The sequence below is a fragment of the Lactuca sativa genome, chromosome 6 (assembly GCF_002870075.4).
Source record: "Lactuca sativa cultivar Salinas chromosome 6, Lsat_Salinas_v11, whole genome shotgun sequence".
NCBI lineage: Eukaryota > Viridiplantae > Streptophyta > Magnoliopsida > Asterales > Asteraceae > Lactuca > Lactuca sativa.
The window spans coordinates 33063861-33135949 of NC_056628.2; the positions used below are offsets into that span (position 1 = coordinate 33063861).

Genomic DNA, 72089 nt, shown 5'->3' on the forward strand with positions numbered 1-72089 from the left:
CTTTGTGTACTCAATATTACGCCCTACATACTGGCCTGAGTTCAAGTTCTTGCTCAAAATTCTTAACCATTTAAGAACTTAATAACCAATCCTCAAATTGACATCATATCAAGGCCTTAACCCATAAAGTCGAAGACTTTAAACCTTTACATGGCTCAAAAGAACCAAAACCTTACTTTTAGCATTCCACTTTCACCAAATGGACCTAAACACATGCATGTTTGATCTACAACCATCAAGAGGCTAACTTTATGGACTAAGGACCTGTAAAGTTATAAAACTAACTTGAAGATCGTTTGGATCTTTATAACAGGTAAAATAATGAATGCGAAAACTGCAAATAACTCAAGTATGGATCAAAGTGTGTCGAATGATTAGATCAACAATCCTCAGCGGAGCTCGATAAAGAACTTCCACTGTAGAGGATATAGGGTTACAAGAACGATAAAAAAAATAATGCTCTGATCTATCGTAATAATCGTTTTTTTCTCGTTAACCTAATATGCATGCAAGCATATATATTTATACTGAACCCTATCAAGCTCTCGGTTGGACAGGCCCAAACCGGAGTTACAAAACTGGACTAATAAGCGAGCCCAATGGACGCAATACATAACAAAACGCTACCCAACAATCTCCCCCTTTGCGTCAAATTGGAGCGAGACTACTTCTTCTTTTTGCTTGGGCCAGCAGCGGGAACCTTCTTCTTGACAGTATCAAACAGACGTGAGATAAGCGCAAGAATCGTCTGTCTGAACCGAATGTACCAGTGTATCATGTCGTCGCAGTATTTGATATCATCCGCTGTGTTTTGTTTGCATCTGTGGATGATCCCCAACACATGCTCTAGGCAAGCAGTGGTATACAGATGCTTATCAGCAAAGGCAAAAAGACATTTATGTCCTTCATTCCTAGTGAACATGACTGATTTTCGCCTCGAGTCAATTTTGTCCATCTGCATTTGGTTCAGATCACTGGTCGAGCCAACAGGAGATATTGTTGGTTTCTTCTTGAAGACACTTGCTATCTCCTGATCCATCAGTGCAACTTCCATGATGTAGCACACCAGCATCCTCTTGATATGGTCAATGATCGGACCATATTCAGCTTCATTGGTCAGAAGGATGTTGTGCAGGATGATCCAATCATGGGGATTGAGGTTCGGAAGATCTGCTAAAGAAATGGCATGTTCGGTTTTGGCAGATCCCCTAAGCACCTTGAACTGAACGTTAATGAACATCCCTTCAGTTTACGGTTTCAAGACCCGAACGTTGATAATCTTCTGAGCGCTCCAGGTTTGATATTGGGGTTGAGCAGCCTTCAGATAGAATTCAATTAAGTCCCGATCAACCTTGGGATGAGGATGAGGGAACTCTGCAACATTGGCGAAGGCGTGAAAGATGAACGCCTTTCGGGTCAGTGGCATGTCGAACTGAGAGTCGACAGTATTGGAACAGTCAAAAGAGATAACTGGTTCCAGCCACAAGATGCTCGGAGTGTCGATTGCTTCCTTTATCATCCTCTCGAGAGTCCAAGCAGGAAAAAGAGTTTTCCTACTCTCGAGAAGGTTGTGGGCTTCCTTTTGTTTTCGTTCAGCTTCTTCAGCTTCTTTTGCCACACGAGCACTATCATCAGCCTCATTGCATCGACTTTTGCGTTTCAACAAGTCGGCAATGGTTTCTTCGTCATCTTCCTCTTCTTCCTCAGCAAGCTTCTTGCCTTTATCTTTCACACCCGAACCGGAGGCTTGGCCTACAGGAGGAGGTTCGGTTGTGTGAGTTGCCTTTGAGGAATGAGGTGGTTGAGGTACAGACTCCTTTTCTCCCCCTTGTTTCAGAATGGACACGAAATCGGGTAGCCCTTCAATTTTGCTTAACAGGTCTAGGGCAGGAGCGAGCTTCTCTGCAAGGGTACGCCTCATAGAATGGTTAAGAATAGGATCATGTGCTTCGAGGATGTTGGAGATGGCTGAGTGGACATCCAAAACACACGTCTTAATGACCTCCCGTTCAGACCGAAGAGAGTCAACCTGCTGTTGAGAATGGGAGAGTTGAGCACTCTTGATCTTCAGGGCAACGTCAAAGAAGATCCTGTCAACCACTTTGTCGTAATGAGCAGTCGCATTGCGACAGGAACTCCATTGGAACGGATTCAACCCTTGAAAGTACAGGAGCAATCGGCGAAAACTTTAAACACTCGATAATGGGGAACATGTAGGAATCATAAGCATGAGCGGTTAGGTCGATGATGACGAATTGTTGTGGGCGAATAGGCAGTATGTGGCAAGTGGCGTGAACAGAAGAAGAATCAGCCATTGTTTGAAGAAAGTGGAGAAGATGATGAACAGTAAGAGTTCAGAGATTTCTTGCGTTCTGAGAATTTTAATTGCAGTAAAGAGGTAAATGGTAGAGGATGTTGCCTTTTATACTGGGGTTTTAGGAGAGAGAAAGATCTTCCCAAATCTTCGATTGAGAATGGAAGGGTTTTTCGGAGTTGACTGATGCGTGACAGTTGGGGTTGCCGATGATCACGCATGAGAGAGAATGCCAGATCCCTAAGAACACGCCTCCCATCAAGCGCCGTTTAGATATGAAGCGTTTCAGATTCACACGCGCCTCTTCTGCGTCATTTAGAGAAGAACCGTTTCAAATTCACACACGCACCTGCGACGTCATTTGGAGATTAGACGTTTCCAATTCGCACGCTTTCTCTTTTACGCCATTTGAAATCAAATCGATTGGACTCCCGCCTGAGTCAGCAACTCTTCATCTTATCCCTTTAAGGTGTAACGGTATCTTTTGAACAATGCTCCCACGTGGATTAAAAATGACCACAGCTTATAATTAACCACCAATCCAATGAAAAAGCCTGTAATTATTAGAACCAGAGTTTTGGAAAATCAAAGATTTTCGTGCTAAGGGTGTAAAAGAAAAGAAATAAAGCAATCCTTTTTAGGAAAAACTGTGATGTCAATAAAGACATGAAACAAAGGATCCCGGGCACGAATCTCTTCCTTCAAGGTCAAGAGAGACCTTAAAGTGTTAGTGTGGTTTCTCGCTGAGTAACGATCAAACACTTATTAAGAAGTGTTGAAAGACTTCTTTTAATTAGGCTTAGTAGGGTGGCTTTTGCTTCGATTCAACATTCCTAATCTTGATATAAGATAGAAAGTGAACGACGTACTTGTGAGACCGGTGTAGTCTGTTGAACAAGTAGGCTGGGAATAATTTAAAGTGGCTGGGAAGAAATATAAAATCTCAACAAAAATTAAAAACTGGATCCCAAGGGAAGAAATGTTATGGTTTTTAACAATTTCATAGGAATCACACAAAAGAAAATTTTGAGACTTCATGAAGATATGTCCGTCAATGCATTAGTGAAAACTAGAGCAATATAATTGTTCACCGTCAATTCGTATTAGGTATTGAATTTTGGGTTTCACTTAGATCGTAGTGGCACGAAACTAAGATCGTAAACACAGAAATTGTGTAACCATAAACCTCAGTGGTAATTTCTGAGAGTCTCAAGGGTTACTTTTGTGAAACGAAAGTGATGGAGAAATGAAATTTAGATGGTGTAAGAGAACAAAGTACCTCTGCTGTGAAAAACTAAACCAAGCAGAAAACTCTTATCTCATGTGAGAAGAGAGTTAGGTAGCTCTCGATTAGAATAAATGAGAAAGCCTAATTAGGAAGACAGGATTTGTGTATACCAAGTCATTAAGGCTATTATTCAGAATCTGATGAGGCTTTGGGCACATACAGCAGCATGCTTCTAGGGACACTTAACTAATTCAACAATTTCCCCATAAACAAACACACAAATAAAATTAAAGTCAAAAAGTAAATAAAGAACAAAATATTTTTGGAGTTTTTGATATTAAAAGAAAAAAAATATTTTTGGAATTTTTGATATTAAAAAAATAAATGATAAATAATAAAAAAATAAATGATAAAAAAAACTTTGGAACCGAACCCGAGCGTTCGGTTGATTTCGGTTGAGAAAATTTTTGAAAAACCGAACCCGAGCGTTCGGTTGGTTTCGGTTTTGAAAAATTTTGGAAAACCGAACCCGAGCGTTCGGTTGGTTTCGGTTTTGAAAAAATTTGGAAAACCGAACCCGAACGTTCGGTCTATTTCGGTTATCGAAGAAATTAGATTTTTAAAAAGGAAATACTTTTGACAATAAGATAAATAATTTTGGAACAATTGTACATGAAATTTACAACCAAGAAAACCACCTTTAATTGATGAGCGAAAGGCAGATTATCCAACCGAACCCGAACGTTCGGTCTATTTCGCTTCTTACGTTTGAGTTTGAGAGGTAGTTTGTGGTACTGACTCTGATTCCATCATACCTAGCCCTTGTAGAATTTTGTTGAACGACGCTTCAGGAAGGGCTTTGGTGAAGACATCAGCCAGTTGATCAGTGGTTCTAACAAAGTGAATTTCAACGTTTCCATCTTCCACATGATCTTTAATGAAGTGATACCTTAGTGCTATATGCTTAGTCTTCGAGTGTTGCACTGGGTTATGACAGATCCTAATTGCACTTTCTGAGTCGCAATATAGTGGGATCTTTTTCATATTGAGTCCATAATCCTGGAGTTGACTCTGGATCCAAATCACTTGAGAAGTACAGGATGCAGCTGCAATGTATTCTGCTTCAGCTGTAGACAAAGACACACACGTTTGTTTCTTTGATTGCCAGCTAACCAACTTCCCGTCAAGGAATTGGCAGCCGCCAGTGGTGCTTTTCCTGTCTAGTCCACAACCTCCAAGGTCTGCATCTGAGTAGGCCTGAACGAAGAAGCCCGAGTTGGATGGATACCATAGACCTAAAGAGGTCGTTCGCTTGAGATAACGAAGAATGTTCTTGACTGCAAGCATGTGAGGTTCACGTGGATTCGCCTGAAATCTAGCACAATAACAAACAGAGAACATGATATCAGGCCTGCTAGCAGTAAGATACATCAGTGAACCGATCATCTGGCGATATAGCGTAATATCTACTGCTGGCTTATCCAAGGATGGAGTGAGCTTGGTGTTGAACGCCATGGGAACTTTGACTTTTGAATCTCCCATCATGCCAAACTTTGCAAGGAGAGTCTTCGTGTAAGCTTCCTGATTAATAAAGATGCCTTCGGGTCCCTGTCTAATATTTAAACCAAGGAAAAAGTTAATTGGACCCATTGAGCTCATTTCAAATTTAGTCTCCATCAGCTTTCTGAATTCAGCCGTTAAGCTGGGATTCGTAGAGCCAAAGATGATATCATCGACATAAATTTGAACAATCATAAGGTGATTACCTTCCTTCTTACGAAAGAAGGTTGGGTCAACCGAACCTTGTTTGAATTTGGACATCTTTAAAAACAATGTCAGCGTTCCATACCAGGCTCTCGGAGCTTGTTTCAATCCATACACGGCTTTGTCCAAAATATAACAATGATTAGGATACCTTTCATTTACGAAACCAAGAGGTTGCTCCACGTACACTGTTTCTTCAAGTTCTCCATTGAGAAATGCACACTTGACGTCTATTTGGTAGACTTCAAAGTTTTTGTGTGCAGCATAGGCGAGAAATATTCTAACGGATTCCAGCCTAGCTACAGGAGCGAAAGTCTCTTCGTAGTCAATTCCTTCCTCCTGACAGTATCCTTTCACTACCAGACGTGCTTTGTTTCGTATCACGTTTCCTTCCTTGTCCATTTTGTTCCTGAAGACCCATTTGAGACCAACAACTGAGGCATCTGGAGGAGTTGGAATGAGTCGCCAAACTTTGTTCCTTTCGAATTCATTCAGTTCGTCTTGCATAGCTTGAACCCAATCGGAGTGATCAAGAGCAGTGTTAACTGTCTTTGGTTCAACTTTTGAGACGAAGGAGTTAAACATGCATAATTCTACTTTTGAAAACAAGGAAGTCTGTTTTTCCTTGAGTTGTGATCGGGTCAGAACTTTTTCATACACATTACCAACAACCTGGGAGACAGGATGATCTCTGGTCCATTTGACGAGAGGAGGGTAGTTTGGATCAAAGGTTGGATCCAATTCAGCGTTTACCATCTCTTCTAGTTCGGATTGACTTTCATAGTCGTAAGACATATCTACATTCTCCCCCTCGACAGATAAACTTTTAGGTATTTCTTGAGTATCTTGAGCTACAGAGGTTTCTGGTGGTGCTGAGCTTTTGGGTGTTGATGCACTTTCGGGTGATGAAGCATTTTCGATTGGAGTGGCACTTTCGGTTGGTGAAGTGTATTCGGGAGCAGCTTGAGAACTTATCTCCCCCTCAACATGTGAGCACGACTGTGATGACGAAGATGGATCCTCCCCCTCAACTGAAGCGTTGTGTTGTGGAGGGTCGTCAGAACTTGATCCTCCTTCATTCATTCTCTTTGCAGCATCTTCGACAAGTTGCTTCAAATGATCTACCCTGTTGTCTGCTGCACTGGCTTCTGAGAGAGTGGCCTTCTCTAGTTCATCAAATAACTCAACAAACTTCTCAAATAGGTTTGCGATTGAGGCTGTGACTTGGCCAGTTTGAGGAAAGATTTCTCTAGTTGTGTCTTCGTTGGCCTTTAGCTTTTTGACATAGCTATCGTCAAAAGTCACGTAATAAGTTTCTTCCATTTTCCTCGAGCGCTTGTTTAATACCCTGTACGCTTTAGAAGTGAGAGAATAGCCCAGAAATATCCCTTCGTCGGCTTTGACATCAAACTTGTTGCGGTGTTCTTTAGAATTGAAGATGAAACACCGTGAACCGAACACATGGAAAAACTTGACATTTGGCTTCCTGTTGTTGATGATCTCATAAGGAGTGAGAGTGAAGCGCTTATTGAGATATGACCTGTTCTGTGTAAAACAAGCAGCAGAAATAGCATCAGCCCAAAAGTATAAAGGTAAGGAAGCGAAACTTAGCATGCTTTGGGCCGCCTCGCACAACGAACGGTTTCGTCTTTCGACAATCCCGTTTTGTTGAGGAGTGTAGGGAGCTGAGAAGTTATGACTGGTTCCTTTGTCGGCTAAGAATTCTTCGAATTCTTTATTTTTGAATTCTAGAACATTATCACTCCTGATGTTACGAATGACTTTCTTTAGCTGTACTTCAATCTGCTTGATAAACGTCTTCAGTTTGAGTGTCACTTCAGATTTGTGCTTTAAAAAGAACACCCATGTAAAACGCGAAAAGTCATCAACAATAACAAGAATGTACTTGCTACCACCGATACTTTCGATAGATGATAGACCACACAAATCAATATGAAGTAACTCTAGTGGTTCAACAACTTTGGTGTTTATTATAGATGGATGACTTTGACGACTCTGCTTCCCCATTTCACATGCAGCACACAAATGTTCTCTATCGTACTTGAGCAATGGAAGACCTCGAACATGACCACCTGTGACAAGTTTGTTGATATCTTTGAAGTTGAGATGAGAGAGCCTTCGGTGCCACAACCAGCTTTCGTCAGATTGTGCTTTGGATAACAGGCAGATAGTTGGGTTCCCTTTGATAGGTTTGAGGTTTAGAGGAAACATTTCACCTTTACGCTCCGATTTGAGAATAACTCTTTTTGTCTTCTTCTCAATTATTTCAGAACCCTCATCGTCGAACGAAACCTTGAGGCCGGTACCTCCAACAAGCTGAGATACACTGATGAGGTTATGTTGTAGTCCTTCCACGTATGCAACCTTCCTAATCGTGAAATCACCATTTGTAATCATTCCATAGCCTTTGATGGTGCCAAAGGAGTTGTTCCCGAACTTGACATTTCCACCGTTTGAAAGAGACCGAAACTCCCTCAGTTCCTCCTTCCTTCCTGTCATGTGACACGAGCAGCCACTGTCAATATACCATTCTTCGTCAAACTGCTCGTCACTGATAACCTGCAAAAATTAAGCAGATTTAGGAACCAAAGTTTCTTGGGTTCTCGTGAGCCTTTCACAGGAACAGGAATGGTAAGAGAGATGTCAACAAGATATGTTCTTTTTATTAGTGTTGTTTCATCTTTCTTTTTGATGGTGAAAACCTTAATTTTATTAGGATTTGTTACTTTCGGTTTGGTTTCTGGTTCAGGCACTGGGACATTGGAATGCTTTTGATCGGTTTTGACTGAGGAAACCTTCGATTTTCCTTTCAAATCTGTTGAAGATTTTGGATTTTGAGCATTAAAAGAATTGGATTTAAAATGAGGTTGAGAGGAATTAGAAGAATTAAAAGAAGAACGAGAGAAGTTAGACTGAGATGATTTCTTGACTTGAGATTCTAAGTGACCCTTTTGTTTTTGATCATTAGTGGGATCGAACCTAGATCTTTGTTCGCTTTTGCTCTCGGAACCGAACCTCTGCTTTCGGTTGACGTTGTCCTCTGAACCGAACCTTTGCTTTCGGTTGATGTTGTTCTCTGAACCGAACCTTTGCTTTCGGTTGTTTTGACATTCTTGTGACCTTACAGTGTTATTCTCTGACTTCAAGTTTCTGTCACGATCTGAGAAATATGCATTTTGGGATTGCCAAAACTGTTTTCTTTCAAAGAGATTCTTCTTGTATCTCTGATTCCTTTGCTGTTTCTGATTTCTCACTTGCTTCGGCTGACGATGGATATTCGATTTTGGTTTTTGCTTTCCTTCAGCTGGTTCACTCTGAACTGATGATGTTTCGCTTAATGGAGTGACTCCTTTAGCAGGAATTCCTTTTTCTTGAGGAACATTTTTTGTACCACTAGTACTTGGCGCATCGAAGCTATCAGGCTTGTTCAAAGGTTCTGGCACATATCTACCTTTACTTTTCCATGAAGCTCTTTCTGACAGACCTACTGTTTCATCAGCGTTGTCGATGGGAGCTGACCAGAAGAACTCGTCGCAGTCGTCAGCATTGTCTTCGTTTACAATGGCTGTGAGTTCAGCAGTCTGATGTTCGGTTACGTCTGTGACCTTATACACCTAATTTGGAGTGGTTCTAACTTTTTGATATACTACTGCCTTTTCTGCAAGAATCGGGGACTTTTGTTGGGACAAACGAGCAAACTCCACTGAATTTTCTGAAATGAGATTCTTGTGGTTTTCGGGTTCGCTCTTGACAAATTCTGAACAATCAACTGTGTCCTCTACAGAAATTTCACTCATATTGTCGTCCTCATTAAGCTCAAATGCATTTTCAACATCAATTTTATTTTCTGAGCTCAAGTTGGCATTCAATGAGTCAAATTTTTGTATGGTTTCGGTCCTCAGTTTCAGTTTATCATTTTCATCCAAAAGGTTTTTAAGCATGTCCTTATGGTCCTTGGACTTTATGAAAGATTCGATTTTGTCTAGTCCATACATATATGACGGATTAACATCCTCAGACGAAATAACACTTTCACAATTATATGCTTCAGCATCAATTTCATCCTCCTTAAATTCAAGGAAGGGTAAAATCATGCGATGAATCTTTTGTCCTATTTCACAGTCCAAAAGAAGCTGAGTGATATTAGTATAAAGACGTTTAGCAATCAAACAAAAAACATTTCTCTGTTTTAAAAGCTTTAAATTGTCTCTTTGCAAATAAATGTTTTCATCTTTGGTTTTGATTAACTCCGACTCCTTTAGTTCGATCCACATCCTTCTTTCCTCACTCTTTGAAGATACCCTGCTTATTTGGTCAGTTAGGTTAGAATTGGTGACTCGTGTTTGAGTTAAACTGTTGTCTAGATGAGAGATTCTTGAATTAACATTTTTTAATTCTTTTTCATATGAGCTTTGTGGTACTTTGAATGCAATAAAAACGGATTGTACCTTCTTGATTAATTCATCAAGTTCGTTGAACTGTATGCTGAGCGGTTTTGCTGTGAAACACAAGTCCTCTCGCTCCTTTGCATCTTCAATCCCACCATCTGTGTTGTATCCCCTCATCTGAGATACATCGGACACCATGAAGCATTTTCCACCACTACTCTCTTCTTTCGCCACATAAGCCTTTCCATAAGAAGGCTTCCTTACTTCATCATCTTCAGAGTCGGTTGACCAGACCTCCACGCCACCGAACTCATCATCAGCTACCGAACCCTGCACAATTAAAGCATTCATAGAAGGGTTAGCAGTAGATTTCTTCTTCCTGATCTCATCCAGCTTTTTCAGCAACAAAGCTTCTTCATCTTTTTCATCATCCTTTTCTGCCATTTTCTTGAGGACACTATCTTTTGCATAGTGGTTCTTTCCTCCACAGTAATAGCAGCTTACTCCCGAATCTCCTTCAGCTTTCGGTTCCTTCTTTGGTTCTTCTACCTTCGGTTCTTCCTTGACCTTTTCTGAACTATAACTTCCCTGCCAATTTCTGTTCTTGTTGGTGGGGAATCTTTTCTTGATGAACCTTTTTGGGTTTGACACCATCATTGCATAGTCTTCAGAGGTAAGGTCATAATCCTCTAGGTTGAGGTCTTCATCTTTCGTCACAGCTTTGCTTTTGGACAGAAGGGCTAATGAACCCAAGCTTGAAACCACATTTTTCTCCTGTAACACGATCTTTTCTTGAGACTTCAGAATGCCTACCAGTTTCGCCAGAGAATAGGATTTGAATTGCTCATGCGCTTTAACTGTGGACACTACAGCTCTCCACTCAGATCTAAGGCCGTTTAAAAACATGACCTTTTGTTCAATCAGCTTCCTTTCAATATCATGTTTAATCATCTTACTAAGAAGATGATTGAAGCGATCGAACGTTTGAGTCACGGTTTCTTCAGGGCTCTGCTTGAATTCACCAAATTCGGACAGCAACAAGGTTTGAATGGAATGCTCAAGATCCTTGTCCGTAGAATACAACTCTCGCAACCTATCCCATATTTCTTTGGCAGTTGTGCATGAACTCACCAGCCTGAAAGTGTCGGATTGAAGAGCGAATCTGATTAATCTCAATGCTTTAATATTGCACTGAAATTTATCTTTTTCGTCTTGAGCAATATCTTTAACGTCCTTCAAAAGATCATTATACTCCTTCTGAGTCTTAATAATTCTTGAAGTTGCTGAATGAGCGAATGGTCCAGATACTATTGCTTTCCAGATGAGATATCCATTGTCCTCAGATCCTATAACATAGTCTTCAAAGTGATGAGCCCAGACTTCATAATCCTGGGTGTAAAGGATGGGAATCTTCGTCGTTGATCCGATGCTGTTTGAGATATTAATTGGATTTGATTGTGACTCGTCCATGCTAGATCGAATAACCTGTTTAAAAGATCAGACTTGTAATGAATTAAATTAGGGCAAAACAAATAAATACCGAGTTAAGTCAATTATGAGATGACGGCTCAATAAATATCAGTAAATGCGGAATAACCCTAATCGCAACCTTTTTCACAGAAAAGAAGTGTATGAATTACACAGCCTCCTGCTCTGATACCAATTGTAAAGTTATAAAACTAACTTGAAGATCGTTTGGATCTTTATAACAGGTAAAATAATGAATGCGAAAACTGCAAATAACTCAAGTATGGATCAAAGTGTGTCGAATGATTAGATCAACAATCCTCAGCGGAGCTCGATAAAGAACTTCCACTGTAGAGGATATAGGGTTACAAGAACGATAAAGAAATAATGCTCTGATCTATCGTAATAATCGTTTTTTTCTCGTTAACCTAATATGCATGCAAGCATATATATTTATACTGAACCCTATCAAGCTCTCGGTTGGACAGGCCCAAACCAGAGTTACAAAACTGGACTAATAAGCGAGCCCAATGGACGCAATACATAACAAAACGCTACCCAACAGGACCTCAGAAACATCAAGAGAAGCAACTCCTAACTTCTGGAGTGGAAGAAAACCACTAGATCTCATCATAGGACCAAAAAGGGACCAAAACTTCATAAAGAATAGATCTAAGCATACAAGGAGCAAGTTCCAAGGTTTATACCTCAATGAGCTGGAAATGGTGTGTGAAGTTTGGATCTACATGTTCTCCTTTGATCAAGGCTCCTTCTTCCAAGCTCTTTTTACTCAAATCTCACCAACACACTCTAAAAACATACATAATGGGATCAAATCTCCTCAAGATGGGCTAGGGTTTCAAAATGGGACTCAAAGAGCGATGAGGGCTGAGAAATGAGAGGATCATGGGTGATAATGTTGTTTAAATAGGGTTAAAACCCTAAAATTTAGGGTTTGTCCCCTGGATACGTACGCCCCACGTACGAGAAGTATGCCCGCGTACTCCCGGATTTGAAAATGGCAAAACTGCCCCCTTAGGGACCAAATCTACAAAATATTTACATACCAAGGGCAAAAATGAAAAGTACATTGAATCATGTGTTACAAATGTTAGGGTTTTGGGTTTTAGCTCTTTGTAGCCATGCAAAGGCTTAAAGTCATATACCTTATGGTTTAAGATGTCTCCTTATGGTCAGATCTGAAGTTTGAATAAGTGTCTTAATGATTGAGACCATAAAAAGTGTAATGTTGGAATCTGCCGCATACGCCAAGCGTACTTCTGGCTATGCTCAGCGTAGCCAGTTGCAAACTCAAGTCCTCCTGACCAACGCTCTACGCCTAACGTAGAGAAGTGTACGCTGCGCGTACGGCCGTTGTTGACTTTTGTCCAAGTGTGCCATTTTGACAAGTTGTGAGGGTTTTGGACTCGAGGAGGGACAAAACGGTCTTTTGCCCAAATTGGGGATTAGACTTGAGTGAAGTATGAAAAATTACCTTAATTATTAATTAGGGTTAATTGGTGTAATTATTAGGCGAAGTCTAGTTCCGACAGTTCGTTTGTGAGTTATATTTGTCATTTGTGCAAGGTGAGCCTCCTTACTTATTCTTACCTTTATGGCAATATAGATTTATATATGTGATGGCCAGCTAAGTCTATATGCTATTACTGTGATATGTGTTACCTTATGTGTGTTGAGACTGCTGGTAGTCTCCAGGGTTGCTGATAACCCACAGGGCGTGATGTTTGCCCGCTAAGACTTCAAGTAGTCTACAGGGTTGTTGATAATCCATACTTATTATATGGGTTGTGTAGTATGTGGTATTTTGGAGAACTCGTCAAGCTTTGTGCTTACAGTTGTTGATTAAATGTGGTTCAGGTACTTCTGAGGATCACGGGAAAACGAAGACTTGATTATACGCATTTGTCTGCAGTTCATGATGTCGGATACTTTTGAGACACTCTGATACTTTTGATGATGACTGTATTTGACACTGTGATTTTCTTGGGATGGTTCTATGAATAATGTTTTTATTGAATTTAAAAATTAAAATTTTCGTTTGAAATTTTAGATGTTACACTGTAGCCTTAATAAAATGTGTAGCCTTAATAAAATGTGTAAAGTAAATGTTAATATCATGTACTTTACACTCACAACCATTTATTATTTTAATCAAATGGATAAGAATTGATAATATTCACACAATATTTGTATGCTTGAGTCGGCTAACATATAATACGTTTTTTATTATTTGAAATTCCGTTCGTTAACTTATAAAAAATTAATCTTAGTTGCTAAATTTTATGTACGTGTTAGTATACATTCACATTTCTTTACGTTGCGATGTAAATTTTATGTACGTTTTCATGCTTATTTTTATATATTTTTTCTACGTATAAGTTCGATCACGTATAATACATTTTCTTTTGATATTGTAAATTTGAGTTAGTCATTGATACCAACTTTGTATTTTGTTGTTTTAAACACTCTTGTAACATTTGTATTTATTATATTTGTGTTTCAAACGCTTTGTTTAGACTTATGTTGTATTAAATTTTAGATTTATGTTTATTATCCTTGTTGAACTTGTATAACAAGAGTTTCGATTTTTTCTACATTTTGGAAGAAAAACAATATACTATTTTTTTTAGTTTTTATTTTTATTTTCTTTTTACCGACGAAAAAATGTACTACAAACTTTAGAAAAATGAGATTTGTTAACATGCTCCTTGGGAATAGCCAAATTCCGTCAAAACGGTTCACTCACGCTATTTTCTAAGGATTTATTATTTAGAATTCCGCCGATAAAATTACGATGGATTACTTGCGGGTTAGGTGGTTAGAAATTAGGCAATTTTCTAGTATTATATGTTTGATTGTTTGTTTTAATAATTTTTAGGTATGGCAAAGGGAAATGAAATGCAATGAAAAGAACGAAAAGCTTTGCAACTAATTTAAGCTCAACTTTAAATCAACTAAATGAACTAACGAGGCGATATGGTAACACGCATGACAATCCACGTAATTCATCCTGTTTAAACATTTTGGTAAGGCTGATGTTGTATCTTACAGTTTTTAAACTTCCTTTATGTTTATTTTCCTTTACACCCTGTTCCCGAGTTCAACTTAACGAGAGAAAATAAAGGAAATGAGTGAAAATGAGAAGAAAATAAAAGAGATTGGTGTTCCGAGTTTCATTAAAGGAGGGAAGTGGAAGGAAGTAGAGGAAAATGGGAGGATCACTTCCCTCCTAACTTTCCTTCCGATTTGGGAGGATTTGAAAAGAAAGAACAAAATGATTTATTTTCCTTCCACTTCTTTCCAATTCGGTAACACGAAAGAAAATTTTGTTTTTCTTTCTTTTCTCTTCTTTTCTATCATGATTATCTTTTCTCTTCTCTTCTTTTTTTTTTGTTAAACTCGGGAACGATATGGTTGAAATTGTAAAAGAAGCATGTTGTTTACTGCCGGTGTTATGGTTGAAATTGTAAAAGAAACATGTTGTTTACTGCCGTTGGAAATTACTCAGTTTTCTAGTAGTATAGGTTTGTTTTAAACATTTTTAAGATACGATGAGTTGAAAACCCAAATGGAAGAAAAAAAGCACTTGAAGATACGCAACTAACTTATGTCCTACTTCAATTGCAAATGAATAAACTTATAAAGCGATTTAGTAACACTTCCGATAATCCAACAAACTATCTTAGTTTATTATGTTCGTTGTGTTGTTAAGGCATATATTGTATCATATAACTTTAAGACATATTTTTATAATAATTCTGGTTGAACTTGTAAAACGATTTATTGTTTATTGTATTGGATTTATTCTACATTTTCGAATGAAAAATATGTATTTTTTTTTTAAATATTCTTATCTATATTTTTAATTCTCTTTTTAACGACGGAACAACTATATTCAAACTGTCAAAAACAAAATCTGTCATATATAAGTTTCATTGCTAATAGGTTCGTACACAACCACCTACAATAGAGAAGTCACACAGAAAAGAAGAGTGATCTGTACACAACAATTTATGTTTTAATGGGTTGTATAATATTAAAATTATACAATCTACTAAAACATAAATAGTTGTATATGACAAAAAGTTAGTGTGTACGGATCACTTCACATAAAAAAGTTGTAAATTCCGTTTGTATAGTGACCGAAATTTATGTCGGTAAAGTGTAACAAATTTCGTCTAAAATCCACCGCAACATTAGGCAGTATTGGATCTATCGCAAATCGGACGCCAACAACTATAAGATTGCTAGAGAGAATTTTATACTACAATTCGATCCAAATTTTGCATCAAACAACACTCAATTTTTCCGAAACTCTATTTTGCAAAATGATTAATAACAACCATATCATTGCAAACATTTTCCAAATAACTCTTGTTAGAAAACGGGGGTATATAATTGTTTGGACCAATGAGAGTTGTGAAACACTTTTAGATTAAAACATTTCGATGGTACACTCGAAAACCTCTAATTGAATAAAACTCATTGTTTCCAAGAAGAGAGAATGCAGAAGATGTTATGAAAAATATGTACCCAAATGATTTCGAAATTGATCATATAACAAAAAACCAACTCCATGTCTTAAAACTGTCATATGGTAGTTATAGGTATTGCAAATTCCTATCCAAAAACTGTCACATAACCTGTCATAAACCAACTTAAAAACGGGTCTAGAACCAGGATCACAAAACCGAGTTTATTCCAAAAAAAAAACCATATTTCTAAGGCATTTTTTATATAGCAACATAAAACATATAAAAATTTTCCGCTAGCCAAGGGCAGCCACTCCTTGTGCCCCGCTCCTAGGGGCGTTGCCCCTAAACCCCCATCGATTCAGGGGTTTCGTCCTAAATAGCAGTATACTTTCAACAAAGACAAAATTAAACAAATATGCACTATGTATCATCCTAATTTGTTCAATAATTATCGAAGTGACATTGATTAACAAATTAATCTCATTACACTTAAATAATATTAATGATATAAAATCACCAAGAAATCTAATAAAAATAAAAGAGGTCTCGATATGGCAGAGTTATAGCAACTTTTTTCTACATAGAAGCTAGGCGCTTGTAGATTAGTCCAACAAAATGACCCCTACATGTCGGTTAAAGTTGATGACAAATTTTAGCCCACTTCTTAAGTTATGGGGACCCTTTGGTTAAGGTGAAAAGAAAACTGATGAGAGCGAATGGACTAGCACATCAATCCAAAATGGTTGGATCACTATTTTACATTATGAGTCAACTTGCCTTTGACCTTTTGACCATCCATGGAGTCACGACGAAAAACGGACACGATAATGGCCATTCTGCCGCTAAACAGGAAATATTATTAATGATCTATCCACATGTCAAGTAAAAAGTTTTTTTTATGAGACTTGTGTTGTGGCTAATGGCTATGGCACGCTTTTGCTCCCTCTATCATATCAATATGACATTGACAAACAAATTGATTGAATAAAAGTTAAAATAGACAAGTAAAACAATCTGAGGGAAACCATGTGGGATGTTTGCATGGGTAAAATATGATTATATTGTTTGCGTGGGTAAAACATCTTTTTGCATGGAGATCACCGGCCTCTACAGTTGCTCTATTGCAGCGGCGGACTCAAAAAAGATTTTGGGTGGAGTTACAAGAAATGCATAGGTTACGTGGATTTTTATATACGATTTGGATCAAATTTATTTTTGACCAAATTTAGGAATAATTTATGCCATTTTTAGTATTTGGCATCTATAATCTATAACTTATAATAAGATAGATACAATACAAGATATATATAAAGCAAAAGGAAAAGTGAAAACGACAACATAGGTCATATAACATTTGTACTTTTGTAGTTCTAAATAGCCACTAGCAGGTTTTTTTATTTTATTTTTTATTTTTCTTTTATAATTTTAATAGCAACTTACATACCCACTAAACATAATATCTACATCTTTTCTCCGCCAAAACTTGAACCCTAAACTATGTAAGGGGAGAACACATTTTCATTACACCTAATACCATTAGGTAACAAACCATTTATTGCTTTATACAACATATATAAAGCAAAAGGAAAAATGAAAACCACAACGATAGGTGATATAACATCTATAGTTCCAAGTAGCCATTAGTAGGTTATGTTATTTTATATTATTTTTTTACTTTTTTAAGAGCAGCTCACATACCCATTAATCATAATATCTACATCTTTTGTCCACCGAGACTTAAAGACTATTTAGGAGAACACATTTTCAGTATACCTGATACCATCTGGTAACAAGACATTTATTAGCCACTGTAAGTGAAACAGTTGTGTTCTTATGGTTTATAATAAAGGAGATGTGAAATTCCCATATCTCATTTCGGAAATTTGTAGAAAAAAAAAATGTTATTAGCAATGTATGGTATGGCTAGATATTGTGGGGTTACACTTGTGTGCACGGAACAAAATGACTTACCTACGTGTTGCTTATGGGGTTCGTTTTGTTTCATAGAAAATGATGATGATAGTCCAATGTTTGCTAGCTAAATTGTCTATATTAGATTTTACTAACAAAAAAAAAAAACCTTTAATTAATGAAGAAAGTATGGGATTATGGTAAGGGAAATCTCGGGATGGGATCTTTATAATGCAAACGAATGCGGTGATGAGGATGACTTGACTACAAGATGGGAAGATTTAGGTTTTGAGGAGGAGGATTTTAGTGATAATTATGAGGAGTTTGTCCCAAAATAGTTATGAGGAGGAAAAGGTGGACAGAAAAGTTGAGGAAGTGTCTAGCGAATTTGACTACATGTTAAATGGGAATTGGGGCCATGAGCATGATAGCGATTATCCAACAATTGCAACCAAGTGGAGAGGTAGCATGTGGCTCACGTGAGGTTGACTCCGAGGGGCATACATGGGTTGTTTCAAAGTAATTGTCTGAATGAAAGGGGGATAATTGCTAAAGAGTAGGTTATGTGGTATTTTGGTCATATAGCTATTGGGAGCTTCTAACTTCTAGCTTTTAAGAAAACGTTCGTAAAAAAATTAAAAAATTAAAAAAAGAAAAAAAAAACAAATCTTCGTTCAGCAACGGAAGCGTTTAACTTTTAGCCTAAATAAAACGTTCCATAATCAAACGCTGCCTGCTATCCCAGTTACCACAACAAGAAATATAGTTATTAGAGGTGACGCCATTAGAGACAACAAGTAGTATTAGGGACGACGTGTGACAAGACACGGTTTGTCGTCGCTAAAAGCTTGGAGTCGCTGCTAAAGGGTCGCCTCTAATATTCCACGTTGGCGATCCATGTGACTTCGCCCAGAGTGAAACGTAACCGTTCGTTTTTTATATGATCCAACGGGCAGGGTTTCTCGGTACCAGGGCAATAGCAGCGACAATAATAGAGACGACGCTGTCGTCACTACTAGTCACCAAAAAAGACGCGGGATATCTTCCCTCCAACGTGTCGCCCCAATTAGTGCCTTGTCGCCGCAAATAGCGTCGCCGCTAAAGGGTACGACCGCTTTACCTCCCTATCGTCTCTCAGAACAGGTTACAGCTTCACTCCAAAAATCTCTTACACGATTTCTGGCGATTTTCCGGCCAAAAACACCTCGATCCTCTCGATTTGATCGGCGACCGTCACCACAAACCCTCTCATTTCTCATTTCCTCTTCACTCCTCATCTCCCCCTCATTTGGCTGACGCTGTGATACGCTTTCCGGCGACAAACTCCAATTTTCCGGCAACTGCAGCAATAGGTGCTCCCTTCCCACATTTCTCTTTCAATTTCTTTTCTAGAACGAATTTGTGTGTTAATTTTGGATTTTGGTGTGATTTTGGTGGTTTCACAGCAACATCTTCGGTGACACCACCTCTTCTCCGGTGATACCACATTTACTCCGGCGACCTTGACCACAGCACCACCACCTAAACGATTTTCAGGTTTTTTTTTCTGTTTATAATGTAGGTATAAGAAATGTTGGTATTTGTATGTGAAATGTATATGTATATGAAATGTATGACTATATATGAAAAAATGTGTGTATAAGAGTATTTGCATGTGAAATATAAATGTATATGTGTATTTGTTTATGAAATTTATGTGTATGTACGAAAAAATATGTGTATAAGAGTATTTGTATGTGAAATGTATGTATATGTGAAAAATTTAAACATATGGGTGTAAATATATGAAAAAATCTATGATAAAATGTATGTATGTATATGAAATGGATGTATTTGTATGTGAAATGTATATGTATATGTATTAAAAAAATGTATGTATATTTTTGTATATGTATGTAAAAATGTATATGTATGTATTGTAGAAATGATTGGTACGGGGCCAATGACATCAGACTGGACTAGTCATATAAACTGTGCGTCGTCAGGATGCATTGTAGAAATGATTCCTTTAAAACATGTGCGGCAGCCGGCTTCGAGGACGAAGCCTAATTTAAGTGGGGGAGAATTGCAACATCCGACTCGGCGAGTTGGAGCTATGACTCGTCGAGTCGGAGCGTGTGAAGAGCACGTGATAAGTGGCCTGACTCGCATAGTCGGTGGCTGGACTCGACGAGTCATTTCTGGAAGAGGGAAACCCTAATCTTAGGGTTTGCACCCTATTTAAAGGACTTAATGTCCTCCCCTCAACCCCCTTACTACCCTTTGAGATCTAGAAACCCTAAAATCGTGAGTAAGAGTCCTTGGAAGCAATTTGGAGCTTAGATAAGTGATTTTGTGAAGAGATCTTGAAGATCAAGGAGCTTAGATCAAGGAGATTTGTGGAGATTCAGCTTATTCTTTAGTGGGAGGTCGTTTTGGAAGTAATGAATCGTTATCCTTGGCTTTCTCCTTTCTAGATTCATCTTTCATGGAGTTTTAGGGTTTGTTTGGAGATAATATGATGAGATCTTGGTGCATGAGTTAGATCTGGAGCTGAAACTCCTGATCTGAGTTCTATTTGGATCAAATATGCAGAAAGCCCTTCTAATTGCTATGAAAAAGCCATTCGCCATGAGTTAAGTTCCTTTCTAGCTTGGTTTTTGGAATTATGGGTCATGAAGCACGTAAAGGTAGCAACTTTATGTTGCCGATGCACTCTAGGGACCCAGATCTATTGTTTGGAGCAAAGGAGTAGATCTGTATCTTTCGATTATGGGAATACCCATATCAACTCGACGATTCTGGGAGATAACTCGGCGAGTTGGGCTAGGGCTTCAGGCATTGAGTCGCGTAGTGACTCGGCGAGTCGCATGGGTGAGCTCGGCGAGTCGCATGGGTGAGCTCGGCGAGTCATATGATTATGAGCTTGGACTCGACGAGTGGAAGAACAACTCGGAGAGTCTGATGAAGATTATCATGGACCCGACGAGTCCGTTCTTGGACTCGGTGAGTCATAGTGCAAAACCCCTAACCTCTTCTGGTTAGACTCAGATCTGTGAGTTGAGTGGTGACTCAGTGAGTTACACAGGATAGGACTCGGAGATTGTGGAACTCGACGAGTCATGGGGTGACTCGGCGAGTTGAGTCGTATTATGAGAGTTTCCTGAGTTTAGAAACTCGACGAGTTCATGGGTTGACTCGGCGAGTAGGGTCAATCAGGAAGGTGAAATTTGACCAGTTTGACCTTCAGGGGTAGTATGGTAATTCTTGGATATTTATGTCATTGGATCTTTGATGATTATAGGTGTTGGAGTTGGTGGCAGTGCTTCGGGTTTGAGCTTTCGTGATTTGGTTCGGCAGTTACAAGGTGAGTTATCCTCACTATATCAACAGGGTCTAAGGCACCAAGGCTGTTTTATATCGAATGAGAATCCGGGTATTTGTTTTGATATGTTTTTGAGTTGCTAGATCTGCACCTGGTTTTAGGATGGTGTTATGTTAGTGACCGGTTAGGTCGGTATCCTGGTTAGGATGTTGTTATGCTGCATGATCTGATAAATTCGTTTGTTTGGCTGAGGATTGCTATGTGATTAACTGTTTTATGTGCACATGATTGTTTGACTGGGGTTGGGTTGAGGTGGGTCCTGCTTTGTATTGTAGGCCAACATACCCAGGGCGGACCGGACAGACCGAAGGCCCAGCGATCAGTCCGGATTAGCTGAAGGCCCCAAGAGGGCGGTCCAAACGTACCGAGGCTCGGAGAGTGGACCAGGCCGACTGAAGGCCCGGTGCGGGCGACCCAGTCATACTGTAGACTCAGAGAGTGGACTAGGTGAATTAAAGGCCTGGTGCGGGCGGACCGATCACACTGTAGACTCGATATACATGGCTAGACTCAGAGAGTGGACCAGGTGGACTGAAGGCCCGGTGCGGGCAGACCAGTCACACTGTAGACTCGATATGCATGGTTGTTCTGTATTGAGATATGATATGAGTATGGTTATATGTGGTTGGCATTTTGGGGGTAACTCACTAAGCTTTCGGGCGTACAGTTATAGTGTTTTGGTTTCAGTTACTTCAGGAGATCGTGGCAAGGCGAAGGCGTGATCGTACCGCTCCTCATACTTCATGATTTTGTGATTTGGTTCTAGTGATACTCTGATGTGTAAACTCTTTTGAAAACAAGTTGTAATAACTTAATGGCTTTTGAATGAATTAAAATGTTTTAAATTGGTGTAATTTTTATGAGTGTTACAAGGTTGGTATCAGAGCCTTGGTTTGAGTGAATTGGAGGAACATTCATGTGAATCCAGTCTCAAATCAAGGAGGGATTTTCAAAAATGGTTTTCAAAAGGTTTTCGAAATAAGTAAAGGAGGATGCAGAGGGTATAATCAGCTAGAGCTAGTAAGTAGACCCCAAAATACCATACAAGTTATTTGATTATGTGATATGTTAGAACATCATGCTAGTGCTAGGCTAGGGATCTTCAGAAATTGCATGATAGAATTGCCTGAATATGTGATGCCTACTAGCCTAGGGTTTTCCTTATATGAGATATTCAGCTTTCCTCTAGGAGTGAGGATTGAGCGCTCGCTGTGTGTGTATATTGTTAGGGTGTTGTGGTGATACTTGAGACAAATATAGGTAGGTGTGGAAGGTAGTGTGGGCCCGTACTACTGAAAGCACAGGACCCATATGCGTATCAAGGAAGTCACAACTCTCTAGGGTATCGGTTATGAGATAGTTCCCCAGGAGGGTATGTGATGTGTCTAAGGGTCTTGTTGGTGTATTGTAGTATGGCGATTACAAGACGTTTCGGGACAGGATCTGGTTCGGGATCGGGATCAGGAGAGGATGGTCAGGATGGGCCAGTACCACCCGAGGTCATTCGTCAGATGAGTACAGATGAGTTGGATGCCATGATTCGTGAGATCCAGCATGATGAGGTTGCTACCATGGTCCGTGCTGAGTTTCCGGAGTTGTTTGGGTCGATCAAGACCGTTATGGTTGAGTACTTTGATGAGCGCTATGCAGCTCTTGTAGAGACGGCTGCAACGGCTGCTATAGCGGCTGTAGCAGCGGCATGGGGAGGAACCGATCGAGGTTTTCAGTATCGGGACTTCGATAATACGAAGCCCCTACCTTTGATGGAGTTCAGGATCCTATCATTGCTATGAGATGGTTGTCAAACATGGAGGGTTGTTTCTTCACGTGTTTATGCCCTGCGGATCAGAGGGTGAGGTGTGTTTTGAACCTTTGGAGGCTCGGAGCGAAGGATTGGTGGAGGTTGACTACATGATCTTATTCTAATGTGTAGCGGGCTGTGGTTACGTGGGATCGGTTCCGGGAAATGTTCATTACTCGTTATGTTCCGCGGGTTGAAAGAGAGAGGTTGGCTCAAGAGTTCCTAGAGCTGAAGCAGGATTCAGAGTCGGTGAAAGAAATCACCAAGATGTTCACTAAGAGGGCAATGTTTTGCCCGAAGTTTGCTTCGGAGCAGGCTCAGATGTCCCGATATCTAAGTATGCTCAAGAGGGATATCCGGCAGTTTGTGTCCACACAGAGACGTGATACCTTGTTAGAGTTGCAGGAGGCCTCTAGGCGGCTTGAGTTGGAGATTGAGTTGCAGTTGCGAGAGCAGAGGTAGGCTCTGGTGTAGTCGCAGTCGGCGCCAAAACAGTCCAAAACATTGAATCTAGGATTAGGGGTTAGAGCGGCCACACTTGTGAAAGTGTGGGAAGGGTCATGTCGGAGTTTGCAGATCCGATGGTGCGTTTCGCAAGTGCGGGAGAGAGGGTCATTATGCGAGGGATTTCCGTCAGTCGGCCCCGACTCAGGATATGAGGATTTGTTATCATTGTCATCAGGTTGGACACTTGAGGGTCAACTGTCCACAACTTGTCGCAAAATCGGTGCAGGCTTCAGCACCGGCCAATTTGAGGATTGCTAGCGGGGGTCAGGGTGGAGCGGAGCCTCCGAGGGCTCAAGGACGCGTTTTCCAGCTTATTGTAGAGGAGGTCAGGGCAGAGCCATATGCAGCTACGGGTATGTTTCCATCTTGTTATCTTGTTATTTGTGTGGTATTGTTCATCTGTATGCCTTTTTCCGCATGATATGTAGTATGATTGAGGATCTTAGTAGTTAGGATTGGTAGTCGGTTAGTGTCCAGGAGGATTGATGATAGAAAGATAAGATATATGATCTTGCTGCTAGGAATAGCAGCTGTGATGTGAGAAGTGTTCAATTGAGATTCGAACTTCCTTAGAGTTTGGGATGTGTGACAACGGAAGAGTTGTTCTGTGGAGGTTGCTCACTCCGGAGGGAATTAGTTCATGGAGAAGGGGGACTATATCAAGTAGGGTCGATCGAGCCATGCCAGTTTTGACATCAGTAATTAGTAGTTGGTGTGCTAAAGTGGGGAGAATTGGAAAATTCTCAGATGAAGCAGCAAGCATCCAAGGTTGGTTAGCTATTTGGTTTCAGCAATGTCATTAGCCGAGAGTGTGGTATGGTTAGAGCAGGTGATAGACACATGGGACAGGGAACAGACCATGGTTCCAGGTAAGGTAGTTGATCGATGTGAGGCCTGAGATTAGGCCAGGGTAAAAATTCATAGAACGGATCTGGAGTTCAGAACCCCTAGAGGGCTAGAACAGACTACATGGGAGAGATTCCCATAAAGAATGGTTCAGGGTGATGTACAACAGTTTTTGAGTGGTCCGGATAGACTGAAGGCTGGTGGGCGTACCAGTCAGGCCGAAGGCTCGAAGAACAGTCCAAACAGGATGAAGACCCAAAAGGGCGGTCCAGATATGCTGAAGGTTCTGAGAGTGGTCCAGATAGGCTAAAGGCCTGGTAAGGCGGCCCAGTCATGCTGAAGACTATGTATGTGTTAGTAGACATGTATGCGGGGAATGAATGAGTATGTCGCTGTGAATTAGCAATCGATACTGTCCGGCCCCAAGTATTGATCATGATGATGGAGTTAGCTAAAGGTCGTGTATGGGATACGTTAGTTGTGTGATCAGATTTGGAGTATATGGGAGTTAGGGAGTAGCAGTTGCTCTACATGGGTGGTGTAAAGTGGAGTTTCAGCACCATGGAACTTGTTGATGTGGTAAAGGTCGTTGAGTAGATTTCCTTGAAGAATGGAACGGAAAGGTATGTGACTCCGGGAAGGAGTGTTAGTAATCTGAAGGGAAAGCAGTAGTGTAAATGGATGATCGAAAGTATTTCAGTTATTAATAGTGAGCACTGAGATTGTACCAGTTGTATGGAAACACATCCGGATTGGGTGTCCGTTGAGGTTGTGAAATGATTAGTGCTGATGTTGAATCAGAGGAGTTCGGAAGTGATGCAAGGATAGATCCTTGAGTTCCAAGTATTGTTGTAGTCATGGGCTATGTACATGGTAGTGTTCCATTCGAGGGATGGTTGGACCCGTCGTAGATGTACCTGGAATTCCAGCCCGAAGCTGTTTGGGCCAGGTATGAGTGTTTATGTGATTTTGCTGGTTGTCCATGAGAGTTGTTTGGACGCTGAAGGATGTGTTATCTTAACACAGGAAAGGGATTAGTTTCGGGAGGATAACTGGTTGAGTTCCAATATTGCACGCACCCGGGTTGTCGTCAGTTTGGACAATAGGATGATAGCTTAGAGCTATGGTAGAGTTCGATGGTTTATTATGGTATCCGGTTTTCGCAAGCTGCGGAAGTGGGTGCAAGTCGGGAATATGATAGTACCATCAGGTGATGCTTAGTTGATGTGTGTAGTTATTGGGGGGAAAGAAGCCGATGGCCGGCTTAGATCAGTTGGCAAAGTTGGCATGAGAAGAAGTGGTTCCATAAGGGATGTGAAAAGTAATGTCTGTAGATACCGGGGGGTTCAGTTCAAGGAGGAAGGTTGTGATGCGACATCGACCTTCGGTAGCTCTTCTGGTCTTCTGTTGTGGCAGAGATTTGCTAGTCACAATCAGAGAGACGCGTTAGAGCCGTTTTAGGGACTGTGCCCCAGGAGCGGACTCCGACGGTCAAGTTAGATCAACTAGAAGATCTGAGATGGTCCTCTATAGCTGGAGAGAACCATCTTGGTGCTTGTGGTGTGTGGTGGCAGACGGCGGTGGGTGACGGCTGAGCCACCCGGCCGGAGTCTAAGGTGGCGGCTGAGCCAAAGGGAAGATCCCTCTCCATGGAGGAGATACTATTCATTATATAGGGGACAATTAGGTCAAGGGGAATTAGGTCAGGCCTTGGGCCAACCCAATTCAGGCCCAACTAGCAAGGAGTTGGGCAAGGCCGCCCAGAGGCGCCGGGCAGGGCTGGCGGGCGCGTCCCAAGCAAGGCTAACGTGCGCGCACCAGGAAAGGTTGTCAAGGGAGCGCCAGGCCGGGCCGGCGGGAGAGTCCCTAGCAGGGCTGGCAATGGAGAGCCAGCCCAGGCCGGCGAGAGAGTCCCCAGCAAGTCTGACAAAGGAGAGCCAGGCCGGGCCGGTGGGAGCATCCCCAACAAGGCTGGTAAGGGAGTCCCCAGCAAGGCTAGAAAGGGAGTCCCAGACAAGACTTGGAAAGGGAACGACAGGCAGGGCTGGCACGCAAAGCCAGGATGGCGCGCTGGAGCAGTCTAGGCCATGCTATTGGTCCATATATCATCAAGTCCCCCCCACTAGTCTGGTGTTATTGGTACGCGGCCAATGACATCGGACTGGACTAGTCATATAAACTAACAGGAGAGTCCCCGGTGAGGCTGGCAAGGGAGTCCCCGACAAGGTTGGCAGAAGCGTTCCAGGCCAGGATGGTACGCTAGAGCGGTCTGGGACATGCTAATGGACCATATATCATCAAGTCCCCCCAGTCTGGTGTTATTAGTACGCGGCCAATGACATCGGACTGGACTAGTCATATAAATTGTGCGCCGTCAAGTCCCCCTAGTCTGATGCGATTGGGTTGCTGACAATCGGATCAGACTAGATAAAGCACCAATACATTAAATAACAGAGAGAATAACCAAACCTCGCCCACGAGAGCCGTGGGGTTGTGTGATGAGCCAAACATTGCTTATGCAACTTGAGCTGGCTTGGTGTTTCTTCACTAAGAGGAGCGTGATCCGTCGGTGACATGCGGCATAACTGTTGCTGGTAATGTTATGCGCAGCGAGGCTACTAAAGAGTGTTGCGTGACATTGATGTCGATAAAATGTCGGATCGGGGTAACTAAGAAGCGTAACCTCGCCATTCAGTAGTTGAGACTGTTATTCGACACGATTGTTGTGTTAGTCATGCGCAGATGGAATGTCACCGATAACCATCTACATAGTTTGCATTAATAACCGTCTTGGAGGTATTTCTTACTTGGGCTACACCTAAATGGATTCCCCCCAGTCTGATGTGGGTAGCGTAGGTAGCCGCATCAAACTATGTTGTCAAACCAATAAACCGTAAGGTTGCTGACCATAATATAAGTGGCAGAGATCCTGAGAGCTGGGCGATTAGGTTGCTAGCGAGGGTCACGTGGTGAGACTATTGTCGATAGCCAGACAACAAAATTCTTGAGGAACAGGTAATGAGACTATAGGTAGGAAATATGTAGTAAGACTGTTACCGAGAGCCAGGCAGCAGAGGTGCTAAGGGATAAGCGGTGAGACCAAAGGTATGGGTTGCACAACAAGACCGTTTCCGAGGGCCAGGCAACAATGATGCTGAGGGGTAGGCGACGAGGCTACTACTTGGGTTACATAGCAAGACCGTTTCCGAGAGCCAGGAAATAGAGTTGTTGTGAGATACGCGGCAAGGCTAGGGGTAAGGTTGCATAGCAAGACCGTTTCCGAGAGCCAGAAAACAGAGATGTTGTGGGATACACAACGAGGCTACAAGTAAGGTTGCATCGATCAAGAGGAGGCAGTCGGTCCGTGATTTTGGTTCAAGCTGTTGTTGGTGCCAATTGAAGGAACCGGAGGCAACTCTGGTGGTTTTCTCAGGTCTTTGGTGTGTTCGTCGAATGAGGTGGTCGACAGGCGGCAACGAATCGAGGAAGCAGGAGGCCCCGGTCTTGGTGGTGATCTGATGGCGTCGCCCTTCTCCCCCTGATGATGACGATAATTGATGGTGATGAAATTGACCGGTGAAGGCGACAGTGAAGCGATGGCTTATGTTGTTGGGAGTTAACAGATGATCTAGCGGTGGGAGAAACAGCGGGTGTGATCGGCTAGAGTGGTATCGATTGGCAAAGCCTGCGGTGATGTTGTGGCTCTGGCCGACGATGACTGTCCAAGAAAATAGAGGACTAGTGGTGTTGCTCTCTTGGGTCACCTAACTTGAAAGTGTTTGACAGGGGATGATCGGGTTTAGCTTGCCTCCAAAATCGATTTGTTGGTTCATCATCGGAATTTGACAACTATGGCAAAGGTCGTAGCCTCGAGTTTTTCTGTCGATTATGGTTTGTTGGATCATTTCTTGAAGACTATCGTGACATGTGGTTTACGCAGGGGCCATGGTATGTTTATCAATCGGAGATGGTTTACAGATGTAGGCGATTTTCTAATGAGATTCGTTGACCAAAAAAACAGATTAGAATAGTATTCACGATTTCCGGGTGGAGGTCAGATCAATTTTTTGTCTATCTGTTGAGTTGCTGGTTTTGGCGACTAGTAAAGGAAGACTAAGTTGTTGCCAGAGCTGGTCTATCGGAGACCCTGTTGGATATTCGGAGAAAGCCAAAGATTATTGGGTTCCGACCAAGGTGGGACCCGAGCCCTCCTTTGACTTTTCGCTAGCATTTAAGCATCTTTTAAAACGTGTGGGCCCTTTGACGCCTTTGTCTTGTAGCTTCAGGTATACTCTTTTGGAATACGCATTATAGTTATCTTATCCCCCTCATTGGATAACCCTCACCGGCGGTCTGGTGTTATTGGCACGCAGCCAATGACATCGGACTGGACTAGTCATATGAACTAACAGGAGATTCCCCAACGAGGCTGGCAAGGGAGTCCCCGAAAAGGTTGGCAGGAGTGTGCCAGGCCAGGCTGGCACGCTAGAGCGGTCTGGGCCATGCTAATGAACCATATATCATCAAGTCCCCCTAGTCTGGTGTTATTGGTATGCGGCCAATGACATCGGACTGGACTAGTCATATAAACTGTGCGTCGTCAGGCTTCATTGTAGAAATGATTCCTTTAAAACATGTGCGATAGCCGACTTCGAGGACGAGTCGGAGCATGTGAAGAGCACGTGATAAGTGGCCTGACTCGCAGAGTCGGTGGCTAGACTCGACGAGTCAGTGCTGGAAGAGGGAAACCCTAATCTTAGGGTTTGCACCCTATTTAAAGGACTTAATGTCCTCCTCTCAACCCCCTTACTACCCTTTGAGATCTAGAAACCCTAAAATCATGAGTAAGAGTCCTTGGAAGCAATTTGGAGCTTAGATAAGCGATTTTGTGAAGAGATCTTGAAGATCAAGGAGCTTAGATCAAGGAGATTTGTGGAGATTCGGCTTATTCTTCAGTGGGAGGTCGTTTTGGGAGTAATGAATCGTTATCCTTGGCTTTCTCCTTTCTAGATTCATCTTTCATGGAGTTTTAGGGTTTGTTTGGAGATAATATGATGAGATCTTGGTGCATGAGTTAGATCTGGAGCTGAAACTCCTGATCTGAGTTCTATTTGGATCAACTATGCAGAAATCCCTTCTAATCGCTATGCAAAAGCCATTCCCCATGAGTTAAGTTCCTTTCTAGCTTGGTTTTTGGAATTATGGGTCATGAAGCACGTAAAGGTAACAACTTTATGTTGCTGAGGCACTCTAGGGACCCAGATCTATTGTTTGGAGCAAAGAAGTAGATCTGTATCTTTCGATTATGGGAATACCCGTATCAACTCGGCGAGTCTGGGAGATGACTCGGAGAGTTGGGCTAGGGCTTCAGGCATTGAGTCGCGTAGTGACTCGGCGAGTCGCATGGGTGAGCTCGGCGAGTCATATGATTATGAGCTTGGACTCGACAAGTGGAAGAACAACTCGGAGAGTCTGATGAAGATTGTTGTGGACCTGGCGATTCCGTTCTTGGACTCGGTGAGTCAGAGTGCAAAACCCCCAACCTCTTCTGGTTAGACTCAGATCTGTGAGTTGAGTGGTGACTCAGTGAGTTGGACAGGATAGGACTCAGAGATTGTCGAACTCGACGAGTCATGGGGTGACTCGGCGGGTTGAGTCGTATTATGAGAGTTTCCTGGGTTTAGGAACTCGGCGAGTCAATGGGTTGACTCGGTGAGTAGGGTCAATCAGGAAGGTGGATTTTGACCAGTTTGACCTTCAGGGGTATTATGGTAATTCTTGGATATTTATGGCATGTTTACATATCTTTCGGTTAATAATTTATTATTTATAAAGTTATATTTAGCAAGTTTAATTTTGATTTATTTTTAACTTCTTATTTTTTGTAGACATATTTTGATTTTCAAGCCATTTCAAATGATCCTGATGCTAGAATTTTATGGGCATCACTGAACCATCGGATATGTCTGCGGTATAGAGGCCGCAAAAATATTGCAAAAGGTAAATTTATAGATATGCTAGAGGGTGCGGAGGCAGCAAGGGCTCGACACCCCATGGGTATCGATTCAACGCGTTGGAGTGCTACTATTGACCACTTCTTAACTGATACGCATTGTAAACGATCTAGTGTAAACAAAGAATGTCGGAAGAAGCAAGTAGTTAAGAATCGTGAAGGGACGTGCAGCTATGATAGTGCTTCTTTCAAAAATGTAAGTTACATGAATGTTTATTCAGTTATAACATATTTTGTAATGTTTATTTAAGTATAACATATTTTTTAATGTTAAACAGAATTTGAATAAAGTTGAAGTATTTCACCGTGCACATGTCAATAAACAAGGGGAATTCATTGACCGGTTAGTTGAAGAACAATATGTAAGTTATTATTAATTAAAAATGAAGTAGAATGTTGTTTTTTTTTTGTGTTTGTTTTGAAGTATATTAACAATCTTCGTGAAATGCAGAATGCTTTAGTTGCTGAGGTTGTTTTACAAACTCAGCACATAGCCGACTTCGGTGATGATCTGAACTCCATTGATTGGATAGCCTTATTTGAGAAGGTGTTAGGTGCTCGAAGTGGACATGTGAGAGGCATCGGGCCTAAGCCTTCCGTAGCGGGTACAAGTGCTCCCACCCAGTGGCAGTCATAGTCACAGACACCGCAACCAACATAGGTACTTATTAATTTGTTGTAAATTTTGTTGTTTGATAGTTTGGTAGTTTGTTAGTTTGTTAAATTGTTATGAATTTGGCTGTTTGTTAGATTGTTAAGGACTTAATGTGTTTGTTACTTAATTGTTAAGTAATAATAATTTGTTTTTATAGTATGATATATTTTAACTTATATTCTTACTTTGTAGGATATGGATGTTAACGCTTTTCTCCAAAACCCGACGTTTGTGACGGCAGTTGGAGATATTATCCGGTCATTTAACAAGCAAGTCGGCAATGCGACCAACAACGACGAGGAAAACGATGATGGAGACGACGATTAGTATATATAACTTTATGTTACGGATGATGTTATTATGGACTTAGATGATGTTAATGTGATATATTTTATGTAATGTTATTTGATGTTTTATGTAATGCAGATTTTTAAATTATAAGTTTTATAATTTTATAAATTTTGTATTTTTATAATATAAACTAATATAAAATATAAAATTTATGTAAAAAAACAAGCATTAGTGGCGACACCTTTAGGGACTATCTTAAGCATTAGCGATGACACATCTCGCCAGAATATTTGGACGGAGTAACATTGACCGGTATCCGGAATATTATTAGGGACGACACCTTTAGGGACGACGACTGCTATTATCGACAACATGTATTAGGGACGACTTTTGAGTATTAGCTATGATGTATTTGCGACGACCCAATTGAGATGACATGTCGTCCCTAATACCTTTAGGGGCGACAATCTTGACTATTTGGGATGCATTTTGTCGTCCCTAAAGGTGCATTTTCTTGTTGTATACCCAGGGTCGGTCCTGAAAAATAAAATATTCTTAAAGGCCCAGGACGAACAAGAAAAAAAAGGCCCTTATCTTTATTTTAATTTTGTATTGTTAAATAAAAATATATAATGAAAAAAATTGGACCCTGTGCAGCTGCCCACTTTGTCTCCCCTCTAAGCCCCCCATGTGTGTACCTGCTACCTGCTACCCTCTATCTGTTAGTTTTGCAGAACACTTCCTTTATAATGTGGGATCCAAGTTCTTTTTTGAAATCTATTGTCACATGTACGTATAATTATAATTTGGTTATAGATGAAGGTAGTTGGATGGTGGCGAATGTTACGTGTTTCTTGAGATTAATGTGTACGTTTCGCATGAAAATTCCCGAAAAAAGGAGTTTTTGACCATAATAGGGTGGATAGAAAAAATCTTTACCGTTTTAGTGTTATTTCAAAACTATTTACCATTTTAGTGTTTTTCTCCTTTTTTTTTTTTATTTTTTAGTTTCCTTTTCAGTTTTTTTTACTTTAAATATCTTTTTTTTCTTTTTTATTCCACCCTTTTATTGTTTTCTTATTTTTCTTTACTTTTTAGTTTCTTTTCAGTTTTTTTTTTTAATTCAAATATCTTTTTTTTTCTTTTTTATTCAATCTTTTTATTGTTATATATATATATATATATATATATATATATATATATATATATATATATATATATATATATATATATATATATATATATATATATATATGAAAGCTTTTATTTTAGTTTTGTTTTTATCCTTTTTTACTGTTTTTTAAATATATGTTTTTTTTATTTATTTTTTTCTGTTTTATTTAAATATCCGATTTTCTTATACAACCTTTTTACCATCAAATTTTAGCCTCAACATTAAAAAATCATCAAAAACTACTACTATAATGAAATTTTAAGGTGCAAAAATTCCAACATTCACATACAATCTTTTTAAAGTGAAAAAAAAATCTCAACATTGTTTCTTACAAAAAAAACACCACAAAAAAAACTCCAACATTGTTTATTACAAAAAAAAACATCACAATTAGCTTCATCTTGAACCGGTGAAAAATCATTACCTGTAAAAAAAAATAATAATAACAAGAGAACAACTATAACAAATACCATAAAAATATATATTTTTTTAAATTACCTTGGCATAGACGGACATTGTTTTCGATTATGTCCCGGTTAAATCCACGTGCTCGAGAATGGTTCGTCGAGTCGGAGCGTGTAAAGAGCACGGGATAAGTGGCCTGACTCGCAGAGTCGGTGGCTGGACTCGACGAGTCAGTGCTGGAAGAGGGAAACCCTAATCTTAGGGTTTGCACCCTATTTAAAGGACTTAATGTCCTCCCCTCAACCCCCTTACTACCCTTTGAGATCTAGAAACCCTAAAATCGTGAGTAAGAGTCCTTGGAAGCAATTTGGAGCTTAGATAAGTGATTTTGTGAAGAGATCTTGAAGATCAAGGAGCTAAGATCAAGGAGACTTGTGGAGATTCGGCTTATTCTTCAGTAGGAGGTCGTTTTGGAAGTAATGAATCGTTATCCTTGGCTTTCTCCTTTCTAGATTAATCTTTCATGTTTTAGTGTTTGTTTGGAGATAATATGATGAGATCTTGGTGCATGAGTTAGATCTGGAGCTGAAACTCCTGATCTGAGTTCTATTTGGATCAAATATGCAGAAAGCCCTTCTAATTGCTATGAAAAAGCCATTCGCCATGAGTTAAGTTCCTTTCTAGCTTGGTTTTTGGAATTATGGGTCATGAAGCACGTAAAGGTAGCAACTTTATGTTGCCGATGCACTCTAGGGACCCAGATCTATTGTTTGGAGCAAAGGAGTAGATCTGTATCTTTCGATTATGGGAATACCCATATCAACTCGACGATTCTGGGAGATAACTCGGCGAGTTGGGCTAGGGCTTCAGGCATTGAGTCGCGTAGTGACTCGGCGAGTCGCATGGGTGAGCTCGGCGAGTCATATGATGATGAGCTTGGACTCGACGAGTGGAAGAACAACTCAAAGAGTCCGATGAAGATTGTCGTGGACCCGACGAGTCCGTTCTTGGACTCGGCGAGTCAGAGTGCAAAACCCCCAACCTCTTCTGGTTAGACTCAGATCTGTGAGTTGAGTGGTGACTCAGTGAGTTGGACAGGATAGGACTCGGAGATTGTCGAACTCGACGAGTCATGGGGTGACTCGGCGGGTTGAGTCGTATTATGAGAGTTTCCTGGGTTTAGGAACTCGGCGAGTCAATGGGTTGACTCGGTGAGTAGGGTCAATCAGGAAGGTGGATTTTGACCAGTTTGACCTTCAGGGGTATTATGGTAATTCTTGGATATTTATGTCATTGGATCTTTGATGATTATAGGTGTTGGAGTTGGTGGCAGTGCTTCGGGTTTGGGCTTTCGTGATTTGGTTCGGCAGTTGCAAGGTGAGTAATCCTCACTATATCAACAGGGTCTAAGGCACCAAGGCCGGCCCTTTATCGGATGGGAATTCAGGTATTTGTCTGATATGTTTTTGAGTTGCTTGATCTGCATGCTGGTTTTAGGATGGTGTTATGTTAGTGACCAGTTAGGTTGGTATCCTGGTTAGGATGTTATTATGCTGCATGATCTGATAGATTCGTTTGTTTGGCTGAGGATTGTTATGTGATTAACTATTTTATGTGAACATGATTGTTTGATTGGGGTTGGGTTGAGGCGGGTCCTGCTTTGTGTTGTAAGCCAACATACCCAGGGTGGACCGGACAGACCGAACGCCCAACGATCGGTCCAGATAGGCTGAAGGCCCTAAGAGGGCAGTCCAGACGTGCCGAGGCTCGGAGAGTGGACCAGGCCGACTGAAGGCCTGGTGCGGGCGGCCCAGTCATATTGTAGACTCAGATAGTGGACCAGGTGAATTAAAGGCCCGGTACAGGCGGACCGATCACATTGTAGACTCGATATACATGGCTAGACTCGGAGAGTAGACCAGGTGGACTGAAGGCCCGGTGTGGGCGGACCAGTCACACTGTAGACTCGATATGCATGATTGTTCTGTATTGAGATATGATATGAGTATGGTTATATGTGGTTGGTATTTTGGGGGTAACTCACTAAGCTTTGGGGCTTACAGTTGTAGTGTTTTGGTTTCAGGTACTTCAGGAGATCGTGGCAAGGCGAAGGCGTGATCGTACCGCTCCTCATACTTCATGATTTTGTGATTTGGTTATGGGGATACTCTGATGTGTAAACTCTTTTGAAAACAAGTTTTAATAACTTAATTGCTTTTGAATGAATTAAAATGTTTTAAATTGGTGCAATTTTTATGAGTGTTACATGTTCGTTACAGTTGGATTTGCAATTCTACGGGTGCCAAATGTCATTTCTTCCGACGTTTTTCATCGTCGTGTTATAGGCAGTTTAGTATGGTAACAATCATATCACATTTTGCCTTAACTAAACCATGGGTTTTAAGGTAGTTATTACTTCAGTAGTTAATACAAATAATACTGGAGTACACATATACATTTCCCCACTATATTCAAATTGTGATCTTCTCATATAAAGGGTAATATAAAACTATATTTTGGTAATGATAGTCATACTTGGGAAAAGCATTCACTTTTACAAAGAAACAAACATATAAAACAGTCGGGTCTTGGTAGAAGACTACTTTTTATACTAGTAGAAAATATAGGATTTTCTAGGAGTTTTCAAACATATACAAACATTTACATTGATCAATTACAAACATTTTCTTCAAACTTATACACATTAACACTAAATACTTATGAACTCACCAGCTTAAATGCTGATCTACTCTTTCAAAATAACTTGTATTCTCAGGTCACGAGTAGACAGGTACCGATGACCAGGTTTTGAGAAGATGGAGTATCTTCAAGACTCGTCTTTTATTTTGATTATTTATTTTTTGTGTCTTATTACTATTAAAGAACACACTTGTATGAAATTATACTATTAATTCAATGGATGATGTTGTTGTTTATTTACTACTTTGCATTGTTATGATACTGTACATGACGTCCTCCACCCCAGAATGTTTCCGCCGTTCTTGGTTTTGGGGTGTGACATGATGAACCACCACATCCGTTCGGTGGAGTTTTGGTGTTCACCAGATTGATGGTAATTAATATTTATTCTAATTCATTGTATTTCATATTGTATGTATATAAAAAACTATCTTTACTAATATATTTTTTTGCAGGTGTACCTCCCAAACGAAGAGATATGACATTAAACAAGAAAATGCATCGGCTATATGAAGCAAATGGCAGACAACCTCTAAAAATAATATTTGACAGAAATACTTTTGTACCGATTGGGAATGTATACGAATGTTTCATTCGGGAGGTTGGAAGTTATATCTGGCATGACATAGCTTTGGATAAGAACACATGGAAAGAAGTTCCTGAAGCCGATCGGAATGGCATGTTTACATATCTTTCGGTAAATAATTTATTATTTATAAAGTTATATTTAGCATGTTTAATTTTGATTTATTTTGAACTTTTTATTTTTTGTAGACATATTTTGATTTTCAAGCCATTTCAAATGATCCCGATGCTAGAATTTTATGGGCATCACTGAACCATCGGATATGTCTGCGGTATAGAGGCTGCAAAAATATTGCAAAAGGTAAATTTATAGATATGCTAGAGGGTGCGGAGGCAGCAAGGGCTCGACACCCCATGGGTATGGATTCAGCGCGTTGGAGTGCTACTATTGACCATTTCTTAACTGATACGCATTGTAAACGATCTAGTGTAAACAAAGAATGTCGGAAGAAGCAAGTAGTTAAGAATCGTGGAGGGACGTGCAGCTACGATAGTGCTTCTTTCAAAAATGTAAGTTACATGAATGTTTATTCAGTTATAACATATTTTGTAATGTTTATTTAAGTATAACATATTTTTTAATGTTAAACATAATTTGAATAAAGTTGAAGTATTTCACCGTGCACATGTCAATAAACAAGGGGAATTCATTGACCCGTTAGTTGAAGAACAATATGTAAGTTATTATTAATTAAAAATGAAGTAGAATGTTGTTTTTTTGTGTTTGTTTTGAAGTATATTAACAATCTTCGTGAAATGCAGAATGCTTTAGTTGCTGAGGTTGTTTTACAAACTCAGCACATAGCCGACTTCGGTGATGATCTGAACTCCATTGATTGGATAGCCTTATTTGAGAAGGTGTTAGGTGCTCGAAGGCGACATGTGAGAGGCATCGGGCCTAAGCCTTCCGTAGCGGGTACAAGTGCTCCCACCCAGTGGCAGTCACAGTCATAGACACCGCAACCAACACAGGTACTTATTAATTTGTTGTAAATTTTGTTGTTTGATAGTTTGGTAGTTTGTTAGTTTGTTAAATTGTTATGAATTTGGTTGTTTGTTAGATTGTTAAGGACTTAATGTGTTTGTGACTTAATTGTTAAGTAATAATAATTTGTTTTTATAGTATGATATATTTTAACTTATATTCTTACTTTGTAGGATATGGATGTTAACGCTTTTCTCCAAAACCCGACGTTTGTGACGGCAGTTGGAGATATTATCCGGTCATTTAACAAGCAAGTCGGCAATGCGACCAACAACGACGAGGAAAACGATGATGGAGACGACGATTAGTATATATAACTTTATGTTACGGATGATGTTATTATGGACTTAGATGATGTTAATGTGATATATTTTATGTAATGTTATTTGATGTTTTATGTAATGCAGATTTTTAAATTATAAGTTTTATAATTTTATAAATTTTGTATTTTTATAATACAAACTAATATAAAATATAAAATTTATGTAAAAAAAAACAAGCATTAGTGGCGACACCTTTAAGGACTATCTTAAGCATTAGCGACGACACATCTCGCCAGAATATTTGGACGGAGTAACACTGACCGGTATCCGGAATATTATTAGGGACGACGACTGCTATTATCGACAACATGTATTACGGACGACTTTTGAGTATTAGCTATGATGTATTTGCGACAACCCAATTGAGATGACATGTCGTCCCTAATACCTTTAGGGGCGACAATCTTGACTATTTGGGACGCATTTTGTCGTCCCTAAAGGTGCATTTTCTTGTTGTATACCCAGGGCGGTCCTGAAAAATGAAATATTCTTAAAGGCCCAGGACGAACAAGAAAAAAAAGGCCCTTATCTTTATTTTAATTTTGTATTTTTAAATAAAAATATATAATGAAAAAAATTGGGCCCTGTGCAGCTGCCCACTTTGTCCCCCCTCTAAGCCCCCCATGTGTGTACCTGCTACCTGCTACCCTTTATCTGTTAGTTTTGCAGAACACTTCCTTTATAATGTAGGATCCAAGTTCTTTTTTGAAATCTATTGTCACATGTACGTATAATTATAATTTGGTTATAGATGAAGGTACTTGGATGGTGGCGAATGTTACGTGTTTCTTGAGATTAATGTGTACTTTTCGCATGAAAAATCCCGAAAACAGGTTGTGTGTGATTATTTGTTCTCTTTTATGAATCAACAAATGGGATCTTTCTCTTTTATGTGGCTTTAATGTTTGTGATCCTTCTAGGCGACGTTGCTATTGCGGAGGTGTGAATTGGTTGATATTCCTATGGTCGTGAAACGTTTTACTCGGGAGAACAACATAAAGTATAAATTCAACAAATTAGATCGCTTTCTTGTTAGTGATGGGTTGGTTTATCTTTTTCGTAACATGTTGTTTGCAATGTTTGATAGGAACTAGTCGGATGATTGCCCCAATGTATTGAAAAACAAGGCGTTTGAATATGGGCCCACTTCCTTCAAGTTGTTTTATTCGTGGTTTGAGATGCCCAATTTTTGATTTGGTGGTTCGGGTGGCCATGGGTGAGTTCCAGAGTGATCCTAAAAAGGTTTTTCAAGCTTTGAATTTGGCCACCAATATTAAAATGGGCCCACTATCCCACTTGGAGTTGTTTTGTGATCCTTTCTAGCTTAACCCATAAATTATAAATCTAAAAGTTATAAAAGCCCAACAAACAAATTTTAGTTTAACTTATTCCCCATACACTAATGTAATTAGAACATTTAACCAAAATTTTATCCTTTAATACAATAATAATTAACGTCTTATTTGTTACAATAGCAACACACTTCAAATCTCATTAATCATTAATTTTCATCATAAACGACTTTCATCTAAGTTTTATTTATTTATTTATTTTAAAAGTAAACACTTAGTCCAAAGTAACGGATTATAGAATCACTTGATTAAACATATTGAAATTTTAAAATGAAATTCATCCATAGCAGTTATTGTAGCTTAAATATCAATAATCCAATGTGCATATGGCTGTATGATTGATATTTTATTTTCTTATATTTTAAAAGTTACACAAAAAAAATCTATGAGATAAACAAACAAAAAAAAAGTAAATTTTGTATATTACCTAGGATTTACTCTAAACACTCTATTATACCATATTGAATGCAATATCATATGAAAAATATCATACTTCACAGGCTTAACATGCCACAAAAAATGTTGTTGTACCAATTTTACCCTTTCCTGCATAACCAAATACCTCGAATCCGAAATCGACACAAGAATATTCTTCAAATTCGGAACATCTTTCTCCTTCAAAAAAACCGCAAACGATTCCCAATTCAAAACCTCAAAAAACGGAGGGGCAAAATTGTCCGAAATAATCACGGGAACACACCCATAGAAAATAGCCTCCACTACCCTTGGACTATTGACCTCATACCCTTTAGCACATATACAAAACTTGCTAGTTTTCATGTATTCGATATAGTTTTTATTGTTTTTGGATTTTGGGAGTTTTTTGAAGATTTTAATTTCAGGATCTTTGTTTTCCCAGTGGTGTAGGAGAATCGGGCGGAGGTCTCCGTGCATTCGGCCGGCGAAAAAGGCGAGGGTTGACCGTTTTGAAGGGGGTTGACCACCGAATTGTTTCAATGGATTTTTTGATGATTGAATCGTTGTTTCAGGTAATGCAACGTCTTTTCCTAATTCGAATCCTTCGTTTTTGACATCGGAATTGCACATTGCGCGAATGCAATTGTTCATGTATTTCTTTGTTTCAGATGGGGCCTTAAATATCATAAAAATGTAAGCGATTGTGTTAAAAGGGCATTATGATATCAAGGAAAGAGGAATGGAATGAGAATTTCATAGCTTATGCTTACCCAATCGTGACATGCAACAAGGAAATGATCAGATCCAGAAGTTCTATTCCAGAAACTGTATCTTCCAGAAATTAAATCAAGGTATTTCTTCAAATACTGAATTAAGTTTTTGTGAGTATGAGAATCAACAACGTATAATTTTTCTTCCAACATTCTTGAGCTAAAAGGTAAGTAGAAAAGATGAGCTTCTTTTGGTTTTTTAGTGACGAAATGTTTGCTTGCTTTCATGTGTTTCATAAACCATCCTTCAGATGCGTATATTCCTTTTAGCACTGCTTGTGGTTGATGAAATATAGGCTTTTCTCCCTCCTTGTATATGTATACCTTGAGTGTTTTTTCCATTAATTCATAGCTCCTGAATTTAATATTAATAATAATAATAATATGATAATTGTAATAATGCATGTGCACTTGTTTTTTATTCAATGGATGAAGTGTTATATGGGTAATGAACTAATGATGTCTAGTGGGATGAAGTATTGTATATATATATATATATATATATATATATATATATATATATATATATATATATATATATATATATATATATATATATATAAAGATTGTTCATTTCTGGAGTGTAAATAAATGACCATTTTACCCTTATATTAAGATATGACAAACATAGATAATAGACTACAAATCAAACCTTGAAACATTAACATTAAGGGAAATGGAAAAAATAAATGACCGTTTTACCCTTAGATTAAAAATGATGTGATTTTTGGGTTTTGTAAATTTTGGCTTGTGTGTACCTTTTAAATGACCATTTTACCCTTATATTAAGAAATGACAAAAATAAATGACCATTTTACACTTCGATTAAAAATTAAGTTGTAAATTTTGGTGTTTTGTAATTTTTGGGTTGTGTACCTTCTAAATGACCATTTTACCCTTATATTAAGAAATTAAAGATATAAACAAGACTACAACTCAAACCTTGAAACAATAACATAAAGGGAAATGGCAAAAATAAATGACCATTTTACCCTTATATTAAGAAATGACAAAAGTAGATGGCCATTTTACCCTTGGATTAAAAACTTAGTTGTAAGTTATGGGTTGTGTGTACCTTTTAAACCTTGAAACATTAACATAAAGAGAAGGATCAAGTGTGAGATCATTTTCAATGAAAGGAGCATTCTCGATCTGAAATTTTGCATCTAATAATTCTTGATCAACTGCTGAAGACCATCTTGGTTTCTATAAAAACACAAAAAGACACCATTTTTAAAAGCAACAAATTCATATGATTATAATTACAAGTTAAGAAATAAAAAATTCAAACCATTGAACGAAATGAAGCACGATTATGACCTAACATCTCACGCATCTCTGAAATTGTCACTACTTCCCCCATTGTTCCATGATCATTACTTCCGTTAACTTGAGGACCTTCATTTGCAGATGATGATTTATCAAAATCATGGAAAGATTTTGATGTATCTATGTCTATTTTAGGATCACTTTGTGTTGTAGTATTCAATGTTGTTGGTGAAGATGGTGAAATTGATGGTGGAAGAAGAATTGAAGGTATACTAACAGGCTTTGTGTAATTAGATCCATGAAAATGAGTGATGTTTTTAACAATTTGAGGGATTTGAGATGAATCTTTAGGTGGGAAGCTTTCATTTTTGAGTTTTTGAGGACTGTTTGCAGAGAATAAAGATGATATAACATCACCATATGGAAACTCTAAATACTGGAACATCATGAAAACAGCAAATACCACTGCTACAAGGTACACCAGTCTCTTGGTTTCCATTAAAGAATGAAGCTTTTGACCCATTTATGTAACACAAGGATCCTACAACCCCTGCAAGAATACTCAGTTATTTTTACTGGAAATGAATGATTATTGAAAAAGCCACTTGGAATGTTTATTGGAGGAATTTAAGGTGCAAAACTTCTTTAATTAAGAAAGATTACAAACGATAACATTGGATTCTTAGTGTGCCACAATCGAGTAACATGTTTAATTAGCCTAAATTAATGTTAATAAAAAACTAAAAAGTAGATTAAAGTTACTACCTTGTCCCACATTCAGCATAGGATGTGATTTGAACTTGAGCACTAATGTGTTGTTTTTGAGGTTAGAAACATAGAATTGATATAACTTTTGAACTTTTTGAGAGAAATTGCTAATTACATTAAACTTTATCATGTTAAATTATCGTATATAAGATAAAAAATTTGGAAGCATAGCTCTTGTACAAAAACAGAGGGAAGAAAACTACAAATTAACTTCTGTGTCAACTAAAGAAACTTCGAGCGAACTCCCTAAATTTTGCTAGTTAATACATAGTAAAAAAAACTAATTATCAACCAAATTTTGCTCATTAAGTAAAGAAAGGATCAACAAACTCCATAAACACGAAGTAAGTGCATAATAAAGAAACCAAATAAAAACCCTAGGAAAAAAATACGAAAACTTCAATTTATCGAGTGATCCACTTGAACAATCAATTAACATCAAATTCCACCACAATAACTTCCTTCTATCAAAAAATTCAAACCGGAGGAAAAAAGGAATAGAAACATCCCTAATTCAGTAATTTCATCGTTTGCTATTTCAGTCAAAGAAAGTTAGCTACAGATCATAAATTTGACACGTATTTTCCTTTCTTCTATTGTTCAACGATCTTTGTTAAAATCAAAGTAGATCGGCTGATAAGACTAATTATCTACATTTGCTAAGAGTTACCTGAAGGAGAGCTGCTGCCATGGACGACTGATTTGGAAGGTTGCTCAAAGTTTTACGCCAGAAGTGTAGCAGAAGCAGAGGAGAAGAATATATTATTTTGGCTTGATTGAGAAATGATTATTCGAGCCGTTATACTACTTTTAGGTAATTATAGAAGTTTCATATTGGTCCTCCTACTTTTGTTTTGTGGACTTTTGACTTTTTTCGGTGGTTGATTGACACTATGTAAAACGGTTCTTGGAAGCTTGGAAATTGGGATCTTCTTTCCAATTTACAAGGCACCTTAAAAGATCATTAATCAAACTAGATCTGAAAAAGTAAAGGAAATAAACGGACCAACAGTTGCATTGATAATATTATTTATTTATTTATTTATTTTTTTTGTGAAAACGGCAAACAAATTAAATAGAAGCCTGCTCGTAGTATTTCAACGATTACCCCGAGTTCGAGCTCTTTTACACGGCAAACCTAGCTCCTATAGGGATTTTCAGGAAAAAATTCCCTACATGTGCCACCACAAGAAGTAGTTTAAGGGAATCGAATTATCAACCACACGCCCCACATGGGTATAAAACCCGGTGCATCAACCCAACTAGGCTGGACATCACTTGCTGCATTGATAATTAGTTACGAGCAGGTAGATGGGGTGGATGTTGGAGTTTAATTGTCAATCTGTCTAAAAAGTTATTTTTAGGTTTTTATGAATTTTTCCAATGTAGTATTTATTCAAATGGTCTTGGTCTTTACTCTTTAGACAACTCAAATCATTATTAAAACTCCTCATTTCGAAAATATTGTGATTATTTTAGCCTTCTCCAAACTAATGAGGTATGGAGATGGAATAAGATTGACTCTAGGAAATTAAATGTGCTTGCTTGGTGTATTAAACAAGGAAGATACCTTACAATGTCTAATCTCCTCAAAACTGACATTGGATCTAGCTCTACATGCAAATTTTGTAGCGTGGTTGTTGAAGACGAAGATCATAATTTTTGTAGCTTTTTATGGCAATTCTTATGGGAAGAAATTAGAAAATGGTGGCATTGCTTGGGTCCTCTTCCCCCGTCTTCTAGTGAGCTAATTGAGCTGCAAAACGCAATTTGGAGGCCCTTCTGCCAGTGTTGAGGTCCACGAAGCTTGCACGAATTTGGCGAGAAAAGTTTAGATTTTGGCATATCTTTGGATCAATGTTAGGAAGAAGAAAGGTAGAGAGTTGATCGGGAAGGATTGGATTGATGATCCAGTTTTGGAAAGTTTGAAAAGTTTCGTTTAACTTTTTTCTATTGTCCTGATTTTTGGTTTGGCATGTTTTGTTTTTGCTTTAATTTTTTTTTAGCTTCTTGCTAGCTTTTTCTATAAAATCTTGCTAACCGTTCAGAATAAAGAATTTAATTTTTATAACTTAAAGTTCAAACTTCAAACCACAAAGGCACTCAAGTATGCTTTTTAACTCACTAAAATGACATTTTCTACAAGCACCAAAATCTATATCTTCAAAAGTATAAAGTATGCAAGTTATAACTAAAATTTATGTTTTAAAATATTGTGTTAATGACTATCGATTGAATTCTATATAAATTTACTAATACATTACAGTTTTATTCATCAATTAGTATTTGAAACCAATATATGTTTTATTGAATCTAAGTATAAAAATAATTATTAGCATAATAAATCACGCCCATTCACCAATCAGTATTTGAAGAAAAAGGTCCTCTTCTTCAAGGTAGATTTTGACAAGGCTTTTGATTCGGTGAATTGGGATTACTTGGATACGGTGCTTTCCCAGATGGGATTTGGAATCAAATGGAGGGCATGGATGCAAGGATGTCTGGCATCTTCGCGTGCTTCTGTCATTGTTTATGGATCCCCTACAAAAGAGTTCAGCTTCACAAAGGGCGTCCGTCAAGGAGATCCACTCTCCCCTTTTCTCTTTATCACAACCATGGAGGGATTAAATGTGGCAATCAAGTCAGCATGCGAGCAAGGTCTCTTTTTTGGTATACAAACACCCAATGGCGGACCTAGAATCTCCCACCTTTTCTACGTCGATGATGCACTCTTTATTGGCGAATGGTCCAGAACTAACATCACAAATCTTACCAGAATACTCAAATGCTTTCACGCGTCGTCCGGTCTCAAGGTCAACTTCACCAAATCGTGAATGTTTGGTGTTGGCACAGCGCCAGGAGAAAAGAATCGGTGGGCAAACATACTCGGATGTGAGGTAGGGCAACTCCCTTTTCAATACTTAGGGGTTCCGGTAGGTGCCAATATGAACTTAAAAAAGAATTGGAAACCTATAATTGATCGTTTCAATGCAAAGCTTTCAATTTGGAAAGCAAAAACGTTGTCTTTTGGAGGCAGGTTGACATTACTAAAAGCGGTCCTGGGTAATCTTCCAACATACTATCTATCTCTTTTTAAAGCTCCGGTGGGGGTGATCGAATCACTGGTAAAGATCAAAGGCGTTTCTGTGGGGTGGGCTTGAAAATAGTTCCAAAATTCATTGGGTATCGTGGGAGAGAGTCACTACTTCACTGGAGAAAGGTGGACTTGGGGTGGGATCGCTTCGCAATCTAAATATTGCACTTATGGTCAAGTGGTGGTGGACACTAAGAGTGGACAAATCTGCCTTGTGGTGTCAAGTTATCAATGGGATACATAATCTTAAGAAGCGGGCAGCCGACCAAATTTCAAAGAAAAATATATGTGGAGTGTGGAATAATATAACAGGGGCCTCGAACGAAATTCAGAAAGCTGGATTAGAATATAACAATATTTTCAAAAAGGCGATTGGGAATGGACAGGATACACTGTTTTGGATGGATGTTTGGTGGGGAAACGAAACTTTAAAATCAAGGTTCCCGAAATTATTTAACATTGACTGCAGGAAAAGTTGTCGAGTTAGCGATCGTATATCAGACGATGGATTCGCATGGGATTGGAAGTCGGACCCCATGGCACCAGATTTGAACCGAAACCTGAGTCATCTCGAAGCGTCGTTGGGGCAGGCGCGTATATCAAATAGACCGGATACGTGGAGCTACATAATCGGAGTAAATGGGTTGTACACGGTGGAGGCTTTTCGGAATAAACTGGATGAATTTACCCCTATCTTACCTGGTCCTAAAGTCGAATGGATGAAAGAAGTCCCACTCAAAGTACGGTGTTTTGTCTGGAGGGCCAAATGGGGTAGAATCCCATTAGCGCATGCTTTGGATGTTAGAGGGGTTCAAACATCATCAATAAATTGTGGCCATTGTCTGAATTGTGTTGAAACAGCAGACCATATTTTCACTCAGTGTGAGCTAGCAGTTACAGTGTGTAATTGGATCATGAATTGGTGTGGTGCTAATCCGGGAGATATTGATAGCACGGAGAAACCCTTCCTTTTGCAGCAAACTGGAGTCAGTGTTCAACGAAAAGGAAAATACTTACAATGATATGTTACGGGATGATCTGGAGTCTTTGGAAAGCCCAGAATGCTAGGATTTTCAATCATGAGAAAAGGAGTCCAAACCAGATCATTAATGACATTCAAACATTGGTTTTCTATTGGTTAAAACACACGGGATCAATGGAGAGTATTAGGTGGTGTGATTGGATCGTATCTCCTTTCTCTATTTTATACCTGTAATATGTTTGTAATTTTTCCTGGGCTCATCTAGCTTCTTGCTAGGTGGGACACATTTATAAAATCGTTAGCTGTTTCCACAAAAAAAAAAAAAAAATAGAAAAAAAAAAAACCAAAGTGGGCTTTATCGATTAATTCTACATTTTTTTTGAAGAACATTAAAGTCAATCTCAAACAAAAACCTATGCACAATTGGTGAAAGCTTGCTGCATTTTTTCAACAGTGCTTTATTATTTTTAAAGCCAATATTTATGACAAAGACATATAAGGGACAATATCATGTTGACATATTTTAAGTCTAAATTTACAAAGATACTTATTTTGTAGCTAGAAGTTATCTAGTATTTCAAACTATCATTAAAACTTAAGAATCTAAAAAGATCAACTTGTTTTATAGTTGGGTTGTAGCTTTATCCTTAAAATCAATTAGTTTAAAACAACCTTGCACCATTGCTTCTAATTTTGGACAACTAGAATGTGGTAATGCTTTTGCCTTATATCAAAATTAAAGGGGTTAGAAATGCAGAAAATGGAACATACAGGTGTTAAATGTAAAGTTGCATCATTATGCACGGGAAAAGGCGCTCATTATTTAAGAGCTTTAATATTGCAACTTGCAAGGACAGAAGTGGAAGTTAAAACCCATGGTATTTCCTTGTAATATAAAGAGGTCCCAAATAATAATTTCCATAAAATTAATGGTTGTATACATAAATAAAATAAAAACGATTCATTAGTAATCTCAAAATCAAACATGGTTTTCTCCTCCTAATGTGAATAAAACAAAATAGTATATACAGTCATTGGAGATAAAAATGTTTAGAAATAAGTAATACGGATTACATTAAATTAATAAAATTAGAATAAATATTAAAATAAAATTAATATAGATTACAAAGCCATGTATTTATTTAAGTCAACGATTATAATTTTGCGAAAACATAAATTCAAGTAGGTTCATGCGATATATATATATATATATATATATATATATATATATATATATATATATATATATATATATATATATATATATATATATATATATATATATATATATATGGAAAAGTTTAAAAAAGAACCATAATTATGGGTTCTTCAAGGAACCACATATTTTTTTCAATTTCTAAAGCTTATTCTTTATCGAAAAAAAAATCTAAAAATATCTAAATTCATATATTAACATTGTAAATGTGAAAAATATTTTTCGGATTCACCGTGTGAATCTAGATTCACGTTGTGAATTTTCGAAGATTCACATTGTGAATTTGACGTAAAAAAAAATCGAAATTTATATCATTGGAAAAAGGATAAAAAGTTATGAATTTCTGTATTTTTAGTTTTTTTTTGATAAAAAATAAGTTCTAAAACTTGAAAAAAAGATTAGTTCCTTGGTTAATTATGGTTCTCTATTGAACCTTACCGTACAAATTTAATTTGGCCCCAATTGATTCGCAATCTGGTCATGCAAATTATCCATGTATTCATTGCCTTGTGAACCCCTTTCCATATCGTCTACGTTTTAGCCATCATTCTCTCCCACTTGTGCTTGACCATTGTTCTCCTTGAATGCCATAAATAACTCATCATGAATATCGCATTTCCTTATGAAATTGTGGACTACAAAACAAGCAATGACTATATCTCTTTGCGCTGAAAAGGAAAAGGAGCCATTCGCTTTAGGATTTGGAATCTCGCCTTCAAAACACCGTAAGCACATTCAATAACATTTCTGAGTTGCGCATGTGCATGATTGATTTTTTCTTCCTTAGTTAACGTACGTAGTCGTCGAAAATCGGCTAACCAATACCTCGTGTTGCGGTAAGGAGTCATAAATCCATGAGTGTTGGTGTATGCAGCATCACAAAGGTAATATTTATCTATACACATGAGTGAAGGAAGTATTATATGTAGAAATTTAAAATCATATTTTAGAATAAATTTAAAAAGAATTACAAACCTAGAGGAGGGAACGGAAAGCCTGAAGTCGGGTTAAATGCAACTTCTTTCAAAACTCGCGAATCATGTGTTATACCCTCCCAACCGACCCATACGAATGTGAATATCATATAAAAATCACAAATTCCTAAAACATTTTGAAAGCATTCACCTTTTCCTCTTCCCCTGTAGCAAGTTTGTTGATCAGCAGGCACAACTGCATGCATAAGAATTCCATCTAACGCACCTATTGCTCCAAGAAAGATTTCTTTTAGCCTACGATGTCTCTCTGATGAATTCATGGTTGCATTAGAATTCGTTGGCACTATAACTTCTTTTGCAAAAATCATCATTGCAATTAGCACCTCATGAAAGCATCTATGAACTGTTTATGTGGAGTGTTGAAACCTTCGTTTGATAATCCTGAACCGTTTATTATGTGCTATAGTTGTCAAGAACATAGCCATCTTTTCTTCAACGCTTATATGCCTACTACTTTGCAACCAATTGTTTCGTCTGAAATGATTGCATAAAAATACATACGCTTCACATGAAAGACGCATCAGCTCATGACATTGTGTAGAAGTTCCATGCAACAATTCTTGTGTATGTTGATGACCGCTCATTTCTGAATCATTATCAATTGCCCTTCCAATTCTATTGGATGCTAGATTCAACCAATAGCAACATAGTAAAATGATAAATGCAATTTCTTCATCCGAATCCATAAGCAATCTGTTATTTTGAAAATACATAACAATTATATTAACAACATATAACTTAAAAATTCATCCAAAATGTAACACCCAGGATTTTGAAAGCCAAGAAAGTAAAGGAAACCCTAAATTTAAGAGGGACTCGACGAGTCAAAGGAAGGACTCGGCGAGTCGGAGCGGGATCCGGGTCGATAAGAAAGTGACCAACTCGACGAGTCGGCCAAGTGGACTCGGCGAGTCTGGTCTGTTGGAGGAAAACCCTAAATCCGGGGCTTGGAGCCTATTTAAGCATCTTAATCTTCTTCCTAGGGCTCCTTTACAGCCTCTTGCACCCAGAACGCCGCACCTTAAGCCCCCATTGTGTTCATTCAAGCTTTTAGCCATTTTTGAGTGGGTTTAAGGAAGAAGAAGGAGTGGGAATCCTTGAAGCATCAGGGAGGGGCTTTGGATCTGAAGTTTGGGAAGCATTTCAGAGCATTAGAAGGTATCAATTCGTTTCTCTCCTCCAGATTTTCCCTTGGTTATGAGTTTTGGGGCTTTTAAGCCATGTTTAAGACCAATCTTGAGCTTGAGGTCCAGATCTGAGGTTGCTACCTCAGATCCATGCTTGTTTTGGTATGGAATCCCATAAAGTATCAGCCATTGGGTGGAAATTGGAGTCTCTTGGTCCAAAACCCTAGCTATGGGTGTATTTTGCTTAGATCTCACTCTCTACACGTAAAGTTTGCAACTTTACGTGGGAAATAGGCTTGGGGAGGGTAGATCTATAGTTTGGAGCTCATGCATGACTCGGAAGTCCTCTGCATGTAAGTGGATCTTAGTGGACTCGACGAGTCCTTCGAGTGGACTCGGCGAGTAGCTTGAAGATGAGGAGGAACTCGACGAGTGGGATGAACAGCTCGTCGAGTCGGATGAAGATGGGCATGAACTCGGCGAGTTGGATGAACAACTCGTCGAGTTGGATGAAGTTTGTCGTGTGCTCGGCGAGTCTGTTCTTAGACTCGGCGAGTCAGGTCGAGTGGTCCCAAACCCTTCGAGTTAAGACTCGAGTCAGCGAGTCGAGCCAGGACTCAGTGAGTTGGTCAGGACAGGAATCGGGAATCAGTAGACTCGGCGAGTCAGGGGCTGACTCGGCGAGTAGAGTCGCGAGTGGAAGGACTCTGGAATTATGAACTCGGCGGGTCAGTAGGGCGACTCGACGAGTAGGGTTGACCTGGAAGGTTGACTTTGACCAGGACGTTGACTTTGACCAGAATTGACTTGGTTGACCTTAGAAGGTCAGTTAGACTAAGTGTTGGGTTGTTGTTGGTAGCTCGGGGAGCTAGCGGAGCAGCAGTTCGGAGTTAGCGGTCAAAGGGGTTAGCAGCGGCAGTTCGGCAATATCAGGTGAGTTTCCCTTGTATGAATGGGTCTACGGCCACAATGCCGGCCCATGTAGTTATGAGTAGAAGACCCGGGGGTTAGCCCTAGGCATAGTATGCTAGTATGATATTCGGACGAGGTCCAATGATAGAGGGCGGGTGCCCAAGGAGTAGTTTATGTGATAGTTTATACTTGTCGTCTGTGTGATACTTGTATGTGCCTGGTAGGGAGGTGAGTGTGGGCGAGGTCCTGTATCTCACCAATAGCAGAGTGTGGATGGTGTTCCACATCTCAGTAGCAGCAGAGCAGGGGCGAGGCCCAAGTTAGGAAAGGAGTGAGGGTGGGCTGGGCCCGTACCTCACTATCAGCAGGAGTATGGACGAGGTTCCATGACTCATCAGTAGCAGGACACGGGCGGGGCCCAGAGATAGGCGAGGCCTTAGAGCAAGAATTGTTAGTATATGTTTAGTTTATGTAATGTTATGTGATATGTTTATGTGCTATTATATGTTAGAGGGCGAGGCCCTGTGACAGGCGAGGCCTAAGTGAAACAGATCTGTATCCGAGCGGGGCTCGAAGCCAGGCGGGGCCTGGAGCGGCGGGGCCGTTGTAGCGGGCGAGGCCCGAAGTAGAGGGCGAGGCCCAGGATAGCGGGCGTGGCCCAGTATGTGCAGTATGTGGTTTGGCATGGTATGTGGTAAGGTGGGGAACTCACTAAGCTTCGTGCTTACGGTTTCAGTTTTGGTTTCAGGTACTTCCGGTAGCGGAGGGAGGAGCTCGGGGTGATCGCATGGCACACACCATAGATTAGTCAACCTGGGAATGTATACTCTGATAATAAGCATGTGTTTTGAAAACCTATACTCAGATTATGTTTTGGAATGATGTCTTTGGTTAAAGTAATATTTTATTAAAAAGAAATTTTTGGTCTTAAATTTTGGGATGTTCCAAGTTGGTATCAGAGCCTTGGTTTGAGGGATTCGGGCATACTCTCGGGTGTGCCTGAACTCAAACTGAGGGGTCGGATGAAAAGTTTTCAAAATGTGAAAAGACAGTTTTGTAAAAAGAATTTTGAGAATGAAAAACAGTTTTAGAAAAGCAAAAAGAATCCAGAAAGAAAAGAACTTTGAAAAGAGAAAAGAGGTGTGGTGCATGCAATCAACCGAGCTCAAGTAAGTACCCCAAAATACCCATACAAATTTATGTTATGATTATCAGTTGATAGAATAGCATGCTAGAATAGGACTAAGGATCTAGGAATGATGCCTTATGTGCCTATTATTTGTGCTTTTGAGTTGCCTGATAGTGCTGAATAGACAGTAGTAGGATAGCCTGTTTAGGTTATGCCTGAGTTTATGAGTTTGTATTGCATGCTAGTTCAGATTCTTGCTATGTGGATATGATTGCTTGAGCATGTTGTGGTTAGACTTTCCCCTCGTTCGAATGCTGCTTGCTTTGTGCATTGTGGGAATTTGAGTGATGGGAGTTAGCCATTAGATAGATACGTTACGTCACATGTGATCAGGGTTGAATAATCTCAGAGTGCTGGATTTGGCCCTATTGCGCAGCTCTTGTTTGAGTCCAACCGTTGTAGGGACGAGTCTTTTACTTGAAGGATTATATGAGCCTCGTCACATGTGATGGTATCTAAGTGATGGCTAATTGGCATCACAAGGAGACCTTCAGCAGCTGAGGACTGGTTTGAGTTGAGTTAGAGGTTTCCCTAGGGTAAGCCTAGGATGAGATAGAGTTGGGAGCAATATTAGTGGATAAGGGACCTGGTGGAGTCAAAGCAATTTCTGAGGAAAGTACGGATAGATGTGGAAGGTAGTATGGGCCCATACTACTGAAAGCAGAGGATCCGTACTTGATTCAGGAAGGGTTAAGACAAGATCGGGAACCTAGTAAGGGGTGTGTTTGGTCTCGCATCAGTGATGAGTATTCTGATTGTGGTTGTGGTATATTTTCAGCATGGTGACATTGCGAGAGAGACCAGCGGGCGGATCAGGCGCCGGAGAGGGATCAGCCTCGGGTTCAGGGACCGAGCAGCTCGAGGAGCGGATGAGGGAGTTGATATCAGCTGAGGTTACGCGCAGTATTCTAGCTCAGACTCCTGTGATCTTTGGCACGGTTAAGGAGGGCATACTTGAGATCTTGGAGGAGAGGCTGGGAGCCTTCCGTACTGAGATGATGGCATTGATGGGAGCGCGTACCTTGACATTTCGAGAGTTCAGAGCTTGCGGGGCACCAGATTATCATGGGGCTAGGGACCCCATTGCTAGTAGCAGATGGTTGGCTGATGTTGCCAACGCTTTTCGTTCGAGCAAGTGTCCCGAGGGGGACAAGGTTAGACTCGCCTCCTGTCTTCTGAAGGACAGAGCGAGGGATTGGTGGGAGGAGATTGGTCATGCTTTGGGGGATGATGCCGCGTTGGACGCGATGACTTGGAGCGATTTCTCAGCCAGGTTCAGGGCGGAGTTTTCGCCGATTATTGAGGTGCAGCAGCTGGCACGAGAGTTTCAGGATTTGACGCAGACTACTGAGACTGTGGCGGAGATCACCGCCAAGTTCAGGGAGAGGGCTCTTCTTGTACCGCAGTATGTAGCGGATGAGGAGATGAAGAAGGCTCGGTACCATGAGATGTTGAGGGACGACATCAGGGAGTTCGTGAGCAGGTCCAGCTGTAAGACGTTGGAAGATATGATTTCTCGGGCTAGGGAAAGGGAAATTGATTTGGAGCAGATCCGGAAGAGGAAGCCGGATGAGGTTCAGGTATCAGCGGGTTCGGGCAAAAGGCCCAAGGGATCGGAGTCGAGATCGAGGGATCATCAGGACTGCAGTCGGTGCGGAAAGTGTGGCAGGGCGCACGGGGGCGTGTGTAGGAGTGGTAGCGGTGGTGATTCTGGCTGCTTCAAGTGCGGTCGGACTGGTCATTTTAGCAGGGATTGTACTGCTACCGCCGCGCAGGGATCAGACATGATATGTTTTCACTGCAACCAGCGGGGCCACAAGAAGGCCCAGTGCCCCAGTTTGTCTTCAGCAGGACGGGTGATGGCACCCGCCCCTGCAACCTTGAGGATCGCAGATGGCCGTCAGGGCCGGGTAGAGGCACCTGCAGCAGGGAGCAGGGCTTTTCAGATGACGACCTTGGAGGCGCGAGCATCGTCGGACGTTGCAGGTATGCAATTTCCATTCTCAGTTCGTTTATTTTGTGCATGATTTCATTGTTATGGTTCTGCATCATTATCGGTATGAGTGTTTTATTTTGATTGGTTGTTTGTGATCGAGTTATATGCCATTTGCATACCTCGGATAATTATATGGGAGTTAGGGGGGGGGGGATGTGCTCTATTGAAGAAGGTTTCGAAGGATGCAGTAACTGTAGCATGCTTGGGAGGGATTTGGTTCGTTTCGTTAGTTCGGAGTGGTGCAGTGGTTGTGATGGATTGGCTAAAGCCCTAGCTATGGCGGGCTTGGGTTCCTCAGTGGATGGGTTATGGAATGGTAGCAAGGATCGGGATTTCTTTGAGTGATGAGCAGTAAGGGATAAGCAGGATCGAAGTGGGGGAGAATCCTCCGGGTGTGCCCGGAGAAGAGCACGCAGACCCAGAACGAGTACGTGACCTCTGAGAGGGAAGAGAAGTAGTTCAAGGTTTGATGGATTGAGGATTTCAGGGTTGGGAGTTTGAGAAACTCCATATCAGCTAGCGCGTGGGATGGTAATGGTTGGTGATGTAAGACTACGGGTAAGCCGTAGCGTCCCTTAGTAGTTTCGTTAGCGGAGTCGGGGCGAGGCCCTTATCTCCTAGTGATCAGGTAGGGATCAGGAATGGGTAGTGAATGAGAGTAGTAGGGAGTTGCCTGTATAGCTCTAGAGAGGTGAGACCTTGGGAGAGGCCGCTCCAGAATATAGTGGGGTGAGACCCGTGGGCGAGGCCCGTATGAGATTAGCGGTGCAGGTGAGACCTGGGAGCAGGGTTGCTCAGTAGTATGGTTGGGTGAGACCCGAGGGCGAGGCCCGTGAGTTTAGTAGCGCAGGTGGGACCTGGTAAGGACCTTAGTGTCAAGTTAGGGGATCGGGGATCCCGAGTTTGTAGTGCCTGGATGGCAGGATGGATTGAGCAGTTATAGATGGTCGAGGTTTCCTCGGTAGTCGCTGAGAACGACCAGGGATGGTGTTGGGTTTAGCTACCGGTGGGAGCCGGTAATCCAGTCATTGATAGGTTGGTAAGGACCAGGGCGGTCCCGGTTTATCAGGAAGTCAGTCGAGGAATAATTGAATTGCCAGTCGGTGGCAGTGTGAGTATGCAGCGTATAGTGGAGTTCAGTTAGTTGAGTCGAGGGGTGCTCGACACCAAGTGTTGGCAGGAAGGAGTGTCCGTGAGTGTTGGCGGTGATGACCCGTCCTGGGAATAGCAGGGGGGTGATGGAGTTAGTGAAGGATAGGACCTTCACAGTGTCAAAGGAAAAAAAAAATTGGTTACGAGGCTATGCCTTGGGAATGCAAGAGAGTTGCGCAAGGAAAGAAGTGGAGAACCTCTGCGGGTTCAGTGCAGTATTGGTGGAGGACCAGCGCAGGTAGGCGGCTGGTGTTGGGTATTGGAGGCAGACCGTTGGCGGTGGGCCATGGTAAACTTCGAGGACGAAGTTCAGTTTAAGTGGGGGAGAGTTGTAACACCCAGGATTTTGAAAGCCAAGAAAGTAAAGGAAACCCTAAATTTAAGAGGGACTCGACGAGTCAAAGGAAGGACTCGGCGAGTCGGAGCGGGATCCGGGTCGATAAGAAAGTGACCAACTCGACGAGTCGGCCAAGTGGACTCGGCGAGTCTGGTCTGTTGGAGGAAAACCCTAAATCCGGGGCTTGGAGCCTATTTAAGCATCTTAATCTTCTTCCTAGGGCTCCTTTACAGCCTCTTGCACCCAGAACGCCGCACCTTAAGCCCCCATTGTGTTCATTCAAGCTTTTAGCCATTTTTGAGTGGGTTTAAGGAAGAAGAAGGAGTGGGAATCCTTGAAGCATCAGGGAGGGGCTTTGGATCTGAAGTTTGGGAAGCATTTCAGAGCATTAGAAGGTATCAATTCGTTTCTCTCCTCCAGATTTTCCCTTGGTTATGAGTTTTGGGGCTTTTAAGCCATGTTTAAGACCAATCTTGAGCTTGAGGTCCAGATCTGAGGTTGCTACCTCAGATCCATGCTTGTTTTGGTATGGAATCCCATAAAGTATCAGCCATTGGGTGGAAATTGGAGTCTCTTGGTCCAAAACCCTAGCTATGGGTGTATTTTGCTTAGATCTCACTCTCTACACGTAAAGTTTGCAACTTTACGTGGGAAATAGGCTTGGGGAGGGTAGATCTATAGTTTGGAGCTCATGCATGACTCGGAAGTCCTCTGCATGTAAGTGGATCTTAGTGGACTCGACGAGTCCTTCGAGTGGACTCGGCGAGTAGCTTGAAGATGAGGAGGAACTCGACGAGTGGGATGAACAGCTCGTCGAGTCGGATGAAGATGGGCATGAACTCGGCGAGTTGGATGAACAACTCGTCGAGTTGGATGAAGTTTGTCGTGTGCTCGGCGAGTCTGTTCTTAGACTCGGCGAGTCAGGTCGAGTGGTCCCAAACCCTTCGAGTTAAGACTCGAGTCAGCGAGTCGAGCCAGGACTCAGTGAGTTGGTCAGGACAGGAATCGGGAATCAGTAGACTCGGCGAGTCAGGGGCTGACTCGGCGAGTAGAGTCGCGAGTGGAAGGACTCTGGAATTATGAACTCGGCGGGTCAGTAGGGCGACTCGACGAGTAGGGTTGACCTGGAAGGTTGACTTTGACCAGGACGTTGACTTTGACCAGAATTGACTTGGTTGACCTTAGAAGGTCAGTTAGACTAAGTGTTGGGTTGTTGTTGGTAGCTCGGGGAGCTAGCGGAGCAGCAGTTCGGAGTTAGCGGTCAAAGGGGTTAGCAGCGGCAGTTCGGCAATATCAGGTGAGTTTCCCTTGTATGAATGGGTCTACGGCCACAATGCCGGCCCATGTAGTTATGAGTAGAAGACCCGGGGGTTAGCCCTAGGCATAGTATGCTAGTATGATATTCGGACGAGGTCCAATGATAGAGGGCGGGTGCCCAAGGAGTAGTTTATGTGATAGTTTATACTTGTCGTCTGTGTGATACTTGTATGTGCCTGGTAGGGAGGTGAGTGTGGGCGAGGTCCTGTATCTCACCAATAGCAGAGTGTGGATGGTGTTCCACATCTCAGTAGCAGCAGAGCAGGGGCGAGGCCCAAGTTAGGAAAGGAGTGAGGGTGGGCTGGGCCCGTACCTCACTATCAGCAGGAGTATGGACGAGGTTCCATGACTCATCAGTAGCAGGACACGGGCGGGGCCCAGAGATAGGCGAGGCCTTAGAGCAAGAATTGTTAGTATATGTTTAGTTTATGTAATGTTATGTGATATGTTTATGTGCTATTATATGTTAGAGGGCGAGGCCCTGTGACAGGCGAGGCCTAAGTGAAACAGATCTGTATCCGAGCGGGGCTCGAAGCCAGGCGGGGCCTGGAGCGGCGGGGCCGTTGTAGCGGGCGAGGCCCGAAGTAGAGGGCGAGGCCCAGGATAGCGGGCGTGGCCCAGTATGTGCAGTATGTGGTTTGGCATGGTATGTGGTAAGGTGGGGAACTCACTAAGCTTCGTGCTTACGGTTTCAGTTTTGGTTTCAGGTACTTCCGGTAGCGGAGGGAGGAGCTCGGGGTGATCGCATGGCACACACCATAGATTAGTCAACCTGGGAATGTATACTCTGATAATAAGCATGTGTTTTGAAAACCTATACTCAGATTATGTTTTGGAATGATGTCTTTGGTTAAAGTAATATTTTATTAAAAAGAAATTTTTGGTCTTAAATTTTGGGATGTTCCAAGTTGGTATCAGAGCCTTGGTTTGAGGGATTCGGGCATACTCTCGGGTGTGCCTGAACTCAAACTGAGGGGTCGGATGAAAAGTTTTCAAAATGTGAAAAGACAGTTTTGTAAAAAGAATTTTGAGAATGAAAAACAGTTTTAGAAAAGCAAAAAGAATCCAGAAAGAAAAGAACTTTGAAAAGAGAAAAGAGGTGTGGTGCATGCAATCAACCGAGCTCAAGTAAGTACCCCAAAATACCCATACAAATTTATGTTATGATTATCAGTTGATAGAACAGCATGCTAGAATAGGACTAAGGATCTAGGAATGATGCCTTATGTGCCTATTATTTGTGCTTTTGAGTTGCCTGATAGTGCTGAATAGACAGTAGTAGGATAGCCTGTTTAGGTTATGCCTGAGTTTATGAGTTTGTATTGCATGCTAGTTCAGATTCTTGCTATGTGGATATGATTGCTTGAGCATGTTGTGGTTAGACTTTCCCCTCGTTCGAATGCTGCTTGCTTTGTGCATTGTGGGAATTTGAGTGATGGGAGTTAGCCATTAGATAGATACGTTACGTCACATGTGATCAGGGTTGAATAATCTCAGAGTGCTGGATTTGGCCCTATTGCGCAGCTCTTGTTTGAGTCCAACCGTTGTAGGGACGAGTCTTTTACTTGAAGGATTATATGAGCCTCGTCACATGTGATGGTATCTAAGTGATGGCTAATTGGCATCACAAGGAGACCTTCAGCAGCTGAGGACTGGTTTGAGTTGAGTTAGAGGTTTCCCTAGGGTAAGCCTAGGATGAGATAGAGTTGGGAGCAATATTAGTGGATAAGGGACCTGGTGGAGTCAAAGCAATTCCTGAGGAAAGTACGGATAGATGTGGAAGGTAGTATGGGCCCATACTACTGAAAGCAGAGGATCCGTACTTGATTCAGGAAGGGTTAAGACAAGATCGGGAACCTAGTAAGGGGTGTGTTTGGTCTCGCATCAGTGATGAGTATTCTGATTGTGGTTGTGGTATATTTTCAGCATGGTGACATTGCGAGAGAGACCAGCGGGCGGATCAGGCGCCGGAGAGGGATCAGCCTCGGGTTCAGGGACCGAGCAGCTCGAGGAGCGGATGAGGGAGTTGATATCAGCTGAGGTTACGCGCAGTATTCTAGCTCAGACTCCTGTGATCTTTGGCACGGTTAAGGAGGGCATACTTGAGATCTTGGAGGAGAGGCTGGGAGCCTTCCGTACTGAGATGATGGCATTGATGGGAGCGCGTACCTTGACATTTCGAGAGTTCAGAGCTTGCGGGGCACCAGATTATCATGGGGCTAGGGACCCCATTGCTAGTAGCAGATGGTTGGCTGATGTTGCCAACGCTTTTCGTTCGAGCAAGTGTCCCGAGGGGGACAAGGTTAGACTCGCCTCCTGTCTTCTGAAGGACAGAGCGAGGGATTGGTGGGAGGAGATTGGTCATGCTTTGGGGGATGATGCCGCGTTGGACGCGATGACTTGGAGCGATTTCTCAGCCAGGTTCAGGGCGGAGTTTTCGCCGATTATTGAGGTGCAGCAGCTGGCACGAGAGTTTCAGGATTTGACGCAGACTACTGAGACTGTGGCGGAGATCACCGCCAAGTTCAGGGAGAGGGCTCTTCTTGTACCGCAGTATGTAGCGGATGAGGAGATGAAGAAGGCTCGGTACCATGAGATGTTGAGGGACGACATCAGGGAGTTCGTGAGCAGGTCCAGCTGTAAGACGTTGGAAGATATGATTTCTCGGGCTAGGGAAAGGGAAATTGATTTGGAGCAGATCCGGAAGAGGAAGCCGGATGAGGTTCAGGTATCAGCGGGTTCGGGCAAAAGGCCCAAGGGATCGGAGTCAAGATCGAGGGATCATCAGGACTGCAGTCGGTGCGGAAAGTGTGGCAGGGCGCACGGGGGCGTGTGTAGGAGTGGTAGCGGTGGTGATTCTGGCTGCTTCAAGTGCGGTCGGACTGGTCATTTTAGCAGGGATTGTACTGCTACCGCCGCGCAGGGATCAGACATGATATGTTTTCACTGCAACCAGCGGGGCCACAAGAAGGCCCAGTGCCCCAGTTTGTCTTCAGCAGGACGGGTGATGGCACCCGCCCCTGCAACCTTGAGGATCGCAGATGGCCGTCAGGGCCGGGTAGAGGCACCTGCAGCAGGGAGCAGGGCTTTTCAGATGACGACCTTGGAGGCGCGAGCATCGCCGGACGTTGCAGGTATGCAATTTCCATTCTCAGTTCGTTTATTTTGTGCATGATTTCATTGTTATGGTTCTGCATCATTATCGGTATGAGTGTTTTATTTTGATTGGTTGTTTGTGATCGAGTTATATGCCATTTGCATACCTCGGATAATTATATGGGAGTTAGGGGGGGGGGGATGTGCTCTATTGAAGAAGGTTTCGAAGGATGCAGTAACTGTAGCATGCTTGGGAGGGATTTGGTTCGTTTCGTTAGTTCGGAGTGGTGCAGTGGTTGTGATGGATTGGCTAAAGCCCTAGCTATGGCGGGCTTGGGTTCCTCAGTGGATGGGTTATGGAATGGTAGCAAGGATCGGGATTTCTTTGAGTGATGAGCAGTAAGGGATAAGCAGGATCGAAGTGGGGGAGAATCCTCCGGGTGTGCCCGGAGAAGAGCACGCAGACCCAGAACGAGTACGTGACCTCTGAGAGGGAAGAGAAGTAGTTCAAGGTTTGATGGATTGAGGATTTCAGGGTTGGGAGTTTGAGAAACTCCATATCAGCTAGCGCGTGGGATGGTAATGGTTGGTGATGTAAGACTACGGGTAAGCCGTAGCGTCCCTTAGTAGTTTCGTTAGCGGAGTCGGGGCGAGGCCCTTATCTCCTAGTGATCAGGTAGGGATCAGGAATGGGTAGTGAATGAGAGTAGTAGGGAGTTGCCTGTATAGCTCTAGAGAGGTGAGACCTTGGGAGAGGCCGCTCCAGAATATAGTGGGGTGAGACCCGTGGGCGAGGCCCGTATGAGATTAGCGGTGCAGGTGAGACCTGGGAGCAGGGTTGCTCAGTAGTATGGTTGGGTGAGACCCGAGGGCGAGGCCCGTGAGTTTAGTAGCGCAGGTGGGACCTGGTAAGGACCTTAGTGTCAAGTTAGGGGATCGGGGATCCCGAGTTTGTAGTGCCTGGATGGCAGGATGGATTGAGCAGTTATAGATGGTCGAGGTTTCCTCGGTAGTCGCTGAGAACGACCAGGGATGGTGTTGGGTTTAGCTACCGGTGGGAGCCGGTAATCCAGTCATTGATAGGTTGGTAAGGACCAGGGCGGTCCCGGTTTATCAGGAAGTCAGTCGAGGAATAATTGAATTGCCAGTCGGTGGCAGTGTGAGTATGCAGCGTATAGTGGAGTTCAGTTAGTTGAGTCGAGGGGTGCTCGACACCAAGTGTTGGCAGGAAGGAGTGTCCGTGAGTGTTGGCGGTGATGACCCGTCCTGGGAATAGCAGGGGGGTGATGGAGTTAGTGAAGGATAGGACCTTCACAGTGTCAAAGGAAAAAAAAAATTGGTTACGAGGCTATGCCTTGGGAATGCAAGAGAGTTGCGCAAGGAAAGAAGTGGAGAACCTCTGCGGGTTCAGTGCAGTATTGGTGGAGGACCAGCGCAGGTAGGCGGCTGGTGTTGGGTATTGGAGGCAGACCGTTGGCGGTGGGCCATGGTAAACTTCGAGGACGAAGTTCAGTTTAAGTGGGGGAGAGTTGTAACACCCAGGATTTTGAAAGCCAAGAAAGTAAAGGAAACCCTAAATTTAAGAGGGACTCGACGAGTCAAAGGAAGGACTCGGCGAGTCGGAGCGGGATCCGGGTCGATAAGAAAGTGACCAACTCGACGAGTCGGCCAAGTGGACTCGGCGAGTCTGGTCTGTTGGAGGAAAACCCTAAATCCGGGGCTTGGAGCCTATTTAAGCATCTTAATCTTCTTCCTAGGGCTCCTTTACAGCCTCTTGCACCCAGAACGCCGCACCTTAAGCCCCCATTGTGTTCATTCAAGCTTTTAGCCATTTTTGAGTGGGTTTAAGGAAGAAGAAGGAGTGGGAATCCTTGAAGCATCAGGGAGGGGCTTTGGATCTGAAGTTTGGGAAGCATTTCAGAGCATTAGAAGGTATCAATTCGTTTCTCTCCTCCAGATTTTCCCTTGGTTATGAGTTTTGGGGCTTTTAAGCCATGTTTAAGACCAATCTTGAGCTTGAGGTCCAGATCTGAGGTTGCTACCTCAGATCCATGCTTGTTTTGGTATGGAATCCCATAAAGTATCAGCCATTGGGTGGAAATTGGAGTCTCTTGGTCCAAAACCCTAGCTATGGGTGTATTTTGCTTAGATCTCACTCTCTACACGTAAAGTTTGCAACTTTACGTGGGAAATAGGCTTGGGGAGGGTAGATCTATAGTTTGGAGCTCATGCATGACTCGGAAGTCCTCTGCATGTAAGTGGATCTTAGTGGACTCGACGAGTCCTTCGAGTGGACTCGGCGAGTAGCTTGAAGATGAGGAGGAACTCGACGAGTGGGATGAACAGCTCGTCGAGTCGGATGAAGATGGGCATGAACTCGGCGAGTTGGATGAACAACTCGTCGAGTTGGATGAAGTTTGTCGTGTGCTCGGCGAGTCTGTTCTTAGACTCGGCGAGTCAGGTCGAGTGGTCCCAAACCCTTCGAGTTAAGACTCGAGTCAGCGAGTCGAGCCAGGACTCAGTGAGTTGGTCAGGACAGGAATCGGGAATCAGTAGACTCGGCGAGTCAGGGGCTGACTCGGCGAGTAGAGTCGCGAGTGGAAGGACTCTGGAATTATGAACTCGGCGGGTCAGTAGGGCGACTCGACGAGTAGGGTTGACCTGGAAGGTTGACTTTGACCAGGACGTTGACTTTGACCAGAATTGACTTGGTTGACCTTAGAAGGTCAGTTAGACTAAGTGTTGGGTTGTTGTTGGTAGCTCGGGGAGCTAGCGGAGCAGCAGTTCGGAGTTAGCGGTCAAAGGGGTTAGCAGCGGCAGTTCGGCAATATCAGGTGAGTTTCCCTTGTATGAATGGGTCTACGGCCACAATGCCGGCCCATGTAGTTATGAGTAGAAGACCCGGGGGTTAGCCCTAGGCATAGTATGCTAGTATGATATTCGGACGAGGTCCAATGATAGAGGGCGGGTGCCCAAGGAGTAGTTTATGTGATAGTTTATACTTGTCGTCTGTGTGATACTTGTATGTGCCTGGTAGGGAGGTGAGTGTGGGCGAGGTCCTGTATCTCACCAATAGCAGAGTGTGGATGGTGTTCCACATCTCAGTAGCAGCAGAGCAGGGGCGAGGCCCAAGTTAGGAAAGGAGTGAGGGTGGGCTGGGCCCGTACCTCACTATCAGCAGGAGTATGGACGAGGTTCCATGACTCATCAGTAGCAGGACACGGGCGGGGCCCAGAGATAGGCGAGGCCTTAGAGCAAGAATTGTTAGTATATGTTTAGTTTATGTAATGTTATGTGATATGTTTATGTGCTATTATATGTTAGAGGGCGAGGCCCTGTGACAGGCGAGGCCTAAGTGAAACAGATCTGTATCCGAGCGGGGCTCGAAGCCAGGCGGGGCCTGGAGCGGCGGGGCCGTTGTAGCGGGCGAGGCCCGAAGTAGAGGGCGAGGCCCAGGATAGCGGGCGTGGCCCAGTATGTGCAGTATGTGGTTTGGCATGGTATGTGGTAAGGTGGGGAACTCACTAAGCTTCGTGCTTACGGTTTCAGTTTTGGTTTCAGGTACTTCCGGTAGCGGAGGGAGGAGCTCGGGGTGATCGCATGGCACACACCATAGATTAGTCAACCTGGGAATGTATACTCTGATAATAAGCATGTGTTTTGAAAACCTATACTCAGATTATGTTTTGGAATGATGTCTTTGGTTAAAGTAATATTTTATTAAAAAGAAATTTTTGGTCTTAAATTTTGGGATGTTCCAAGTTGGTATCAGAGCCTTGGTTTGAGGGATTCGGGCATACTCTCGGGTGTGCCTGAACTCAAACTGAGGGGTCGGATGAAAAGTTTTCAAAATGTGAAAAGACAGTTTTGTAAAAAGAATTTTGAGAATGAAAAACAGTTTTAGAAAAGCAAAAAGAATCCAGAAAGAAAAGAACTTTGAAAAGAGAAAAGAGGTGTGGTGCATGCAATCAACCGAGCTCAAGTAAGTACCCCAAAATACCCATACAAATTTATGTTATGATTATCAGTTGATAGAACAGCATGCTAGAATAGGACTAAGGATCTAGGAATGATGCCTTATGTGCCTATTATTTGTGCTTTTGAGTTGCCTGATAGTGCTGAATAGACAGTAGTAGGATAGCCTGTTTAGGTTATGCCTGAGTTTATGAGTTTGTATTGCATGCTAGTTCAGATTCTTGCTATGTGGATATGATTGCTTGAGCATGTTGTGGTTAGACTTTCCCCTCGTTCGAATGCTGCTTGCTTTGTGCATTGTGGGAATTTGAGTGATGGGAGTTAGCCATTAGATAGATACGTTACGTCACATGTGATCAGGGTTGAATAATCTCAGAGTGCTGGATTTGGCCCTATTGCGCAGCTCTTGTTTGAGTCCAACCGTTGTAGGGACGAGTCTTTTACTTGAAGGATTATATGAGCCTCGTCACATGTGATGGTATCTAAGTGATGGCTAATTGGCATCACAAGGAGACCTTCAGCAGCTGAGGACTGGTTTGAGTTGAGTTAGAGGTTTCCCTAGGGTAAGCCTAGGATGAGATAGAGTTGGGAGCAATATTAGTGGATAAGGGACCTGGTGGAGTCAAAGCAATTCCTGAGGAAAGTACGGATAGATGTGGAAGGTAGTATGGGCCCATACTACTGAAAGCAGAGGATCCGTACTTGATTCAGGAAGGGTTAAGACAAGATCGGGAACCTAGTAAGGGGTGTGTTTGGTCTCGCATCAGTGATGAGTATTCTGATTGTGGTTGTGGTATATTTTCAGCATGGTGACATTGCGAGAGAGACCAGCGGGCGGATCAGGCGCCGGAGAGGGATCAGCCTCGGGTTCAGGGACCGAGCAGCTCGAGGAGCGGATGAGGGAGTTGATATCAGCTGAGGTTACGCGCAGTATTCTAGCTCAGACTCCTGTGATCTTTGGCACGGTTAAGGAGGGCATACTTGAGATCTTGGAGGAGAGGCTGGGAGCCTTCCGTACTGAGATGATGGCATTGATGGGAGCGCGTACCTTGACATTTCGAGAGTTCAGAGCTTGCGGGGCACCAGATTATCATGGGGCTAGGGACCCCATTGCTAGTAGCAGATGGTTGGCTGATGTTGCCAACGCTTTTCGTTCGAGCAAGTGTCCCGAGGGGGACAAGGTTAGACTCGCCTCCTGTCTTCTGAAGGACAGAGCGAGGGATTGGTGGGAGGAGATTGGTCATGCTTTGGGGGATGATGCCGCGTTGGACGCGATGACTTGGAGCGATTTCTCAGCCAGGTTCAGGGCGGAGTTTTCGCCGATTATTGAGGTGCAGCAGCTGGCACGAGAGTTTCAGGATTTGACGCAGACTACTGAGACTGTGGCGGAGATCACCGCCAAGTTCAGGGAGAGGGCTCTTCTTGTACCGCAGTATGTAGCGGATGAGGAGATGAAGAAGGCTCGGTACCATGAGATGTTGAGGGACGACATCAGGGAGTTCGTGAGCAGGTCCAGCTGTAAGACGTTGGAAGATATGATTTCTCGGGCTAGGGAAAGGGAAATTGATTTGGAGCAGATCCGGAAGAGGAAGCCGGATGAGGTTCAGGTATCAGCGGGTTCGGGCAAAAGGCCCAAGGGATCGGAGTCGAGATCGAGGGATCATCAGGACTGCAGTCGGTGCGGAAAGTGTGGCAGGGCGCACGGGGGCGTGTGTAGGAGTGGTAGCGGTGGTGATTCTGGCTGCTTCAAGTGCGGTCGGACTGGTCATTTTAGCAGGGATTGTACTGCTACCGCCGCGCAGGGATCAGACATGATATGTTTTCACTGCAACCAGCGGGGCCACAAGAAGGCCCAGTGCCCCAGTTTGTCTTCAGCAGGACGGGTGATGGCACCCGCCCCTGCAACCTTGAGGATCGCAGATGGCCGTCAGGGCCGGGTAGAGGCACCTGCAGCAGGGAGCAGGGCTTTTCAGATGACGACCTTGGAGGCGCGAGCATCGCCGGACGTTGCAGGTATGCAATTTCCATTCTCAGTTCGTTTATTTTGTGCATGATTTCATTGTTATGGTTCTGCATCATTATCGGTATGAGTGTTTTATTTTGATTGGTTGTTTGTGATCGAGTTATATGCCATTTGCATACCTCGGATAATTATATGGGAGTTAGGGGGGGATGTGCTCTATTGAAGAAGGTTTCGAAGGATGCAGTAACTGTAGCATGCTTGGGAGGGATTTGGTTCGTTTCGTTAGTTCGGAGTGGTGCAGTGGTTGTGATGGATTGGCTAAAGCCCTAGCTATGGCGGGCTTGGGTTCCTCAGTGGATGGGTTATGGAATGGTAGCAAGGATCGGGATTTCTTTGAGTGATGAGCAGTAAGGGATAAGCAGGATCGAAGTGGGGGAGAATCCTCCGGGTGTGCCCGGAGAAGAGCACGCAGACCCAGAACGAGTACGTGACCTCTGAGAGGGAAGAGAAGTAGTTCAAGGTTTGATGGATTGAGGATTTCAGGGTTGGGAGTTTGAGAAACTCCATATCAGCTAGCGCGTGGGATGGTAATGGTTGGTGATGTAAGACTACGGGTAAGCCGTAGCGTCCCTTAGTAGTTTCGTTAGCGGAGTCGGGGCGAGGCCCTTATCTCCTAGTGATCAGGTAGGGATCAGGAATGGGTAGTGAATGAGAGTAGTAGGGAGTTGCCTGTATAGCTCTAGAGAGGTGAGACCTTGGGAGAGGCCGCTCCAGAATATAGTGGGGTGAGACCCGTGGGCGAGGCCCGTATGAGATTAGCGGTGCAGGTGAGACCTGGGAGCAGGGTTGCTCAGTAGTATGGTTGGGTGAGACCCGAGGGCGAGGCCCGTGAGTTTAGTAGCGCAGGTGGGACCTGGTAAGGACCTTAGTGTCAAGTTAGGGGATCGGGGATCCCGAGTTTGTAGTGCCTGGATGGCAGGATGGATTGAGCAGTTATAGATGGTCGAGGTTTCCTCGGTAGTCGCTGAGAACGACCAGGGATGGTGTTGGGTTTAGCTACCGGTGGGAGCCGGTAATCCAGTCATTGATAGGTTGGTAAGGACCAGGGCGGTCCCGGTTTATCAGGAAGTCAGTCGAGGAATAATTGAATTGCCAGTCGGTGGCAGTGTGAGTATGCAGCGTATAGTGGAGTTCAGTTAGTTGAGTCGAGGGGTGCTCGACACCAAGTGTTGGCAGGAAGGAGTGTCCGTGAGTGTTGGCGGTGATGACCCGTCCTGGGAATAGCAGGGGGGTGATGGAGTTAGTGAAGGATAGGACCTTCACAGTGTCAAAGGAAAAAAAAAATTGGTTACGAGGCTATGCCTTGGGAATGCAAGAGAGTTGCGCAAGGAAAGAAGTGGAGAACCTCTGCGGGTTCAGTGCAGTATTGGTGGAGGACCAGCGCAGGTAGGCGGCTGGTGTTGGGTATTGGAGGCAGACCGTTGGCGGTGGGCCATGGTAAACTTCGAGGACGAAGTTCAGTTTAAGTGGGGGAGAGTTGTAACACCCAGGATTTTGAAAGCCAAGAAAGTAAAGGAAACCCTAAATTTAAGAGGGACTCGACGAGTCAAAGGAAGGACTCGGCGAGTCGGAGCGGGATCCGGGTCGATAAGAAAGTGACCAACTCGACGAGTCGGCCAAGTGGACTCGGCGAGTCTGGTCTGTTGGAGGAAAACCCTAAATCCGGGGCTTGGAGCCTATTTAAGCATCTTAATCTTCTTCCTAGGGCTCCTTTACAGCCTCTTGCACCCAGAACGCCGCACCTTAAGCCCCCATTGTGTTCATTCAAGCTTTTAGCCATTTTTGAGTGGGTTTAAGGAAGAAGAAGGAGTGGGAATCCTTGAAGCATCAGGGAGGGGCTTTGGATCTGAAGTTTGGGAAGCATTTCAGAGCATTAGAAGGTATCAATTCGTTTCTCTCCTCCAGATTTTCCCTTGGTTATGAGTTTTGGGGCTTTTAAGCCATGTTTAAGACCAATCTTGAGCTTGAGGTCCAGATCTGAGGTTGCTACCTCAGATCCATGCTTGTTTTGGTATGGAATCCCATAAAGTATCAGCCATTGGGTGGAAATTGGAGTCTCTTGGTCCAAAACCCTAGCTATGGGTGTATTTTGCTTAGATCTCACTCTCTACACGTAAAGTTTGCAACTTTACGTGGGAAATAGGCTTGGGGAGGGTAGATCTATAGTTTGGAGCTCATGCATGACTCGGAAGTCCTCTGCATGTAAGTGGATCTTAGTGGACTCGACGAGTCCTTCGAGTGGACTCGGCGAGTAGCTTGAAGATGAGGAGGAACTCGACGAGTGGGATGAACAGCTCGTCGAGTCGGATGAAGATGGGCATGAACTCGGCGAGTTGGATGAACAACTCGTCGAGTTGGATGAAGTTTGTCGTGTGCTCGGCGAGTCTGTTCTTAGACTCGGCGAGTCAGGTCGAGTGGTCCCAAACCCTTCGAGTTAAGACTCGAGTCAGCGAGTCGAGCCAGGACTCAGTGAGTTGGTCAGGACAGGAATCGGGAATCAGTAGACTCGGCGAGTCAGGGGCTGACTCGGCGAGTAGAGTCGCGAGTGGAAGGACTCTGGAATTATGAACTCGGCGGGTCAGTAGGGCGACTCGACGAGTAGGGTTGACCTGGAAGGTTGACTTTGACCAGGACGTTGACTTTGACCAGAATTGACTTGGTTGACCTTAGAAGGTCAGTTAGACTAAGTGTTGGGTTGTTGTTGGTAGCTCGGGGAGCTAGCGGAGCAGCAGTTCGGAGTTAGCGGTCAAAGGGGTTAGCAGCGGCAGTTCGGCAATATCAGGTGAGTTTCCCTTGTATGAATGGGTCTACGGCCACAATGCCGGCCCATGTAGTTATGAGTAGAAGACCCGGGGGTTAGCCCTAGGCATAGTATGCTAGTATGATATTCGGACGAGGTCCAATGATAGAGGGCGGGTGCCCAAGGAGTAGTTTATGTGATAGTTTATACTTGTCGTCTGTGTGATACTTGTATGTGCCTGGTAGGGAGGTGAGTGTGGGCGAGGTCCTGTATCTCACCAATAGCAGAGTGTGGATGGTGTTCCACATCTCAGTAGCAGCAGAGCAGGGGCGAGGCCCAAGTTAGGAAAGGAGTGAGGGTGGGCTGGGCCCGTACCTCACTATCAGCAGAAGTATGGACGAGGTTCCATGACTCATCAGTAGCAGGACACGGGCGGGGCCCAGAGATAGGCGAGGCCTTAGAGCAAGAATTGTTAGTATATGTTTAGTTTATGTAATGTTATGTGATATGTTTATGTGCTATTATATGTTAGAGGGCGAGGCCCTGTGACAGGCGAGGCCTAAGTGAAACAGATCTGTATCCGAGTGGGGCTCGAAGCCAGGCGGGGCCTGGAGCGGCGGGGCCGTTGTAGCGGGCGAGGCCCGAAGTAGAGGGCGAGGCCCAGGATAGCGGGCGTGGCCCAGTATGTGCAGTATGTGGTTTGGCATGGTATGTGGTAAGGTGGGGAACTCACTAAGCTTCGTGCTTACGGTTTCAGTTTTGGTTTCAGGTACTTCCGGTAGCGGAGGGAGGAGCTCGGGGTGATCGCATGGCACACACCATAGATTAGTCAACCTGGGAATGTATACTCTGATAATAAGCATGTGTTTTGAAAACCTATACTCAGATTATGTTTTGGAATGATGTCTTTGGTTAAAGTAATATTTTATTAAAAAGAAATTTTTGGTCTTAAATTTTGGGATGTTACACAAAATATCAAGTCATTCATGTCATATAAAAATCTAGTAATCCAAAAAACCATCTAGTTCAAACCAAACATCAAGTAATCCAAAAAAAAACCATCTAGTTCAAACCAAACATCTAGTTATCCAAAAAAAAAACATCAAAACATTCAAAACATCTACTTAGCGAAACATTCCATAATGTGCTCCAATAGTCTTGACCTACTTCTCACAAATAGTTGGATCAATGGTTAACCACATGTGCCTATTATCCGCACCTTCACCAAAAAGAGAAACAACAGTAGTGTATCTTGGATCAAATATTTCCCATCCTAACTTCTCCAACTTTTCCATACATGCATCCAAATTTGAAGAAGTATGCTTTTCCAAAAAATATTTTAGCAACTGTGGCAATATCTTCCCCGATTTCAAGCAATCTTGAATTCGATGCATTTTTACCCTTATCTTTACTTTTATTTTGACTATTTGTCGTATCTGTAGTCTTTTGTTTTTTTGATTGAGTGGATGACTCGTCACTGAGACCTACAGTTTCTTGTTGAGTGCAATCGATGTCATCAAAGTCATGCAAGCTATAGTGGCTTGACTCTTGAATAGGACGGGGAAGGGTAGAAGTTGGTCCCCAACTATGAATGCATGTCGCAGTCGTGCCTTCAAACAATTGTGTACAAAGGTCGGGGAAGGGTAGTGACGCTCTTCTCAAACTTTCAACATGTTTGTTCGACTGCTTGAAAATTATTATATTAGATTATTAAAGCATAATAATAATTTTTTATTATAAAAATACAAAAGACCTTTATTTCTAGTTGTCATTCTTCTTCTGAAAGATTAAAGGTGTTGGTTATGGGATTATAAACATTCCTGATTTTGTTTTTTTAAATTTAACCAAGCTGAAAACTTTGACTTTAAGTAATCGTAGCGATTCTTCATTTGCTTTTGGTCCACAAAAAAATTATGTTCTTTTGCTAATTTTTCTGCTACAATCCTCCAAGAGAGTGCTTTCAAACTACCCCCTTCCCGACCATTAACTGTAATTTCTTGCAAACATGCTTCCAGGAAAGCTTTTTCAATAGCTTCTACCTTCCAACTAATCCTAGGCTTCTTTTGTGACATGTCTAGTATCATTTCAATAACAAATCAACATATAACAATACAAATCAGCACATAATAGTACAAATCAGGACATAACAATATAAATCAGCACTTAACAATAAGAATTAATGCATAAACAACAAAAATCAGCACATAATCAGCATCTAACAACAAAAATCTACCCATAAATAGCCAAAATCAGCACAAATGAGCACATAACAACACAAATCAATCACAAATCAGCATCTAACAACAAAAATCTACCCATAAACAGCGCATAACAGCACAAATCAATCACAAATTAGCCAAAATCAACTAGAAATCAAGTCTCATATTTCATAATTTTATAAATCAATGAAGGTATTTCCGATTATAAATTTCACATACAAAAAACAACAGCAAATTTTGAAGAACAACAGGGGAAAAACAAGAAAAAAAACATCAGAAAAAAAACAAGGGCTGATGTCGATGTTGATTTGAGGCAACATAAAAAAACGAGAAAAAAGAGGAGAAAAGAGAAGAACACGAACCTGATATCAATGTTGCTGTTGGAGTCGACAATGGCGAGGCTGCGACGGCAAGAGATGGTGATAGGGAGGGCTGCGACTGCGGCAGGAGATGACGATAGGGAGGAAGATCTTCGGTGGCTGGAGTGTTAACGATGGAAGTGATGCGATTGAAGCGAGGGAAACAGCCGAACACAAAAGGATTAGGGTGATTTTTTTTAATTTCAGATGGGCTTCCAAGTCTAAATCGGTAAGTGATAAAATTCAATTTAAGAGCTAAAAATAAGATGTAAACAAACGGTCTGAATCTTACCGATTCAGACCTACCCCTTATTAAGTGGTATTAAGATGCAAGCAAACGAAGCCTAAGTTTAACTGATTTATGTCTTTAATTATTGATAATGAATGTCTGATTATGCTTGCTATATTCAATTACTTGCTTTAAGTAATTGATACGTTTGTTCTTGGACTAACATTGTTAATTAAATTGTTGGTTCAGTTTTAACCTATTAGCATGAAAATCCTAATCAAGCAAGATGCAATATTTTAAACCTGTATCCAAAAAATTTAAATCCACCTGTATAGTTTGAGCAACTAGAAAGAGAAAAGAAAAGAAAGAATAGATAATAGAGAAGAAATTATAGCTAGAAAGAGAAAAGAAAAGAAAGAATAAAGAACAGAAAAGAAAGTGTGGTTGCGAGTGTGAATGGAGATTGGCAGAAAAAGGAAAGCAAGCATGATTTAGGAATGGAGGTTTCACAAGAAGAAAAAAAAGGGTTACAACATACTCTTGGCTTCATATTGATCGGTCTCATTATTCTTTTTTTGACCAAATACTCTCCTATTTTCTTTCCTTCCCAATAAACAAATTGATAAAGTTTTTAAGTTGGCAAAAATGTTATTATTCTGATAAAAATAAAAGAATTAAAATATGGAACTATGGAAGTTTAGATGATTTTCTCGTCTGTTGGTTTAAATAGAAAGAGAAATTATTGAAACCAATGATTATTGGAAGTTTGTAATTCTTCTTCTTGGTATTTTTGTTGTTTTTTTGATGAAAAACAAAATTATACTTCCCCCCCCCCCCCCCCCCAAATTAATTGTTCAAGCTCCGCCCGTGTTGAGAACCTGAATTACGAAAGCCATGCTTGTATGTTGGGCGTTCCTGTGTTACGTCGGGCGTACTAGCTCATCCTCTAAACCCTAATTTTAAGGGGTTGTTCCATATTTAATCCACCTTATGCCTCCTTTGGACATTTCACCTTATGCATCTTCTGAAGGTATAAAGTTTATACCTTGATGTGTTTCCTTTTTGATCTCCATAGATGAGTTTTTATGAGCTTTTTGTCCCAAAGCTTGGATCTTTGTGAGTATGGAGCACTCTAGAGCATTCTAGTTGTCCTTTAATATGTTCTAAGTATTGTAGATTCATAAAAAATGCTTGCTTGATCATTTCCATCGGCCCATGCATGAGTTAAGTGACATAGAGTGTGATGAAAGTAAGATTTTTGTGTATTGGGTTCTTTCTGGCCATCCAAAGGCTTAAAGTTGGTGACTTTGTGGGTGC

The 72089-nt window shown here is 41.8% G+C and overlaps 1 protein-coding gene and 2 long non-coding RNA genes across 3 annotated transcripts; 2 read left to right on the forward strand and 1 right to left on the reverse strand.

Moving 5' to 3' along the window:
• Nucleotides 1-38897: 38897 nt before the first annotated feature.
• On the reverse strand, nucleotides 38898-42732 carry LOC111897324 (probable glycosyltransferase At3g07620). The gene is made up of 5 exons (XM_023893278.3): nucleotides 42485-42732; nucleotides 41069-41596; nucleotides 40853-40983; nucleotides 39778-40132; nucleotides 38898-39682 (listed from the first exon to the last, which is right to left on the reverse strand). The coding sequence occupies exons 2-5, from the start codon at nucleotides 41567-41569 to the stop codon at nucleotides 39014-39016; spliced, it is 1656 nt and encodes a 551-aa protein (XP_023749046.1). The 5' UTR covers nucleotides 41570-41596; nucleotides 42485-42732; the 3' UTR covers nucleotides 38898-39013.
• LOC122194691 (uncharacterized) lies at nucleotides 39450-40177 on the forward strand. The gene is made up of 2 exons (XR_006184155.2): nucleotides 39450-39579; nucleotides 39676-40177. It is a non-coding gene; the product is annotated as an uncharacterized LOC122194691 (long non-coding RNA).
• Nucleotides 42499-43767, forward strand: LOC122194692 (uncharacterized). Its single transcript, XR_006184156.1, has 2 exons — nucleotides 42499-42628; nucleotides 42894-43767. It is a non-coding gene; the product is annotated as an uncharacterized LOC122194692 (long non-coding RNA).
• The last annotated feature ends 28322 nt before the right edge of the window (nucleotides 43768-72089 follow it).

What these genes read in the sequence shown, in the direction of transcription:
- LOC111897324 (XM_023893278.3), bottom strand. Translation starts at nt 41,569, where the DNA reads ATGGGTCAAAAGCTTCATTCTTTAATGGAAACCAAGAGACTGGTGTAC. An exon ending in GTGCTTCATTTCGTTCAATG is followed by an intron (nt 40,984 to 41,068) that starts GTTTGAATTTTT and finishes GTGTTTTTATAG; the next exon opens with AAACCAAGATGGTCTTCAGC. An exon ending in AATGTTTCAAGGTTTAAAAG is followed by an intron (nt 40,133 to 40,852) that starts GTACACACAACC and finishes TATTAAATTCAG; the next exon opens with GAGCTATGAATTAATGGAAA.